This window comes from Amblyomma mixtum, chromosome 4 (assembly GCF_055824585.1).
Source record: "Amblyomma mixtum isolate Tamu chromosome 4, ASM5582458v1, whole genome shotgun sequence".
NCBI lineage: Eukaryota > Metazoa > Arthropoda > Arachnida > Ixodida > Ixodidae > Amblyomma > Amblyomma mixtum.
The window spans coordinates 140323941-140396029 of NC_143015.1; the positions used below are offsets into that span (position 1 = coordinate 140323941).

Here is a 72089-nt window from a genome sequence, read left to right on the forward strand (position 1 = left end):
AATTCTTTAAACATAAAGTAAGTATTGTGTTAATCGAAACCATCATTAAGCTTTCGTGCTGAAAATTTGTTGAAGAAAATTAAGGAAGTCTGAAAATTAAACAGGTTTTAAACATAGACGGCCACACCACCTCGTTTCATTTACTTCCGGTGTATAGAAGCACACCTAGAGCGTGGGAGATTTACCATGGTGTAATTTTTGTAGAACAAGGTTTTTCTCTAAGGCTAATACGTGGAATGGTCTAATTCGTTCAAGAACTGGCTGACTGATTCGCCCTTAATTTTTAAACTTTGCGCATTCAGGTGTAAGGATAGTTGATTATTTCGTCGAACCCTGCAGTATTTGAATGAAGTTATATCGTCATAGGTATTCTTTTTCGGCGGCTTTGTTTTTCGTTTACTTGAGTAGTTTCTGTTTTCATTTAGGTATATTTTGGGTTCTGTCTTTTTCAGTTCGCCTTTTTTGCTGGAGCCACGCATCCCTTGAAAACCGGGACGAAAAGCCTATCTAAAATAGGGGCGCGTTTTGTTAGCGTCACTTTTATCGGATTTATAGTGCGGACGATGAGCAGCTTCAAGGTCCGTTTCAGAAAGGCAAGGAAGTTTATGATCGGTGGCGGAATGGTTTGATTTTTTTAGCAGGATTTTTTCAACGTTTTGGGGCAAGCCATGAACTTCCAGATTCAACCTTCTGCTAGGCTGGTCAAGTTCATTTAACTCTTGTTACAGCTTCGCAATTTCTTGATCTGTGCATTCAGCCTCCACCTTTTCCACACGCTTTCTCAAATCGCATACATCTGCACTATGCCCTTTCATTTGGATAGTGACTTCATTATATCAGGATCATTTCTTGCAATCCTTCCAGAATTGATTCCACCGCTTTCTTTGTTCCATTAAGTGCGTCCATTTTGAATTTCATTAAAAACAGTAGGGTGAATCTCGGCAATTTCGCTCGCAAGCTTTACCTCGTTTAGTTCGGCCGGCTATGCAGCGCCTCGATTGCTTCGTGTCCTAGACGTCTGACATGCCTGTCATTTCCATGATTTTTTGGAGTCTTTATTTTTTGACATGCTTTCACTAGTATCTGAGTGTGCGCCGACATGTTAGTGAGTGACATTGTGTGGAAGATAAAACTACGCTATCGTCAGGAAGAGGGTCATTACATGGAATACGCGTCTCCGATATTTTCGTCAGGTTTAAGGTGACTATGACCACTTAGCAGCAATGATACCCTTATCTAAGTTAAGAATATTAAACGGCGAAAACCATTTTCTGAAAATAGAGGATATTTTATTACACGAGAGCAGCAAGACTAAGATGTGCCGCTGCTGCGCAGCGTACTCGTAAGCTTGCTGGATGGTGGCATCCTTTTGAAGCTGCTTGCGCTGATGTTTGCGCTGACGCAAGGCCTGCTTTGCATTAGAACGGCGCATATTTAAGCGCTGTTATTAACGACTAAAAGTTTGAAAAAATGCATAAAAAAGCTACATTATGAGGTTGAGCGGAGATCTTTACCACAAAAACAACCTGCTAACCTCATACTTCGGGGAGGAACGGAAGAATATAAACACTGCAGGTGACCATGTCGATTTCAAACGAGTGGAGAGCAAAGTATGTAAAGTTCAAGACTTAGCAGCTCTTGCTCTTAGACATGCAGGCAGATGAGAAAATTAAACATTATAACCTACCTAAATTTTATCTTTCAGAGTACAACAAATACTGTCAAACACACATTCGGAAAAATTGCTTGCAGTAGGTTTGCCTGGAATGGTTTCTCCGCACACGCCAAAGACAGGCCTTATCGAGAACGTGGTCTCCAGCCATGTGATATCCAATGAAAGTTACAATTGGCCTCTGTTGTTTTGTGCAAAATTTCCACTGGTGCTACAATAGATACTGAAATTGTCTAATTTTATCTAGCGATCACTCGAATGACCTGAACTATGACCGCGATATGTGTTTCTGCATGGCGAACTGCCTTCATAAAGAGCCTTCGCTTCAACACACAATTCATTTAGGCGCTTAGTCAGGCTTAGTATGCTGTGCGCTAAACTGCCATTCACCTTTGTAGTTGACGATGTTTCTCATCTGTGCATACTATACACGAAGGACCTTCTAGTGTTTCATATACACGTGCACAAAAAGATTAAAATTAAAAAAACCTCTTGTCGCCTCCAGTTTACTACTTTCCTAATGTTTTTACTTGCTGCTAAAATTTCGAAACGTTTATAATTTTCCTTGCAATACATTTTTATCCCTTTGTTGTACCGAGGAGCTTATGCTTTCAATTATTTTGTCTAGTTTTCCCTATTGCTTCCACAGCAAAACAACGTCAAGAAAAAAATCGCTGTCATTTTAAGCGCTTCTCTTTATTGACAATATTAGGTTTCCTCCAATCCAAACACCACGCATACTTCATATTTGCTAGCAACGAACGAGAACAAGCAGATAGGCACTCACAAGACATGTGCCTTGCTGAGGAGTACGACGAATATCTTCTTTGTGTAGTTCCATTTATTGATGTCTAAGTATACTTATCCCCGGAGAAAGTAAACAAGAGTACACCCTCGGTCATGTTTTTCTGTATAGATTTTTATTTTCCGTGTTTTGGATGCAGACATTAATGCTTAATCTCGACTTTTGAGTGACTCACTGCCATCGCTGAAGTCGTCTTGAAATGGGCACCCGATGACAGATTACACTTTTTTGGACTTACTTTTTCTTGGATGGTAGCAGCTTAAGAGAATTAGAATATTTTGAATTTGTCTCCCAGATGTGTGCGCCAGCTGCTGCCCATCATATAGTTTAATGCTCTTGAAGCTCTGCACTGCACTTTTTTAGTGAACAATATTCCCTCCTAAATATATAAATGACAGTCACTTCTTTATTTTAACACTTGGAGGAACCCCGAAAGAGATTTCAGACAGAAGACTCATAATGCGAACACTGGTAGTATTTGTATCATTGGCTATAGCCCACTGCCAATGTAACGATGAAAATTTTTATGCAGAGAGAGTCCCGATTAAAAGAGGTAAGTGAAGATAGCATGCATGAATGCGGATTTACTTCTCGTTTTCGTATCTTTGCCTAAAATTTCCTCTTCGCCTTATGAAAACGCAAATGTCGGTCAGGCAGCTTGCTTGATGCACGCTATGTTGTTATTTCATTCGTCGTAAAAAGCGTAGCGTTTAAGCAACTTACTGGAAGCTTAATTTGGACGTAAAAATTTTACATTTAGGGTGTCCGGGCGTTTCTTCCTGATCTCTATGACATTATAGCATGGGGTCTAGGATCTGGTCAGCAACAGGTAGGGCTATGGTTCAGTTAATATGTTGTCAACTGCTCCACCATGGGTCCGCTTAAATAAAAACTAAACGTAAAAGTTTGGAGCACAGTTCTATGCCCTAGCAGATATCTGGTACATACACAGAAGCGCCTACAAGATTTTCCAACATCCACCGTTGACACGTGAAGGGGGCAAGTTACCTTCCTATAGCTACCCGAATCTCCAACCCAGAGTCTCTTCCATAGAACCGTTTGGCCCGCTACCCAAGCCAATGCCGCTTTAAAAAAAGAGAAATCACTCCTCTATCCGGGTTATTATCTTGCCAGCACATATGAGAGTGGTGTAAATCACGGCATAAACCCGACGATGAAAAACTAAACAATTATCATTACAGCATAAAAGATGAGTACGAGACAAGTACACGCTGCACTTGTACATTGAGATGTAGATATTTCAGTCATAGGCTGGTTTCCTCGTGGACGTCCCCGTAGGAGGGTCCTGTCTGGATTGTGCAGAGAGGTTTGCCTGATCTGAGTTAGACTCCATCTCTTCCACAGCGTCGATACTAGCGGGGAGTTTGGCGCACGGCTGGCTGCTCGGAGACACGGCAGCAGCTGCGGCTGGAGCGGCGTTCTTAGAAGCTGGCTGGGACGTGACTCCGTCCCGCCTAGACGGGGTAGGCTTAGCAGGGCGACGCTACCGTCGGGGAGTTCGGAGGCTGGAGCGGGGTTACATCTGCCAGCCGTGCTGCACAAATGCCTGAAAGGGGTCTGATAATGTTTCGTCATTGGTGCTCTAGATTAGGGAGGGTCCGAACAAGAGAAGTGAGTAAATTAAGGAAAACTTATGGAGTCCATGCGAGGCACATCGGCCTGCATAACCACCTGGAAACTGGAAACTGGGACATAGTGACAAGTCAATTAAGCTCTGCTTGTTTAAAATCCCCATTATATGTGCACCTAATAATTTTATAAAGGAAGACTATTTCCAGGTGCGTGTATCTTCCGGAACACAAAGATATCCGACCGACACTCCATAAACATGAAACACCCTTGCGCCGAAGTGTCATGCATAAAAATTCTTCAGGCAGTCTTCGTTACAACGTGAGTATTTTTCAGTGAGATATAAAAGGCAGAAAGTTATGTGGACAGATGAGATAAAGAAGTTTGCGGGGATAAGGTGGCCGCACGCGATACAGGATAAAGATTCCTTTCTGGATCTTAAATGCCAGAATTCTCAATTCATAACGAGGACGGCAAACCTGTGACAGGAGCAATGCATTAATACGCCACTACGGTATTCACAGCATTCCGATGTGAAATACACTTTTTTGAAAGTTCGGTTTTATTCTTCGTCTGAGTACGTCGACAGTGAAATAAAATCTAACAGATTTCTCTTGTATACAATGATTTCATTAGTGAAGGCTTGTGGGATGTAGATTGTGCAGTGTATTTTTTCCGTTATTGTGGCCGCTCAAATTGCGTTCGATAAGATACCGTCTAGTCGTCTCTCTTTGGTGTAAGAAACTAACTAATCTGTTTAGATTGTTGCAGTATGCAATTTTGACAATCCTATACAAGCTGGCAAGTTGACTTTTTGGCCCTGCGGCATGAAGTGTGTAATAACCTTTTATGTTCGCGCATCCTCTCTGTTACTCATCTCATTCAGATTTATGTGCGCAGTTCATCCTCTAGTCTCCGGCTATGGATCAGCTCAACTTTATACGCTAAGCGGTTACGCGTAACAAAGGCAATAAATAAAACTGAGTTCAATGTTCTAAAAGAGGCCATTTTCTCACATTCTATGTTGTGCCTCTGCACATACCATCTCAAGCAGCACGGATAAGCCAGAACTAGGCATGCGATACCACGCGCTTATGCGACCGCAGCAGAGTTAACAAAGTTCTTGCACCTTTTTGCTCTCGTTACAATATATGGAATGAAAAATGAGAAGAATCTGTGTTAAATGACCACACTTCCCACTTTTTTTTACTCTTTCTTTCTTCAGTCCACAAAGTTGCACGCAGAGCAACAAACGACGCAACAGAAATTCAATCTTCATTCGAGTGCCTTAGCATGTCGGTTTTGCTCCATTACCTATTTGAAAAGGAATTAAATGTACATTGTTTTTCTATGAAAGGAAATGACCTAATAACTGCCTCATATATATCTCTGGACACCCGAACCATGCCCCAAAGTAAGGTATAAAGGAGGGAGTGAAAGAAGAAAGGAAGAGGTACCTTAGTGAAAGTTTGCCATTTACCGTATCTGAACCATTACATTATTAACGTAGGTGAGCTTAGGTTCAGTTGTTATAAAGTAGTTTTAAAGAGCCCTAAGAATCTGAAACACTATGAACAGAGATTTCTGCTTTGTGGTCGTATTGATAGGGCAACATTCCGGTACGTTTAGGTGTCGAATTTTCAAAATAACATACTAGGACTAAAGCTGGGACTCCAAAATGAGCACATTTGTGCTCCCGCCCGAAAAGAGTATCTATGCAGCAGTTTGTATATGTGAAAACTATTCGGTTTTTGGAATGTCTTTCAAATGCCTATCCAGCAATGTACATGAAAAAGTTCCTCACTGATAGTTCCCATGTTACTGCAGGTGCGACAAAGCACCACCTGGCAAGAAACGTTGCAGAAAAGTGCCGCGAAAGGGTGGCGTTTACCCCAGCTGCTGCCCCACCTTTGTATGTGGTGGCAAAACTTGAATAAGGGTTCCTCTAAGTAAAGCATTGAGAAATGTGCACATGGCAGAAAGGCAAACAGGTCCGCAATGTACATTAAAGAATTTGTGCTGTTGAGTTATGAGCAAATAAAAATAAAATTTTCATCACACGTTCTTCATATTTTATTTTCTTCCTTTGTGCAATATGACCTGGAAAATAAGGAAAGTTTCAAGAAGAACTGTAAATATTAGGATTAAATTAGCTGCGCTTTTACAAAAAAAAACGGAAAAACGTAGACAAGAACAACTTTTAAGGACGGGCGCGAACGGTCAGGTGTGCTACTACTGTCAGGTGACACTGTCAGGTGAACTATATGCATTTGTTCTCTGCGGGAAAAATTGCTTCCCTTATTCTTCCTGGCGAGGTTGACATTTGTGGTTCATGGAAAGACACATTTATAGGCGCGAAGTTTGATTTAAAAATCCTCCTGCCAGTTGATCGAAAATCTCGATGTCTATAAAGAAAAGAACCAGTTGCCACGGGTGTCAAGTAAAAGTCGGTGCAGTGTACCCCGTGAAACCATGACACTAAATTTGATGTCGCCTCGCCCATTTACTTACCAAACCGACCAACGATGGTGGCACTTGTTTTATTGTTGTTGGTTGTTTCCACCTTATAATAATTCCATTTTCGGGTACAGGGGCTTTTCCTGACTACATCAAGGTAAGCATAATACAGGGCAAGATAAATTCCCACTAATAGTCTTTTTATGGCAGCGAACACTCATTAGAATCAATCTGAGCACAGCCATACGACTACAAAAGAGAGGTATATAACCTTCGGAATGGAAGAAAAATCTTTCTGGCCCGGGGATGAAACCGGGGCCACCGCCTATCCGGAACAAACGTTCAGTCACCAAAAAAAAACCTGGGCGTGTACTAGATGGCAAGTGAAAACGAAGTTAACCAACAACTCGAAATGAAAATGGTGTTTGACCGATTTTTAGGACAATCCTCCGGGGTGGAGTATATTGCAATAAGCGAGCAATTGCTATTTCGGAGGAAATAACGCCTAAAAACTATCGCAGTCAATTTTTGATCAACTTGGTGTTGCCCTCCCCACTGCTATCTATTTAGGTTAACTTGTTAAAACGACTGCCCCGAACAGGCGCTGCCGCCGTGTTCGTCTACCGGACCTAGGCGAATTTTTCGTCAAGAACGCGGCTTGCTTGAAATCGCCATGGATTTCCTTGCTAGCCTTATAGCTGCGCTTGGGTAGGTGCGAATGATAAATTATTCTCTTATTAGACATCAACTCTAAGTTTGGGGATTCCCGTAAACATTGATACCATCAGGTGGTATTATATGAACGCTGCATATATTTCAAGTGTTCAAGGCCACCATATTGTGGATACGAAACACAGACGCGCTTGTGCATTCCTGTTGTTGTTTTCCTTTTCCACCTACCTTACAATACTTAATTTATGGTTTCCTAGGGTAAGAAATGAGGTGGCTTTTCAAGCTGTCCATTTGTAGGTAATATAGAACACCTCACACGTTTCTCTCAGTCATGTGCATGCCGAAGGCCACACATATCCGAAAGACTTGTCAATCCCACCAGTTTATTCCGTTCCTATTTCTTCAAAAAAGTAACCTTATAATCCGGGCTACGCTTAGACTACCCGACTACAAGAATGCTAGGGGGCTGACCCGATTTATTTGGTTGTAGTAGGTCAGTTTCTGAGTAATTTTTCAGAAGCCAAAATGGTCCTTCCATCTCGAGCGCCGCGTCATATCAGGGCAGTTTGAACAGCGCGAGACTGAGCAACGAAAGCCTGTTTGCATAGAGCGTATCAAGTGTGAACAACCTGCTGGACAGGTCCATAGCACATGCTGAAAGCGCGAAAAAAAATGGCTGAGGCTTAACTTGGTTAAGCCTGGAGAATGCGAAGCATCATCGTGTCGCGTAATTTGGAGGCGCACAACCACAGCGACGGCGCGAGGTGGGCCCCCGTTTCTCTACTGTCGTGACGTCATCGTGTCACGTGGTGTGACGTCATGTATCACGTGATTTGGAGGCGCACAACCACGATGAAGGGCTGAATTGGTAGCTAAAGTAGTATGCTTCGCATAAAACGCGCACAAGAGGAGGAGGCTGGCCATATGGCAATAGTAGGTAAGCAATGGAGGAAACGAGGTCGCTAGCAGTGGCACAAGCATAATAGAGGGTTATATTGTGAGCCATAGACTGACAACCTGCGCCACGTATCGTTCACAGCAGCCCCCGAAGCCAAGCCTAGTGCAGGTCAGTGCCACGCAGCCATAAAGAGTGCGTACGTTTTTTCGTTGAGCGGTGCCAGGTTAGCACCTAGTGGGGCGTCATGGCACTTTAATAAAGTTATTCCTATTTTTTGTGAGCCTTAATCAATGCTGAACGCTTCGCCCAGCTTTCCACTAGCCTTTCGATGTCGGAAACGTCGCCATTCGCCCGCTTGATGAAATAATCTACCATCCTTTCCGTCCAGTTCGCTTCTTTGTGGTGTTCTGTCGATCACCATGTCACCGCTTCGCCACCCTATCAAGAATTTCGCCAGCATCGCCTCAGCCATTGCGCCTACTTCGCTGCTTGCGCTGGCCGCCTGACGGAGTAGCTCGCCGCTCTTCCTCCACTTTTACCCCCCTCACCTTCCGCCTTTACCCTTGATGTGCTACTCCGTCGACCGGCATGCAACTGGTGATCTGAAACGAGGGCACACCGGAGGACTTCGCCGGCTTTGCTGCAGAATACATCCGAGAAAAGATGGAATGCAGAAATCTCAAAGCTGTCGGATTGAAGGAAGACGTAATAAATCGTCTTCTCGCGGGTTTCGTTAAAAACACGCAAAACGCCGGCCTGCGTGTTTTCTCGGACTCCACAGCATCCTCAGAACGCCCCGACTTAACGCTGCCTCCGCCGGGTCTCGATGCAGCCCGAACACCGCTCCTGCAGAGCTTTTCAGTTTAATAACGTAGCGGTCACTGGCTAAAATTGTGGGGCGCAGCTTGCCAGTTTCTCAAATGCACCCTCCAACTCCATCTGGGCTTCCAGGTGCTCCATCGTAGTCGATGACTTCAACATGTTATTCTTGTGCGTAAATCCCGTCTTCTTGGTACTACGATAAGCCTCACAAGTTGTCGGATACTTCGTGTGCTGCACTATCAAATTTTCATAGTGTTACAAAAATGTTTACTCCTATAACAAAAAAAACAATTGGAATAGTGCCCCAGGCTTTAAAACAGTCTCTATTAAACTTATGTTGCTTGTTGGTGTCTTCAGGTGCAAACAAACGTTTCCGGAACGCGGTAACCAAGAGATGCTTTAATTTCCACTCAAGACAAGTTGTCACAAAAGCCGGGGAACACGTTCTAAGCATTTCCTAACTTTGCCTTGTGCAGTGCATACCTCAGTGTCAATGGTGGCGGTGCCACCATGACAACCAGGAAACTGTTTTTCTCGAGACTTTCATGATCCAAAATACTCATGTGTTTGGTCGTGCGTAGTTCTGGAAAAATAGCTCTGGGATCCTGCTTCGCATACACTGCGCTGCGTTATCTTCATCGGCTGGCTACGTCCCACTTTAAGAGCAGTTCAGCAGCGGCAGTTGCGAGTAACGGACGGACGTTTTTGACAAGTGCCTGCGCAATTCTCCCAGGAATAAGTGGCTCTTGGATTCGGCGTCGCAAACACTGAACTGCGTAATCTTCATCGGCTGGATACGCCCTACTTTAACAGCAGTTTGGCAGCGGCAGTGATGGGCTGTGGACGGGCGTCTTTGACAAGTCTCTGTGCACTTTTCCCAGGTTTGTGGTACCTTTTCCGCACTTTTTTCGCTGTGTATGCTCATGACACTGCTGCTGCGAAGCTGGCTAGTTTGTTTTAGTTTCTTGGTGTTTATTTTTCTTGTGAATTTTACTATCGGCCGGAAAAGTAAATGGACCACAGCTCAGGGCAGCGGAGCGGCTGCGGGGCCGCACCGCGGCGCTGTTATCTCGCGCCGCTCGCTTGCAGCCGGAGTGCCCCGAGTGACAACTAACTTCGCCCTCGCTCTCGCGTGGGGCTTGTCGCGCTTTATTTATATGTAGTGTTGTGTTGAGCTGCTCTGCACTCAGTCAAACCGCGGAAGTGTGAAGAAACGAGACGCAGTTTTGTTTTCGGTTGTCCTTTTATATTGCACTCGTGGTAGATATTACTGCCTTTCCCCTGCCTTCACCACTGCCGGATTTTAGGTACTGCTTTAGGTACGTCATGATTGTACTGATTTTAGGTACTGATTTTAGCTACGTCATGGTACTGCTGCATCAGCAGTACCATGACGGGCGCTTTTTCACACCATTGCGATGAGTAACTAACGATGAGCTTTGCGGCGGGAAGCTGTTTCTCTTTCGAAACTGTCTTATCGGCACTGTCTCCGCAATAAGCTTGATATTCTGTACAGGGAGTCATTTGCAAACTATTTTAATTGGGGTCTGTGATATGTAGTCTTTCATGAGAATTTCTTTACGAGAGTTAAGTCCCGAAGAGATTGTTAGGAAGACGAATCACAAAAATTATTGTCAGTCATGATATTTATTTACGAAAGCAGATTAAAAATCGCTTTGCCTTTCTTCAGAGTGTTCTTAGTGGGACGAAAAGATACCGTTGACCACGGTGACTTGGCTCAGTTGTCTTGGCACTGATTCGCATAGCGCAAAAAAACCAGCAGTGGTAGAGGCAGGGCGATGCGCGCTGTCTTTCGTCGAGACCGTCAACAGTAGAGCAGCTGAACGCAACACTAGATATTTATCAGGCAAGACAAGCCTTCGCGCGAGAGCGAGGGCGAGATGAAAACTCCGTCAAGCGAATTGCCGCTTTGTTCTCATCAAATTGTATTTGATCTGATGAAAAATAAAATATTATTATTGAAATGAACCATAAACTTCTCTAAAACTTTAAAGATTGGCAATACAAAGTAGCATGCTTTCTCCAGCTCCAGTTCCCCAGCTACAATCTGTCTTTGCTTTCTCACACCTAAGTTGAAATCAAGTGGAAGAAGTGGGCTTGGGCATGGCATGTAATACGAAGGCAAGATAACCGCTGGTCCTTAAGGGTAACGGAGTGGATTCCAAGAGAAGGCAAGCGTAGCAGGGGGCGGAAGAAAATTAGATGAGCGGATGAGATTAAGAAATTTGCGGAAATATGGTGGCCGCGGCTGGCGAAGCGCAGGGTTAATTGGAGAGACATGGGAGATGCCTTTGCCCTGCAGTGGGCGTAGTCAGGCTGATGATGATGATGATGAAATCCTCGACAGAGGAGGGAGGAATCGTACGAATACGAGGTGGATAGAGCACGTAATTTATAAATGATGGTCAGCAGGGCATTAAGTTTGGATAACAGGAGAGATAAGATAGATAATGGATCAATAAGTTTGGCAAGCTGGTTTTTACTGCGCATAATGCTATCTCAAATAAACGTAACCGTGCGAGCTTTATACGCAGGCTATGTCGTGGTGTAATAATGATATCTCCTGTTCCGAGCTCACGGTTTAGATACGGAGGGCTTTTCATAGCAATGCAGATGCCATTGAACAGTGTTTTCTAAAGGTCATCGGATGCATGTTTTACATTCAGTGCGAGAAGGTGATCCGACCAATACCGGGGTCGCATTATTTTAACTGCTGCAGTGCACTGAGTAAAACAAAAGAGCGAAGACAGGCAGAAGTCTTTTTATCATAGTGTGGAAAATGCCTAAATTTTATCAGTGATGATCTTACCGCAAAGTTATCAACTATGAGAGCATCACGCATGGAGGTTGCAAAACTCGTACCGCTCCCCTTTTAGTTTCTTATTGGTAAATTGCCATACTTCAGGAAAAACTTCCTTCATGTCGAGCATGCCTAGTTTCTTTGAACAAACAGTAGTCAACTGAATTTAATTTAAAGGGACACTAAAGAGGAATTTGAACTCGTCTTTTTACCGTGGGAACTCGATCTACACGTTCCGAGCATTCTTAAAAACGTCGAATTATTGTCATATGCGGAAGTGTTCCATAAATTAAATCGGATTAAACGTCTCCTGCCTTTTCTTGAACTCACCGCAGACGGTAGGAGGAGTCGACAAGCACGTTGAGTGCCTTTCAGGCAGTCGCGTGGCGGCTTTGGTTTCGTTTTTATTTTTATTTTTTTTTAGGTTTACGTGCATAAATAGATTCAGTCAGAGGCTACATAGCCGCAAATCAGGCCCACGGAAATAAAAATACGCGTGGACTCTTTGCTTGCGTTGATCGCTACGTATCACTCCGCCGATGGCAGAACGGCAAGCCGCCACGGGATTGGCTGAAAGGTTGGCCGACTCCCCTCACCCTCTGCGATGAGTTAAAAAAAAAGTTGGGAGCCGGGATGCTTAATTCGATTTAAATTATAGGAATCGGTCACAAAGAACAATATTCGAAGTTTCTAAGAATGTTCGGAATGTGTAGATCGAGTTCCCGCGGTAAACAGACGAATTCAGATTCCTCTTTAGTGCACCTTTAAGAACAACTGCTATCATTCCTGCCTTGTTTTCGCTATTAGCGAAGGCAACAGCCGAAGCATTCCTTGTATTTGTTTATAAATTACGTCCATTATTAGGTCCTTTGATGGCGACATAGGGAATACTTTTTCGCCAAAATATTGACTGGCACCGAACATGGAGCTGTCTCCAGGCGTGTCTCCATGGAACATGGAGACACGCCTGACAAGAAATAATTCATTACTACGCAAAGTGTCATCAAGGATAAAGAGCCGCTCTTTGCCTCATGCGACTCCTGTGAATTTGAGGGTAACTCTTATCATAGGCCTAGAAGTCCAGAATGTAAAGGTGTTTCTCTTTAAAAGCTGCCTGCGATGCCTGGAATGGTTGCCTGCGGTGTAGAACATCGAACGGAAGCAATTAGTGTAAGCCAAGGCCGCTTTCAGTGAACAGCTATGTGGGCAAGGAGAAGGTCGACACATGAAACGGCACGGCAGGCAAGTCTAAAGTAGATTTTTGTGCTCACACGCAAGCCCGCCGTCCATTGTATTTATGCAGATCTCGTTACTACCGCAGCGGTAGTCCGGTGGTTTTAGCATCCGCCTCGCATGCGGGGGGAGCTGGGTTCGACCCTCAGTGCCGCCGGATACTCACTGGTGAAGTGCTTGGGAATTGAGTCTTTGACCCCACCTTGACTAGAAGAGAAACCTTTGTGCCATAGCGCTATTTTGGGAGCAGATTCCGTTGCGCCATAAAAAATAATCATCGTCATAATCAGATCTTGTTACTAGACCCACAAATCAAGGACTTAATGTTCTGCAAGCGCAAGCTTTTTAGGTGCCTCACTTCGCCCCTGGCACAAAAATAAGCTTCACCTCAGCACGCCTGAAAATCCTTGTCCTAATAAAAAAAATTCGCTGTGGCTTAGCTTGGTTAAGCCCGGTAATTGCGAAAGCAATATCCGTACCTACGCCATGGTTCAGCTGGTAGTGTAGCTGGTGGTGGGGCTTGTGGTTAGACTTGTGGCGATGCATCTGTTATATCCAATCCAATGCAATGCAATGCAATCCAATATGATGTAATCTAATGTAATCTAATCTAATCTATTCTAATCCAATCCAATCCATTCCAGTACAATCCAGTCCAGTGAGGCCGCCGTTCATGTGCACCGCCGTCGCACACGGACGGCGCGAGATCGCGAAGCAATGTTAAGCCGCTGGTGGTTGGCACAGCTACTGCTTTCTAGCGACGTGAGTCGAGCCTAATCACTTCAGCGTAACGCCACAATCGCGCTCCTAGCGGAGAGCGCAGCAGTTAGGCGCCGGTGGTGGCATCGCCGCGGCTTGCGACGGCGCGAGTCGGTCGCCCTTCTCTTCGGCGTGATGTCACACATGACGTCACACAGAGGTCTACTAAAGGTCAATGGTGGCATCGCCGCGCCATGGCAAAGGCTGAAAGTGCAAGTAGTAAAGCTTTCGCTTTAAAAATACTCCCATCTACTACACTTCTACTATTGTCGGTAATAGGTTATTCTTCAGCAGCTAGTGAAAGAAAAAATATTTCACTTTTCTTGCGCAGAGCAAAGAACGGAAAAGTGATCAGCAATTTCAAATCACACATGATGCCAGTATGACATTATACGCTGTCATCTTTAATCACATCGGCATAACGTCTTGACTCGTCACTTTGCATCGATGTGTCAGTGCTCACTGCTTCCACGGTGCTCGCAATAATAGGCCGGGCAACAGTCAGGGAACTCAGTTCCTGTCCCATTCACAGTCCCGCATAAAGGGTCATTTAGTTCGATAACCTGGCACCTATTAGAAAAAAAAAGGTTATAAAAGAGAGAATAGAAGGCAATCAGCAGCGGCAGCTATAAGACCTCCCTGTTCTGCTAAGCTCAGCCAATCAAGTTGAAACTCCTTGGGTGCATCTGCACTGTGATTAAGTCAAAAAATAGAAATACATTCATGAAGCTAAAATACGCATATTATTTAGTAGCCTCCGATCCCAGTGCGGAGACCCACGGCGGAGACCTGGGCATGTTTCAGAGAAACATTTTTCCTAATTATTTACGAAATGCCTGCAAATATTATTTTTGAGTTGGTACCCAGAACTTAGCATGACCTATGGAATGGATCCCTAGTTTACATCAGCCTATGCGCCATGGACGATAGTGGAGGAGTATTGGGGAATTATGTGAGCTCTAAATATCTGAATTTTACAACACTTGCAGAAAAAACACGCAAGAATGGGTCAAGAATCTCTATAAACTAAAGTACTGTAAAATGCATTCAATAGAACTTCTGCGCGTAATGGGGTCTTTGTTTCGACTTCACCAGAAATTAGCGATTGAAAGCTTTAACACAATGCATCGTCGTGAGGTGTTGAGTATGAACAGAATGAAAGCAAAATAACGTTTTCAGGATAGAGATCCAAGATTTAGCCACAGTGCGTATAAAAAGAAATACTCTTTTATATGCGTGTGAGATGTAAATAAACAAAACAGTACAAAATCTTCGCTCTGAAAAAAAACCTTTTTTAACGCAGAGAGAGGAAGAGAAACTTTAGTTTTTTCCAAAACTTTTGGTTGCCCATAGGCGGAGCCCTCAGAAAACACAGTAGGAGTATTTATGCGCATGACACTTAAGCCTGCAAGTTTTCCTGCAATACTGCAAGCGTTTTAGACTATAGCGCACGAGAACCGTCTTCTTGTCCACGCTCTTCACATTTTTGTAAGAACATCTACTTGAGTTAAAATGTTTTGAGGGGCAAAATGTTTGACACGCTCCCCGGAAACGTCCCCAAAGCAATATGCGCTCGAGGTCTGATGATTGTGTTCCGCCTTAAATTATTTTTGTTTAAAAAGGGCAATATAGTTATAGAAAAATCTTCTGAGGTCTCCGTCGCGTCCCACACTACAGTCTAATGGCCCGTGCTCCAAGTGAAATTTATGGTACACCTCAAAAGGTCGCACTCCGCTTCCAGCCGAAACTAGTGCAGGTAGAAAACTGAACGTAGGATGCGCAACGGGTTGTTCTATAGTAGATATAAACGCAAGCTTCCGATTTCGCTGTCACACCGTGTTTGAAAACACCTCTTTTTTTTTTTTACCTGCATCACCTCTTCGGATTTATCGCCCTGCCACAACGTTCGTTTTCTTCTCGTTTGACCCAAAAGATAAGACGGTTGCGCGCGCACTAGTCCGCAGCAAATAACCGGACTTGTTGCATACAGCAGCTAAAGAAAGTCCGTTGGGTTTTGTCCTCCCTTAGGGCGTTGGTGTAGTACTAAACCATCAGTTTGGTTACGTGGAAGTCTTGCTAGGCACGATGTCATCAGATAAAGCGTGTTATGTCATAGGCAGCTATTAAAACGACCAAGCAACTATTCTAACCAAGATTTGAGAGTTCGCGACCTTCAGATGACGATACTGGAGCCCACACATAGTTCTCAACAGCACCTGGTCCATATTTGTATGCTCAGCTTGCACTTAGGCTGCAAGACAGCACTGAATATGCTGTCCGGAGGGAATTCGCGCTCAGGTACAAAGGTATTTTGATTTTAACCTTCCCAGGTGTGGTCTCCAGTTTGAGACTAATAATAGAGCTATCGGCTTTCTTTACGGAGCACGTCGTCCACAAACGATTTTCCACGACTGTACACCTCAAAGTGCGACGAAAATAGTGATTTTCACAAGAAGCGCTTGAAGGGAAACGGCTGTATGTGTGTGAGAAAATATGGGCCGTTTGGAGGTTTAATTTTCAACCCGTCGAAATACTTACCGCTCAAGCTCTAATCTGCCCCTCAAGCACGATACTTTGACGCATGTCTCGTTAAGAGTGATCGACGAGCCACTCAACAATTCCTTTCCATTGTATTCGCATTTATCTGAAAAAGTTTAGAAAGAGAAACGTCTTTATTGCAGGGCACAGACCCAGCAAATTGTATCAACGCATAACTAACTTCCTTTTGCGTCACGGAGTGTGGCCTGTGAGACTGCGGCGTTGAAAAGCTGTGCAAAAAAGGAATCCAAAAAGCACAGCAGAGAAAGTAAAAATGGTTCTCTCGAAATAAAAAAAATTACGCCTCTTTGAGCAGTGTTTTGCTTTTTTTAATGTACCGGTTCTCTAAAGCAGATAACTACACGCCATAAAAGTAAAGGAGCTGCAGAGGACACTCGAACAAACCTAACGTGATAGCATTCGAGAGTCCTGGCTAAGTGATTTCGTTTCAAATTGGTAATAGGCTTCGAAGAGCAAACTTTCTTGCAGGATACCGATTGCATGTATATGCTATAAAGTTCTCATTAGGGGGTTTAGGTTGTTCAGAGCAGTTAAGTCGGCATTTTGGCAGAAACAATGTGCATTGCTATGACTGAAATGCTCCAAATTTTTCAAATGCTCTAAAGAGCGCTATTTTTTTGCCATGTTTTAACTGCATTCAGGCCCATAATTAGCTGCGCCGTATATCTTAAGAATGAGTATTTTGTCAAACACAATACAAGAGAGAAGCTAACTCACAAGCACAGAAAAGGAAAGAGCGCCGCAGAAAATAATTTATAATGTTTACCCAAGGCATGAAAAAAAAAATAGTTTGAATTCCCCCTAGGAACGTTGCCTCTACTAGTCCCAAGCGTACCAAACATTCATCCTCAATTTCCCGAGCCCTTCTTCGTGAACACTTACTTGGTTCGTATATAACCTCCGGCCTTCCTTCACTGGTCTTGCAGAAAAGTACGGCAAGAGCCATGACCGCTGAAACGGATGCCGCAAGTACGTGCATTCTGTTCCGAATGGTCCGCTGTGAATAGTCTCTGGACAACTTCTAACGAAACTACGTGGTGCCCCTTTAGATGCCTCTAGGATAAGTGACGCTTTTCTCAGAAAAAAAAAGAAGTTCACTGGCTGTGAAAAACAAGAGCTGATTATTTTTTCCTTGTTTCCCTTTTCATTCAGTGCCAAGCTCTCACTGATAAACTCTGTGCATGCAGCAAAAGAAAACGTTTTTTGGTAACACAGTACGCAACAGAGCTCAAATATACACTCCTCTTGAGATACCCTTATCGATTCTAGGGAGGGTCGTTAGAGTCGTCTTTCTGCGTATATAGAGCGGTTAACTGAGAGAGAGATAGCGTGTAGAAACCACTAGCGTGTCTCAGACCGAGCACTGAATCTGAAAAACACATTTTCGGTGCACGGCTGTACAGCAACCTGATGTTTATTTCCCGCGTGTTAACGATGGAGCCTGGGAATCAGTAGGAGGCAACACGCTTTCTATATTTTGTGCTTTAGTGTGGGTGGTGGCTGCTAGATATATATTAGTGAAAAATAACTTTTTCAGATTTTTACCCTGCAATAGGTCATTTCTTACGTCTGTTTGCAAATAGGCGCCAATGTCGTAGCTGACCTGGTTTACAGAGCATCCAGAGAGTATTTTTACGCAAGTTGCATTGACTGCACATGAAGCAAATCTATTTCTAGCCATGTTTGCCACCACATATCCGTTCCTCTATCTTGCAGCGGGTGGTGCGGGATGGCCACAATCTACACGCCGCGTCGAATAACTTTCTCGGGCTACTCGCGCCTCAAGCAGGGGATCCGAAAGGCTTGGTTTTCAAAGCATAGCTTGCATAGCATAGCATAGCACAGCACAGCATAGCATAGCATAGCATAGCATAGCATAGCATAGCATAGCATAGCATAGCATAGCATAGCATAGCATAGCATAGCATAGCATAGCATAGCATAGCATAGCATAGCATGCGAATAAACACCTCTTTGATCATATCTAAAGATTAAGATCGCCAAAATAACAGTGCGATGTTCGCGAACAGCTAATTAAAACCCACGAAAAATGCCTCACAAGTGTGAAGAACAACCGCACATTTGACGACTAGTACGCGAAACAGCAGAATGAGTGTTCGAGACCACACATGTCCATGTTCCCGGTCATATACAGGGTGTTTCACCTAAATCATTACCCAACTTTCAAAAATAGGTTTTTCGCGTTAGAAGAGCGCTTTTCGGCATATGATTGCCAGCCGTGTGGTACATCCCAACACAGCATAGAGGTGCTAACTAGAAGGCTGGTTAACTGATATTGAATAGTTAGCTCTAACTATTACTCTAAGACTCATTAATTATTGAAAGGCGTGCAGCCTACTGTAAGGAATATTGATATCAGTTTTTAGAATTTCTCAAACGCGGTTACCGTCGGTGCTTTGGCCCAACAGATTTGGCTATTTAGACGAGTTACGCGCACTGGAGAGGTTGCTTTGCCTGCAAGCTTCTGAAAAGCGCATGCATGTTGGCGCGATGTGGGGAAAATCTGTCAGTTCACAGCGCCGAGGGCATCGAAGCTTTCGAAATACTAGAAACTGACATGCATATTATTTACAGTGGGCTAGAGGGTTTCGCGCTTCTCAATAATCAAGTAGCCTAACAGTATTGGTTAAAAACTTAACTATTCAAAATCAGCGAGCCAAAATGCTAGTTAGCCCACCTTAGCTTTATCTTTTTTTTTCATTCATTTATTCATTCATTCATTTATTGGTCTTTGTTGCTTTACAAATGTACGCAAACACTGCTCGGACCCATAGCCAACGGCTAGTAACGGGTCCAATACAAAAAAAAAGTATACAAGCATGCAGGCAACAATATACCAAAATAAAGACAGCAAGTTAGTATAAAGAAGGCTATACATCACTCTCAACACTTGTAAGAGTATGAACAAAAGAAACACATATATTACAGATTATATAAACTAAAAACTTACAGATCAAACAAAACGCGTAGAACTTACACAAAAAATAAGGCATCACAAAAAGCTAGAGGAAAATAGGTGTTAAGTATTTACAAAACATCACAAGGGTACAACACACGAGAAGAGGATAAAATGATTTCAGTGCACACTTTTTAATCACGAAACATTTTTAGAATAGACGCAAATATATAAATCTATAAATAAATCAAGGTATCAGGTTTCGGCTACATGCAAATAATATCAGGCAAATATCTAAGACGACTAGTAAAAAAAATGAAAGTACGAACTCAAAGTGTGTCATTCTTTTTAAGGTAGTAATTTTTCATTCCAATGGAAAAGTTGCAGGCAGTCTTTAGGTCATGTGGTAGATTATTCCAAATTTTAACGCCCGTGAACTCTAGGAGACGCTCTCCATATACATTTCTTTTCACTGGCAAGTTAAAATTGCCGTACGTGCGGCTCCGTGTTGAAAGTGGCGGGATGTTAAAGATTGATATATCAAACGGAAGGTTGTTTGTTACTATTTTATGGACACATTCAGCAGTTCTTTTCTCACCAAGTAAATTGAGTGGTAATACGCGTAGTTTAGTAAAGAGTGCCTTACTGCGTACAGTGTAACTAGAAAATGAAATTTTCTAAGTGCTCGCTTTTGTAACTTTTTAATAGGCTCTAGGTATGCACTATGCGTCCAGCCCCACGACTCGATGCAATATGAAAGGTGAGTATGTATTAATGTGAAGTATAGGACGCGCAGGATATTGGTATCAAAGTATTCGCGCGTCTGGAGAAGAGCATAACAACCGGATGCCATCTTAGTGCAAGTCGCTTCTATATGATGTTGCCAGCGTAAATGTTTATCCAGTGTGACTCCAAGGTAAGTAAAAGTATTTGTTGACTCAAGCTGGGTCTGGTTAATAGTTAATGTAATATCAGTTGAAAGAATTGATTTTTTCTTTGAGTGGAACAGTATGTAATGTACTATGTAATGTATACCTATGTATGTACTGTACTACTGTATGTACTGTACTGTACTATGTATGTACTATGTACTATGTATGTAATGTAATGAAGTATGTAATGTAACAGTATGTAATGTATGTGATGTACTACACCGCTGCTCGCTCCCTTCGTCCACCATGACAGCTTTAATGATATATGTGCTACCTAAATTTAAATGGTTTCGCTTGTTTGAAAGAACTATTTCTGCCTGTTACTGAAAACATAATTTCGTACCGCTGTTACGTACTTTAATACACTGCTAACTTTTTTTATAGTAAAAGCAGCTTGCAATGTCCCCAATTCCATTGAGTCTATAGTGGCACATATAATCACTGAGTGCAGCAGGATGATATAATATGATGAATGCGAAATTAAACTTCAATTACTTTCTCTAAATTTATATTCGGCAATTAAAATCTGTCGCAACATGTTGACTTCTGTTTACTTGAACACAGAAAACAGGAGTCGGCCACTCATAGCCGCCATATTCTACTTAGACTGTGCCCTGAAATCGTAGCACTGCGAAGCGAAGTATTTTGTCCTGCCGTTCTGGATGGGCGGGCCTTATGTTGACGCAGTCCCCTGAAATCAATTTGTAACGGATTATGAGGGAAGCGCTCATGAATAGTATTCGTAACATGCATGCATGGCAGTGAGTTGTGCACTCAATGTTACACGGATTAACACACTGAGATAAATAAATTTGAAGGGTTTGTGCCGCTTAATCCTTATCGGAACTTCCAGTTGTAGTTGCTGCCTACACTCTCAAATTTCACAATCAGGTGCATCAGCACTACTGTTTAAAACACTGGCTTTTATAGAGTTGGTAGTCGAGAGACTGCCTTAGGCAGCACAATATTGGCTTTTCAACACAGCGGTACCCTTTCAGTTGTATATAATAGGATTGTTCAACGTGGCCTGGCTGATGGGTCTAACGCAAGGGTACTGATCGCTCTTCCTGTAACTATCCAAAGTAAAAAATAAACCTCTTCCCAATGCACAGGTTAATACGACCGCTGAAGAGCGTCTCTGGACTATGCACGCGGACATTTTATTTCAGTAAAAATCTGTATCCTCCAAAATTCTCTAATTTGTTTCTTTTTTTTGCACGCCATGCGTGGGGACATCTTGGAATTGTCTCAATGCATTGGGACGAAGCCGTGTTTAGCATCAAAAGCACAATCCTTCTTGCCAAATGGCCACGCCGTGTACGCAAACCTTAAGCGCTACCTCTTACTATGCTTAGTGGCGCTATCAGCCCTTTTATTCCATAATCTTGCACACTATCTGCAGTACCTGGGTAACGATGTCTCATGCAATTAGTACATTGTAAAAGCCAAAGAATATCATTTACGTTTTTTGCCTGCCTATTACAAGGAAGGGGAAGACGATGGATAGAAATCCTTTTTCCCTCCTAATAAAGGGTTATTGCAATGGACGTCTCCAGATTGGCCAACATGCTTAATACTCCCAGGAATTACTAGATTAAGGCACTCCCTTTATGTTCTAGTCGCAAATCAGGGAAACCTTGTTTTTCGTGAGGTGCTTCCCCAATGCATGCGGTACACCCTGTTACGTGTACTCCCACAAAGACCTTTTCTGTTCTCTTTTATGTCTCTCTTTGTTCTCTTTGATCAGAATTTCGATGGAGGCGATATTCTAGAGGCCCGTGTGCTGTGCGATGTCCGTGCACGTTAAAGAACCCCAGGTGGTCGATATTATTATGGAGTCATTCACTACGGCGTCTCTCATAGCCGGAGACGCTTTGGGACGTTAAACCCCATAAACCAAACCAAACCAAACCAAGGAATTTGTTGTTGACTTTCTGCGCCAAAATGGAGGAGCTTCCTTCTCCTCTCACGATCTCGACGTTTCGTTCTGCGAGCGAAACAATGGAGAATTTCCCATTGCCAGTTTATATAGTAGTACTCGTCGTCTTATCGTACCAGAGGGTAGTTAGCACGTCCTGCTCTTTTGATTAAGATGTTAAAAAAAAATAGGGCTACTATTTTCTTTGAACGGTGGATTACTTACTATTCTAGTGCATTCAATGGTATGACGAAAACCATTGTGTTTTTCTGCTTTCGAGAAATGAGACGTGAAACAGTGAAAAATTTCAAATGATTCTTTTTATGCTCTCATTGTTGATCTTAGCGGTTGAGCATCTTCACTTTTCATTTCGCTTCGATCTATCAGTGCTGAGTGCTTTCTCTATCCTCGCAATAATAGGATGGGCAGCACTCCGGGAAGTCAGGTCCCGTTCCGTTCAGAGCCCCGCAGTATGGGTCGTTCTGGAAATCGATACGTGGACACCTAAAAAAAAAGAAAAATAAGACATTTAACGGTTCAAAGCTCTAGTACTCAAAGAATTTCCCGAGGCATAATGAAAGTGAGTACCGGTATCTAAACGAGCACTGTGTTTTGGTAAACAAAGTTAGTAGCGTTCAATCTTGATAGGGGCCGCTCAGCTATCATAATAATCATAATAAAACATAGTACACACTCTAACCTATGCCTATTTTTGCGAAGGCTCAAGCATTGTACATCTTTCCACTCGTTTACCTCATACTTTGGTGGGTCCTTTAGAGATTTTTTTTTGTAAAATACGCACAGAATAAATTTACTCTTTTCTACGTTCGTGCCCACAACTCTAATTGAGTTAATGGATTGGAATGGTATTTTACATCATGACATCATCCTATTCGTAATCAGCGATTGTGGGAAAAAGGAAAAGGAACCAGAGTTTGAAATCTGGCATTTCTTCAAAAAATTTAGCGAAAATGATGGAACGAATAGCGTTCGAAAACAAGACCTAAAAAACCTGCCGACTACATGCAATAAACCACTGCTCATACTACTATCTTGTTTGATTTGAATTTATCTGTTACCAAGTGCCATCGTAATTAGGCGGCCGAGCCACACAAGAAAGAAAGCGAAATCACCGTCTCATGTAATCTGTTCCAAAGTTTAGCAGAGTGCTTGTACAAGAAAAAGCTTCGATTTTTGTTTCAAATGCATGTAAAAAACAATTAAATAATCATTCGTGTTAAAAACCTACTTCGAAATTTCAGTATGGTCCTCTAGGTGCACCTTACGTCTGACTGTGTTTTTTTTTTTTCAGAACATACCATTGGACTAAATTATTGCTCACTGAACAATCTTTTTGACCACTCAGTAGAATAAGTAGGATTCCTATCCCATTTGTTAGCAGGAAACATTAGGTTAGTTAGGAAAGTTTATGAGCTAAATTTTTTGCACTAGCTGAAATATCTGGCAACAATATGTCAATGTATTTTGATGGCTATAGTACGCCTTGAATTTATGGGCCTTAAAATGCATAGTAAATATCGAAACTGTTGTGAGGGCCCGGATTTAGGCTGCACCGCTTGTGCTATTAATGACCCAGGTAAAAGCATCTCATTCCACTGAAAGGTAGTATTGGTAATAGTAAAAATAAAAATAATCAGCTACGTTAGTGCTGCTTCTGGAGTAGAAGTCAACGCCAGTTGGCAGATTCCCCCATGAAATATAGACTTTTAAAACTGTCTGTTTTTTCGACCTTTTCAACTCGCTTGCTGTTATCGTAAAGCGACCACGTCCGCTCACTTTACACTGGAGGGAAAGATAGGCCGACTGTGTGCAGGGTAACACTGAAAAAGAAAATGAAACAAATAAGCTCACTTGCTGCGTACGCAACTAAAAAACATGTTTTGAGCTACGTCCTTTCGTAAGGGGCTGGTGCACTTTTAAAGCCTGACATGTTGCGTGCAAGATCAGGTAGGCACCACGCTGCCCGAACAAGCCTGTTCTGCTGCACGTAATTATACAGAGCAAACAAGATTTTTTTTAGATGAAAAAGAATGCTTTAGAGACCTCTAGAAGCCGTCATTCTTGGCCACGCGTAGGCTTTTTCAATGCTGGTCCAAAATTAAGTGTACTGTTACATTCCCGCTTTATTGCATCGCTAAGACGGACCACCTTGGTTTTACACGTATGTACAGGGTTGGTCAAAAGTTCCCAGGCCACATGTTTCGCTTTTCATCGGTATATCCTGGCACCTAAGATTCCGATAAAGCTATCAAGGTTCTCATATGGTAGAACGATCCTTCTTCTATTGTGTACAGAAATTTCAAGCTTCGAGGGTACCTCAAACGCCCGACTATGCAGACCAAAAGCAAATCCTGTGGCCTTGGAACTTTTGACTGACCCTGTACATCTTACACTAGCATGAGAACAGTCATTTTCACAAGAAGAGGTTGAAGGGGCTCACATGGTTTCATGCACGTTACTAGGAGTAATATCAAGAAACAGGTGTATACAAGAAATCAGCGCTATTTGAAGGGTCGATTCTCACTACAAAATGAGAATACTTACTCTTCCTGCCGCAGTCTGCCCCTCTCGCACGACACTTTGACGCAGGTACGGTTGAGAGTTATCGATGCGCCATTCACCAATTCCCCTCCTTCGTAATTGCAGTTATCTGAAAACGGTGGGCAGAAATAGAATTCTCTTCTTTACCAACGTGGACTTACATTAGAAGAGTATCGCCAGAAAATGGCTGTTGCGCACCGAAAAAGCAAAACTGAAGAATTTTAAATGCCACAGTTAAAATTTGAAACCAGAAATAATGGTGGGTTTCTTTAACCGAAATGAAATATTTTCACAACGGCAGTATTTGCAACATTGCTAAACACAAATGTAAGCCTACTGCTACTGGAAAGGGCATGCCAACGAAACAAACATAATTGTATTCTGTGATGTTGGCCAAGTAATTTATTTTTAAACTAGTAATGAGTTTTAGAGTGCAAGATTTTTATTGGAAGATAAGATCTATATACTTGAATTGTCTTTGATATAGCGGTATTTTTTTTTTTGCGAGTATGAAAGTTATCATCCCGGCAAAAATAGTGGGCCTTCTAATTGTTTAGATGGTAAAACATTTAGAATGCTTTTACAATATGGCTCTAATGCACTTTTCTCTAGGAGCTTGTACAATTAACTAGGTTCGTGATTTCATCGTTTACTGATTTCGTTTATTCAGAAATGGGTTGTCAAAAAAAATTAAGACGCTTAAAATGATGAAACCCGGAAATGTTCATTTTCTTAGAAAGGTTTACTGTGCGATGTCAGTGCACGTTAAAGAACCCCAGGTGGTCGAAATTTCTGGAGCCCTCCACTACGGCGTCCCTCATTGCCTCAGTCGCTTTGGGACGTTAAACCCCCATAAACCAAAGCAAACCAAGCCTAAGAAAGCTTTAACTATGTACATGCTAAAAAAAATATTTAGTTGTAAAGCAAACACTTTACAGACTAATTTCTTGTGTCTTAAAGCAGACAAAAAATGATTTTATTCTTATCACTAAAATTAGAGAAACACTTAAGCGCAGCTCCAAAAGTATGCGGCGACAGCGTTAATGGTTATTTGCTACTTACTTTTCTTAATTAGCAGCAATTTCTCAATACGATATATCAGCAGGCATGCTAGACCACGTGATGCAATACAATGAACTCATGCGGTCCCTTCGACTTAAACGAATGTGCTTCAGAGGTCTTGGCATTGCGTGTTTGCCAAAGAGTCATGTGCTCGTTCGCAATCAATTGCTGTAGTTATGGTTTGAACGCAGTTAATTCAGTTTAAATCTGTTATGTCATAATTACGTAAGCTGCGACCTCAAAGCCTCAATTAAAGGGAAAGTTTAATCATTCTCATTCCGCAGTTCAATGTGCCACGTCACGATCCCATTCGACCAATTGCGAATTTCTCGAGCCGGCAACGCCCACTGCGCCAATTTCACCGCTGAATGAGAGCTTTACACTCAAGCGTGAAAGTGAACAGGTTCTGCATAAGTTTCTTTTAGATGATTTGAAAGAAATATGTCACCTTTATACCATGCAGAACTTTACCCGGCTCCTATCGAGCTCACGCGATCTACCAACAGCTGACGGGTAATTACGCCAGGCCAAGTTTCCTAGTTTTCTTCATTTACAACCATATTTTAGGTCTCCTAATTACGTCGACCTAACAGAAAGCTTCGCAATATAATAGGTATTTTTGCCGAGTAAACGGAGAATAAAGAGTGCCTAAAGTTTTTAATTATTAGATTTGAGCTAGCGTAACCAATCTCATCCTAACTGTCGCTTTCACTTGCAGAACAAGCTCGGTGTTAAAAAATTCATTGGTAGTCTTTGTCGTTCAGGGCACTATTATCATAATCATGGGACATATTTATGGTATTTCTACAAATATTCAGGTCGCTGCCCTTTAATGGTTCACGTGGTGCCAAAAGCGCAAGGGTCGAGTAGGAGGGAGTGGTTATTTATAATATATAATTTTTTTTCGATTTAATTTCTCTAAACAGAGGAAGTCAATGGGTTTGAATCACTATGTAATGCTCAACTCTCATTAAACCTTCATTTTTTTTTGTTCTGCAAAGGCCGGCATCACATTATTTTTTTTTGCTCCGCTTGAAGAGTGCCTTTTTAACTGCTCATTACACTCTAAAGCTATTTTTAGCTTACCCCTTCAGCGTCTGTAACAAGTGAAGGCGGGCTAGTTGGTGGTTGACAATGGAGTGCATATTGCAACCGCGCAAAACGACGCAGGACGAAGAGAGGAAAGCACAGGACAAGACGCGGAACTTCAACTAAGGTTTAGTACAGGAAAACCGCATTTATACAGGAATCGTAATCACACCTGATAAACAGCCGACACCATCAAATAACACAGGCACGTGGGCGCGCGTGGCACAAGTTAGCATCTAGATAGTTAAATTCTTCCTTGGATAAAGATACTGAAGTGGAGCTGATGCAACGGTCATTTTGTTTTTTTATGCAGTAGGCTTTGTAAAGCCTACTGCATAAAAACGTTATTTGATGGTGTCGGCTGTTTTTCAGGTGTGATTACGATTCCTGTATAAATGTGGTTTTCCTGTAGTAAACTTCAGTTGAAGTTCCGCGTCTTGTCCTGTGCTTTCCTCTCTTCGTCCTGCATCGTTTTGCGCGGTTGCAATATGCACTTCACTTCACGGTCGGCCTATTCGGAATAAACTGCTCTAACATGGTCTGTTTTCGCAAGAAGGTTGCCAGGAAGACTTCACCTAAGCTGGCCGAAGAATTCCTCTGTCCTGTTGAGTTATGTGTGTCGCGGGTTAAGTTACAGTCACGCCAAGTGAATGTGTTGGTCTCTCTTAGTCGGAAAAAAACGTGACAGCCGTCAAATGGCGCTGGACTGCGCGTCTCAGGACTGGGTCTTAGCGCGAACCAAAATAGATGCAGGGAATGTCACACACTAAGCACGGCGAGATATGGACGCAAAAAATGATCAAAATGAACGAGAAGAGAAAACGTATTTTTCAGTTTAGCGGAGACACGTCACTCGCAGTAAATCCAAACGCACTGAACATTAAATATTTGTTTGTCGACCACTTCTGCTCGCCGACTTACTTGATTCGAATATGAGCTCCGGTCTCCCTTCACTGGTCTTGCAATGAAGTATTACAAGAGCCACAAAGGCTGAGAGCAACACTCCAAGGGTGCGCATTGTGCTCAGAATGGTCGCTGTGATCCGTCTCTTTGCAGTTGCTGTGAGAATCCACTCGATCCCCCTTTTTATGGTTCTTAGGTAAGTGGCACTTAGCCTCCCCCCCCCCCCCCCCCCCACCCTTAAAAAGAATAAATTCTATACTGGGAGTCCTGCGCACCCCCAAAAAATAAGATATAGGAGATAATTTTTCTGCTGCTGCTTTTGTCATTCCGAACCAAGCTCTCACTGATAAATCTTGTGTCTGAAGCAAAATACAAACTTTTCTTGGTAACAGGAAACGCCACTGAGTTCTTATTACACTCCTCTTGAGATACCGTAATCACTACTCGCCACGTTCGCTACAGCCTTTTTCCAGAGCAGTTCAAGCGATTAAGCTGAGGGCAAGATGGATTGTAGAACGATCTAAAATTTCACATAAAAATAATAATGCTGGAGCGCATCTTTTCCACGCCCATTAACAGAACTTTTACAGAAGTCGTGATCACAGCCGGAGGAAACATTATTTTTTTTTCATGTTCATGTCTACAGTGAGTGGTGGCTACTGCATATATAACCTTTTATAATATATTTTGTGGCGCTATCACACATGTTAACTAGCGGGTATAGAAAGACACGGTCAGAGACAGATGGAACAGGGCCCTATGTCCGTGTCTGTGTGTATGTGCTAGTTAACATGCGTGACAACAGCAACCAACATAACAAAGAAATAGCCAAATTGAGCGCCTCAGCTTTTCTTGAGTCCGTTTGTACTTAGAACCCAACGTCCTTGCTGACTAGGTTTACAGAGTGTTCAGTGGTTCTTTGAGTAAGTTGCAAGGACCTCAGATGCACTAAAAGGTGCGCTATAGATAGAATTTTCAGATGACTGGAACCCTAAATATATTTATTTTCGTAGGTCTGCGCTAATAACGATCATTTTTAGTGCGTGTCCACTAAGCAAACCATAGACCGCATTTCGTGGTGTTTCTGGTCGACTTGCTGCCTTTGGCAAACGTGTGGAAAGTTTTTCCGCACCGAAAAGTGGCAGGCTTTTTGGCAACCAAATAATACCTAGAGCGAATAAAATCACGCATATTATAGGTGGAAGATTCTGCTCTCTGTTACAAAACGCAAGAACATTTGGCAGGTCTGATAACCATCCATATTTATTCAAATCTGTACATGGTCTCTAGGTTGTGTGCAGTAGTTTTCTAGAATTGGGTTTTCAAATTTCACCGCACCCTAGGAAGCTGTCTTTTCTCGGAACGAAAACGGTTCGGGGTCATTTTAGATCCCCCCAGTAGACGCAACGTCAAGTGCTGGCATTGAAACAAGAGGGAATATGCAGTGTGTGTTAAAAGCTGCTCAAATTGATTTTGCTTTGCACAAAACCAAACTAATGTTCGACGCATTTCTGCATGTTTAAGCTTTAAAACGATTTCAGTTTTTATTTGCCGACGCGTGACAACATCGCGGTGTTTCTTGCTTTTTCTTATCCGTTCCAGGATAGAAAACCTTTCAAACCCGCAGTATGTTTTCCAACTCGACCACATATAATGACATTCGTTTAATGCTTTCCGGAGAGTGGCAGCCGTCGGCATGATCCTTCACCACAGCAATGGGCGAAAACTTTGATGGTATTTACACCCTGAACGGGCGCCGCAGCTAATATACAAGCATTAACACGCAAGTAATGCAATTGCTGAGGCGGTGTTGCCAGAAGAAACGGCGTATTTTGTGAAATATGCCTTCGAGCTCTTTGAATGAAAGTTTAAGCCATGAAATTTTGCATACTCGTGCATTGTGCTTCTTGGGAAACCTCACAGGGTTTTAACTGCATCATTGCAATCCAGACGGAGGTGTCCCTAGGTGCCTTCACACGTTTTCCATTTCTCCATTGGTCAACTGACGTGTGATCGTTACGTAATGTTTGAAGTGGGATGTGCGTTTTAGTCACGGGATTCTTATCCCTGTAATGGATTTTCATTCAAGTACTGACGCTTGAAGAACAAGAAAAGGTCAGATTTTATTTTCCGAATGCTGGATGTCCACCAGGCCTGAATCTTTTACAAGCACATGGGCTAAGGCCCAGGAAACATATACATTGCATACTAGCACAAGGCAAAAAATAGCAACAATCGTGAATAATACTGTAGTAGACAATAAAATTTTCAACAAGTCGTACATACGTGCAGCACTATAGCAAGTACAGTGCATAGTATCCCCCAAGAGACAAGAATGGGGCTTACATTACGAGATGCTGCAAACTACGCGGACATCCCGCGGTAAACATCAACAAGCTTACATCGAGTCGTTGACAGGTCAATGTGGCTGGCCCCCCTGGTTCGCATATGCTGTTGTAAAAACATCGAGAGTGGCCCTGTGCATGTTTAACTGCCGGCTTGGCATGTGTACGTGCAAGAAGGCGTAGTTATGCAACTATACTTGACAGTTCAAAATACTTGACAGTTCTCGGCGGCGGGCTTGCAATCATGAACTACATGCTACCACAGCAGGGTACCACAGTGCGAATTCGCTGTCCCGCTTAGGTCTAGTTCAGATGGAAAACCAGAAGAAAATTGGCAGTCGTTCGCTTCCTCTGCTACATAATTAGGGTTCAACTGTGGTCAGAAGGATGAAACATCTTCTGAGTTCGGTGCAACTCGAAATATCAGTGGTGTCTTCTTTCCCGTTACTCGCAGTAATACCTTGGGCAGCAGTCTGGGAAATCCGGTCCTGGGCCGGGCATAGCCAAGCAAAACGGGTCGCTGGCGAAATCATTAGGAGGACACCTACACAAAGCGCAATATAACCAAATTTATGTGGTAAATGTTATGTACATTAAGCATTTCACTATACGAAACGCTAAAGTAGTTTTGATGTGTCAGTGGATACACCGTTTTGTGCTGGCTGCGCATTCACAGATTTTACTTCGCGTGCACAGTGCTCGTTAGGGTGGCGGCAAAACAAACATGTATTGTGGAGTGATGGTAATTTTGTCATACACTTTTTCGGAATGGGTAATGCAGTTTGCCAAACCGAGCCCACAGTAATAACAACGCCGCGCGCGAGGCCACGCAGGATAGAACGAAACAAAGAAAATTTTATACTACACCTGCAAAGGCTGCACTTCCAGGTTACCTATCCATCTATCCAGCCATCCATCTTGGATAGCTGCTGAGGAGAAATCTGCGCTTCAGCCGCGGACATTTTTGTCAAGAAACTCGGGTTAGCTGCTGGTTCTGCTCTGACGTGTATTTATTTGATTGAAACAACACCCCATCTAGTTTTCTGAGCTACTTCAGCCTGCTTGCCGTGATTGCGCATGCCCATGTCCGTTACTTCGCTCATTGAACCAGAAATATTGCTTTTGTGTCGCTAATCAGGCAGGTTGTAAAGAACAGCCATACTGACTGTACACCGTAGAAACATGCCTCCAGTTCTGCCCTCGAAATGCGCACAGATATCTTTCCGAGCCTTGGATCAGTTTTATTGCGATACCTTGTTTCTTAATTCTCAGATGGTTAATTGGAATTTTTCGCTCGAGAAGGGATGTCAACAGCGATATGTTTAACACTAACTGTACTGGTTCAGCGTTCATTTCAAGGAAGCACTTCACGAAACTATGCGAGAACTATTTTTACAGTGTGGGTTCTTCATATCAGCAGCTTCGACCAGGTTAATGCACTCTCATACGCTTCTCTCAAGGAGAATACAAATAAGCCGACACTGAGAGGTAAGTGCTAATTGGAAGTTGGCCTCTTAGTTTAGAATAGAAATACTTACCCCTCCCGAAAAATTTCGCCCATGTCGCAGAAGAACTTCACGCAGGTGTGGTTCGGGGTTATCGAGTGACCATTCGCCAAGTTACCGCCCTCGGTTTGACAGTCAACTGAAAGTTATTCATTTCAGAAAAAGAGGTTTTTGAAAGGAAACATGAACTTTCATCTGTATACAAAAAACAGCTGGTATACTACTATGCTTGCGTTAAATATATAGAAACGGAAACAATCTGCAATTGAAAGGCGTACAAACATATGTGAGAAGGGAAAAGGGCTGTCCTGAAACTGGCAATAAAATATTTTTTATGTGCTTGTAATGTAAGTTTCATTTTGCCAATGAAGGTCGAAAAGTAAACGCTCATATCTAAGCTTTACTTCAAAGGGCAACGACGACAAAAATGAGGCTGGAATGAACGATGCATGTTAGAGCCAATACAGAGTTAGATAAAAATAACCGCTCGATTATTTCATCATGTAGTTGTATAAACAATCCTCATATACAACAAATTCTGATATTACACTATGGCAAGATTTTCAAAGATCGTAGACTTCAAAGAGACGTTTCGTCAGTCTATAAGTGACGCCATAGTATAGGGCTCCGGATAATTTCGGCGACCGTAGGTTCTTTAAAGTGCACTGATTTAGCAAAGTAGACTAGTCCCTAGCATTTTATCTCCATCGAAATGCGAATGCCGCACCGGGTTCGCACCCGCCTCTATTTGGGGCAGCAGCCGAGTGACATAATTAGTGAGCCATCGAGATGGCGTTCATAAATAATTCATGCGAAGTACAATAGGACATGATTTTAGGCAGAAGGCGGTACTGACAGTCGAGCCGGTTGGCGCCACAGGACATGATCAACTGTTTCTTGGTTGATGAATGTGGGGAGTTGTCGTAACACTGCCAGCCTTTGCGAACACGCTGAAGAATGTTACGTCAGTCTTGGCTCTTTAGGAACATTAATATACTACTGGCAAAGTTGGCTTGGCCAACTTTGCCGGGTGAGATTATTTTACGCGGTGAGATTATTTTACATTTCGGGTGTAGTTTAAGAGCACGACGGAATTGTAACATCTCCGAACACCGACAAAACAAACCGCGTAAGGAAACTGAAACGGAGTCTATTGCGTGCTGATTATAGTGTAGTCGTGGTTCAAGCGAGCTCGCGCTGCGCACGAACGGAAGGTTGAAATCCTAAGGAGGTACAGTGTTGGTCAAAAGTTCTCAGGCCACAAGGTTGGCTTTTCTTAGATATATCCTGGCACTTAAGATGCCGATAAAGCTATCAAGGCTGTAGAAGGTTAGTGCGATGTTTCTTATGCCCTCTAGAAATAATATGAGCTTCGCGGGTGTCTTAACTGTCTGACTATACTGCTCAAAAGCAGTCCCTGTGGCCTGGGAACTTTTGAACGACCCTGTACATATCGCTTTCTCGTGCATGGTCAATACTTAAGCCAGCGCTTTTGGCCTCAATAGCGTTCCTCAGAGAACAAGAAAAGAAATTGAAGGAACGTCTAAGTCCTTCAACTAGCGGTTGCGCAATCATTGTTTTTCTATTCACTGCAGGAGCAAATTTAACAGAAACATAATTGCAAGCAAATGTCTTTAGTCAACCCAGTACAAGCCAAAATAAATATGAAGGACCACAATGATCAAACACCAATTTTGATCCTGTACAGTCGTCCATACACTTCTCTGGAGCGCTTGAGCGGCGCACTGATTTCTTTATTTATGACAATGACTACTACCTGCGGCCTATACAGACTTCAAAAGCGCAAGGAGTTTAAACACAATCCACTGGAATGTGCATGCAAGGTAAGGCCCATTTGAAAAGGACACACTTATATTCCTCCTATGCGAGTTCTCTGGACCGGTGTGTGGATGACTGTACAGAGTTCCATAGACAATGAATGGTTCCACGTTGCTCTCCTCTGAGGCATCACTATGCAGAAGGAGAATTTGTCGGACCACCATGCTCGCTAAGTACTCTGGCCTTTGCTTATTGACTGCTGTGGCGTTCTGTTTAGAACAGGGCGTTTCAGACGAGCATCAATTTCGTGATCTCCAGATGAAGTTACCCGCCCTTCAAAAAGAATGTGGATAGCGTTGTCGCATGCCTAAAGCTGCATATACCTCAGGAAAAAGGCTAAAATTGGCATTATGCTGTGTGATATCAGCGCACTTCAGAGAACCCCAGGTGTTTGAAATTTCCGCAGCCATTCACTACGGCGTCCCTCATAGCCTGAGTCACATAGGGACGTTAAACCCGTAGTGAACCAAACCAATAAAACTGGCCGTGAGAAGCAGAGCAGAGGAATATGCCAAACAATGGTCGCCAGAATGAACGCTTTGCCCAAGGTACTACGTCTACTCACGGTGGTCCCAAACCCATCTGATTCTATTTATACGATGACTCTGCTTACCATTTTGAACACTTACGTGATTCAAATATGATTTTCGGTCGCTGAACTATGCTGTAGCATATAGCGGTTGTCAAAGCCAGAGACAAAGAAAGCGTCGTAACATGCACGCGCATCTTGTGGCCGATGGATAACTCCGGGCAGTTTCTTATGAGCTAGAGCTCACTCTTCTTATATACCGCTTTGAGAAGCGACAATAAAATAAAAGCAAAATATAACTATACCCTGTGAGCTGCGAAAACAGGTGATAACTTCGCTCACATTTTCTTTTTATTTTCAACACGTTCCTGCTGATAAGCTTCGTGGCAAAGGGAAAAATGCGAGTGTTTATGTATGGAGGGATACACAAGGAACTTCACATACGCATTTCCCTGGCAGAACTGTTATCTTTGCAAGGAAGTCTTCTGGTTGCCACCTAATCTCTTATTGCTTCGAGCAAAGACAGAGCGAACAACATTGTAGTTGACAGAATGTACCTCAACAAAAATACGAGTGAAGCCAAGAGCCACATAAACCAAAGGACACAGGGGATTTTTTTTTTAATTTACTTATTTTGTGGTGTTGATCAATTTAGAATATTACTGAATATGTTATCGCTTAAAGCTAATTGATTAGAAAAGCAGAAGAAAAACAAGCCACATGCCGCCGGTGGGATCCGAACCCACGACCTCCGAATTACGTGTCCGGTGCTCTACCTCTGAGCTACGGCGACGGCTGTCAGATCTTCTTCGTACGGGGGTTTTTATGTTTACAAACAACCTAACCTTGAAAGTGTTCATCAGCGCCACCCATGTTCGTAAGCGGCGGACGTAAACGTCCTGAGTTACCGCTGGTGTGACGTAGAACGTCATCGAACGGTGAGGGTGGAAGCTGTGTTAGAACCCTCTTATGCTTCCTATGGCGTCAAGGCTGCCAGAACCGAGGCCCTCGCTAAGCAATTAAGCAAACAAGGGAAGGGGAATGAGGGGCTCGTTATAAATATGAGTGAAGCGAACAGCCACAGAAACCAAAGGACACAGGGGATTTTATTTATTGTTATTAATTTATTTATTTTGTGGTGTTGATCAATTTAGAATATTACTGAACAAAAATATGTTATTTCATCTGACAGCGTGCATCCTTGAACAAAAATGAACACTTTATTTTGACTGTACGCTTTCTTTTTATGAATATAGTGTTCGAAATAAACCTATAGATCGCGCAACTCTTGTCTATTCCCAAAAAAAGTATTCGTATTTCTTTTGAACTACTCAACGGTGTCTGTTGTGTCAAAGATGGCTTCAGGTTACCGAGGGCACACACAGCTTCTGTATTATTGCTGCTACATCAATGTATATTGACGGCACCTTTAATAACTGCCCTGAGAGCAGAACTAATATTAGAAGAGAAAGCAGCTATGATCTGTCACTTTTAATGCGATACGCTTAGACTGGCCGGCCCACCAAACCTGCCAATTTCTGGTGTCACAAAACTCACTGATTGGTCGAAAACGTACACTTGACGTTCCACAATCTGCCCCCCTCCACTGGAGGTGATAACGTGGCAACCAGATTGTGATCAACCTTCCCGCCTTGGCAGGTGGCAATAAATTAATCATTCGTCATGTGACCTTGTGACTCATAACAGCCTTCTCAATGGGTTGTGAAAGACCCAGTTTCTTGACTCGAACCTAATAGAAAGTCAAAATCAACGGTAACAAAAAATCGAGACCCACTTAAGCGCCGCTAAGTGTATGATGTGATAGCGATAATGGCTTCCTTTATCTATGTGAGGTCCTCTTTCAACTCCATTTCGCAAACACCAGTAGTGCCGAAGAATGCACAAAATGCTTCCTTTTATCAAAGCAGGACGAATGTTCTTCGGAGGCTCAGGGGTGGCGCGTCTGATGTGGGATCCAAGGGGCATGGGTTCGATTCCCGTCTTTTTTGGCTTAATTATTTAGTTTACATTATTGCATGCCATAATGGCGTTTAAATATGTTGCAACATCATTCTCAGGCTTCTAGCCACCACGATGACTCAGTGGTTATCGTGCTCGGCTGCTGACCCGGAAGACGCGGGTTCGATTCCGGCCCCGGCTGTTGCATTTTGATTGCGGCGTGATATTAGAGGCACGTGGGATGTGCGATGTCAGTGCACGTTAAGAACCCCAGGTGGTCGAAGCTATCCGGAACCCTCCACTACGGTGTCTCTCATGACTTGAGTTGCTTTGGGGCGTTAAACTTCATAAACCTTAAACCAGATACAGATTCACGTTTTATATCGTGTTTTATTCACTTTTCAAATCATCCGCTCCACGCGTGACGTCACTACCTTTTCGACTAATCCGCATTTTCTTGCAAGGACTGCTGCGGCACCAACGGGTTCTGCGCTGCACTGAAGGCTTAATGATTTTGCGTTAAATTATGACGTATAGAAATGTCGGCGCATGCTACTGAAGCCGCCTGTCCGAATATGGCGGTTGATGGACAGGCAATTGCAAAGAAACCGTCACACACACACACATGCAAGAGGAAACAAAAGTTGGAACCAACGTGAAATCTCTTCCTATCGGATTCCATTCTCATGTTGACTTTAGCATCCGCATAGTTACCAAGTTATCTTTGAAGGCACCGCTATCTTTCTGGATTTTAAACCGCTGTTGCAATAACAGGGGATAAAATAATTTAATTATGAATTAATAAGAAGGCGTTGCTACTTTGACTATGAATGCACCAAATTATAGTTCACGCGCTGCTGCCTAGACATATTACGCTCGTCTGCTTTACAAGCAAGGGAGCAACACGCCTACTATCTCTAGTATCTTCGAATGGTCGCCCACAGCGTTACGGGCATGATTCAGAAGCTATGGGAAGTTCCGTTTTCAGAGCTAAGCTTGGTACAACCGTCTTTTATGTTGAGGAAGACTGTAATCAGGTTACGATAATAACAAACAGTTTACCCATAGTGAGGAAATGTCAAGGGGTGACAGAGTCCAAAGAATGGGCTCGCAGATTCCTAAAATGGTGGGCGTAAACAAAGCTGAGTAGTTCCTCTATCCTCTGTATCATGTGTATGTCCAGGCAAGTTGCAACAGCGGCGCAAGTTCGGCGACTCGGTATCGCATGTTTGAGAGAACTAGGTCAAGAAAAGAGGAAAAGAAGGCCAGAGTGAGGAATCTCGGCCGAAGCTTCTCAATTCAATTGAATTCAATTCAAGTTTATTTGCATCTATACATGTACAAATGACGGGAGTGCAGACAAAAAGCCAAACGAATTTGGCTTAACATGGTCTGAACCCCCTACAGAAATGGCACTATGCACAATAAAGAGAACACAAAGATACAATAATGGATAAACGAAAAAAAAAAATTAGTGAACATTCTATAACAGAAATACATACTGGCAAAAAAATAAAGAATAGAATGCTGAAAAGAATTAAATTATAGAAAGCGTATAGTATAAAATGATACAAATAAAACAGCTTCGAAATTCACAAGTATAAATAATAAGTTACTAAAAAGCAAAGAAAATTGGTTAGGTATTCATGGCGTCAGAGTATACTACGGCAAAGCAAAGAAAACAATAAAAAGGAATCCAGAATGAGCCAGTTAAAAGGAGAGATAGGTTGTGACTGAGTTTCTAATGAGTTTAAGAAAAATGGCAGCGTGTGGCATAACATTTGTTGACCGTAGTTAGTGCGCGCTTTGGGAGCGTACCATGTTTCCATGTGACGTGTGCTGTAAATGTTACAACCCATTCTCTGTTTTCGCTTATCTGTTCGCAAGAATAAATGGTTAGACGAGAGATGCGCTAAAAGCGTCCAGGATAAGTAGCCGTAGCAACATAACGTATTTTGCCTAACCGGTGTGGATTCGCGGATGCATACGAAAATCTTGTTTCGGCGCAGCCTCAAACAAGAGGCAACACAACACAGGGTGGGCTCTTAACAATGGCTTGTTAAGAGCCCGTAGTCCTTGTAGTCCTTGTTCCATTTGTCAGGTAGTCATTTTTGTGTGCTGTAGAAAGCCACGACTAGTTGCGTGTCTTGTGATTCTGGAGCGTATAAAACAATGTCTTTTTTCGCAAATGAAACTACAATCACTCAAACGCGAGAAGATGCAGGGAACTGTGCCTCTACTTTAATCTCTCAGCAAGCCATGTGTTCAGGCTAACTCTTGTTAGGGCAATAGTTTTTCTGGTCGGCGTAACCTTGGAGTGTTAAAAAAAATTGAGTGTGCACAAATTTGGCTTTGGGGACTTTATCGCAATTCTTTCAGGAGTGCTTGCTGTTCGACTAGTTTGTACAGCACGAAATTTTTGAATGGTGCAAATGAACAAACACATGGGGTTTAACGTCTCTTTCTATCGGAGACTAGGCGCTCTTTGTCTGCATGTCTTCCTGTGTTTGTTCCTTTGCGCCATTCAATAATTTCATCCCAATTAATTTTCTTATGACAGCTGTCTGCATTGCCCAAGATACAATTTCATGCCTTTAATTAGTCTGCATATATCTACCCCATGACTCATAACTGGCAAGAAACAACTTTTGAAACAAGGGATTTTGTTGAAGGGGCTGCGAAACACGGCTTGAAGGGATGTCAGCTATACTTCAAATGGATTCTTTATGTCGCGCAGATGCTGATTCAAAAAGAATTACAGGAATCGGTGCACACGAACAGGAGTTATTCAATGAAGCAATTTCTAAATACAAGCAAACAAAATGCTGCCCTCAACTCGATTTTGGCGACGATTCTCATTCCCATTTCGCTCTCCCAATGACGACGCTGGGAGAAGACCAATCAGAACAGCCTATCTGAGTACGTCGCGGAAGTTTGTACGTCATTGTTTCCTGTTCGCTGTAACTCATTCTTGCCAAGGCTGGCAGCGTCGTTCCCATGGTTACAATATCCATGTGAGCGCCCAGCTGGCACAGCGATGCTTCACCGTCACGTCGACGGCGCTGAAGGGAACATTGATCAATGGCTTGGTTTGGTTTGGTTTATGGGGTTTAACGTCCCAAAGCGACTCAGGCTATGAGAGACGCCGTAGTGAAGGGCTCCGGAAATTTCGACCACCTGGAGTTCTTTAACGTGCACTGACATCGCACAGTACACGGGCCTCTAGAATTTCTCCTCCAAAGAAATTCCAGCCGCCGCGGCCGGGATCGAACCCGCGTCTTTTGGGTCAGCAGCCGAGAACCATAGCCACTGAGCCACCGCGGCGGCTTGATCAATGGCGTTCACTGAGTTATTGAAACTAGAGCGCGAGGTACATTTTAGCGTAGCGCGGGCCGCTACCGCCCCCGCGTATCGTGCCCTGCCACTGCGCGCAGATGACTGGAACGTGGTGCCATCTGGCGGCCACGCCCGGTGATACTCATTAAGCTGCCGATGCGCACTGGTAAATGTGAAACGTATTTCTTTTTTATTTGTGTCCTTACTTGGGACCGAAACGAACGCTTGTAGAATCGATCAAGTCGATTCAGCCAAGCCGTTCTCAAATACAGTGATGTTTCCTAGATCATAGATTACTGAGAGGTGAAAAGTCCTGCGATGCAGAACAATAGCCAGAGCCTCTGGTAGTGGTTTTTGGTTTTGGTTCCTTCGAAGTGCTTTTACGTAAGGCAAACGTGTTGGTTCTGTTGATCTAATACAAAGCCCCAAAACATTACAAAACGTATATTCATTTATTAACGCACTTTGCAGTATATCTACTGTTTCTCCAATCATCAAGCTCACGCCCGGTGATGTCAGATCCAGTGCTGAAAACCGCCACTGTGTGGTGACACCATCAGCGCCATGAATTTGTTTTTGTGAGGTAATTAAAATATTAAAAACCAGAATATACGCGGTACGACCAATGCTAGTAGCATCACTATAACTCATTCTATGCAACCAACAGGGAAAACATTGCACTGAGAATGTGTTTGGCGGCCCCTTTAAGCCTGTACTGCTATCCTTATAGCCATGGGTGGTTACAAGTTGTGTTGCACTTCCTGACCTTCCTCCTCGAGAGGTTAGTATCTGTACAGCAATTTGAAACAATCCACTACCTTCTAGCGCAATCGCAAAGGCACTACATTTATGTGCTGTAAGCCTACGTAGTGGTCCTGGCGGTAGGCTGATAAAACGAAAGATGCGGGTTCGATTCCGGCCGTGGTGTTCGCATTTCAATGGAGGCGAAATGCTAGAGGCCCCTGTACTGGTACTAATCCTATGGTGGGACTGTGAAAAGAATTAAAAGAAAAGTGACCCCCCGACTGCCACTAAGTAAACGGCTAATCCAATACGTAGTAGGGAAAAAAAGATAAATATTATGTTGCAAAGCAGAAAAGAAACAAGAAAAAAATAAAATATTGGTACTGTCAGAGCAGAATCCATTGAAACAGCCGTTAAGTACTATTATTGTACGAGAAAGGTAAGTCATGATTTTTTTTCTTGGATGGCTCAGCTAATAAAAAATGAGATATAATGAGTATGATAAGTCTGTACGTTTGTATGTTCGCTCCTGTGCAGATGGGGAAGAATTTGCAACATTCAGAGGGGAAATGAAAGTTGAGAGAGTTCAGTGCTCTTTCGTCTCTTGCGGCACTGGAGATATATGCTTGGATGTTGATTTGTAAAAGTAAATTTAAGAAGATAACAAGTGCCCTCCCCCCCCCCCCCCCCCCCCCAACTCCTTGTGTGATGATGAGCGCTATGAATACAAAGATTTGGCAGGGAATTACCTGGACGTGAACTTCGAGTAAGCGTTGCATGACATTGTCGACAACGGTTCTTGCAGTTATCAGGATCATTTGAAGCTGTGGTTTTGATATAGACGAATTACCCCAAGGTAGTCAAATAGTTTGGAGGTAGTTTCTGTTGATAAATGTGGTTATGGTAGAGTACTGTGTGTTTCGGAAAGGAGCGTATTTTGTTTCAATTTGAATTACGGTTTTGGATATTTCTGCTGATTGTCATTTGTTCGCCGGTTTGAGATGTATCTTGTCTACCTAAGAATGAAAGTGGCCTGGATAAAAGTGCAATTCACAACAGACTTCGGATCAACTGGGCAGCTTACGATAGATGCTTAAATCGATGTATTGCGGAATTTTTAATTACTGGTAAAGAGGGCTTTGTAATGAACAGGCCGCTTTCACGCACACGCACACCCGCGCGTGCACGCATACGCACACGCATACACAACCTTGCCAGTTTGAAAGACTGCTCGGGCTGCCCCTCCAGATGGATGGAATCTGCGCCTCCAGGAGTTCCAAGTTCAACATAACCATAGTCCACATGTGAGGCCGTACCCACACCGATTCGGATATCCTATCATGAGCGCCTGCCGACAACCTGCCGTAAGATGATGAGGACCCCTTTTTGAGACCGATAGACACCAGCGACTTCACGAAACACCAGTTCTCAGTCCCAGAGTTTCAGCGCCTGATTGAGTACTTCGACACTGTCTTCTTTGCCCATCCCTCCCCCCCCCCCCCTCCCCCAGACTATTAACACGTAGACTATTACCATTCTGTTTAAAGAAATAATCGTCGCAAATAAAAACTAGTCAGGAGGACAACATTATGCTCACTTAGAATAGACAATTCAAATTTAGCGCAAAGGCAAGTACTCCATTGGGCTGCGAGAAAGCCAATCCGCTGCAGTTGCTTTTGTATCTTGATATGTCAGTAATAAGACACTCTTCGGATGCTCGTGGTGGTCGGTGCAATCAGGAAGAGCCGCAGTGATTTTTTTTGTTTATGGGATGGGAATCTTGATATCAAGAAGAAGCTTCGCGTACTGGTCGCGATATGCTGAGATAGTGTTCACAAGGCTGGCGCCTCAGATTCCCAGTTGCCACTACCGCTACGTTCCAGTGATTCATCCTTCCGCCGCGTGGACTGCCGGCCCCCGTGTCCCATCATCCTGGCAGCCGAGGTCAGCGTTCTCATCCTGTGAAGTGCCCCGCCGCGGTGGCTCAGTGGTTACGGCGCTCTGCTGCTGACCCGAAAGACGCAGGTTCGATCCCGGCCGCGGCGACTGAATTTCTTGAAGGCGAAATTGTAGAGGCCCGTGTGCTGTGCGATGTCAGTGCACGTTAAAGAACCCCAGGTGGTCGAAATTTCCGGAGCCCTTCACTACGGCGTCTCTCATAGCCTCAGTCGCTTTGGGACGTTAAACCCCAATAAACCATAAACCATCATCCTGTGAAGTACTATCTTAGTGTATTATGCTGCCTGAACCGAATGTGATATCTGCAGCCAAGCTTCTCAGCCCCATCTGTCAGCGTACCACGCCGTCGCCTACGGTAGTGGCACTCATCTTCACTTAACCGTGGCCTGGACTTATACGCGTTTTTAGCAATATTCATCTCCTCAAGTCTTTCTCCCGTTTCGCTATGCCTTCCTTTCGCAGTTATTCGAAGAATGAGTTATAACGCTACACAACTTACAAATACTTAGGCTCTTCCGCGCAATGGTGGCTAAGTGGTTACGGCGCTCGGCTGCTGGCCCGAAAGACGCGGGTTCGATCACGGCCGCGGCGGCCGCATTTCGATGAAGGCGAAATTCTAGAAGCCCGTGTACTGTGCGTTGTCAGTGCACGTTAAAGAACCCCAGGTGGTCGAAATTTCCGGAGCCCTTCACTACGACGTCCCTCACAGCCTTAGTTGCTTTGGGACGTTAAACCCCAATAAACCAAACCAAACTTAGGCTCTTCCTTAGGTTCAGAGTGATAGAAGTGTGTTTTCGCAACACGTTCGTAATTTCAATAGGTCGCGGGTGCTGCTTCTTGTCCATCCATGTAAACTGTAGAGAGCAGGCTTGTCTGTTTCCAGCTGTACCCATTCGGTGAGAAGCACCCTTTTCTACAAGAGAAATGTCGTGGTCTGGTCTGTCAGGCGAGTCTAGTGATCGCTTCTTACGCTGCAGCCTTAGCATGCTTCCCCGTGCTTCCAATTTGCATCCCAAAGCAGCACACGTCATCGACTCAATATAGGCAACGTACTGGCAAATGCCAGTCCTACGAAGTAGCAGAGTGAAACCATCCATTTACAGTATTGTGCTGATTACCTGAGGAGCTTGAGTCCTTGGTTACAACAACGCTTTCACAAATGCGCATTCTTGATTTCCTGACATCACTTACTGTAGGGGGAAACATTTCCACATATGCTTTGTAACTGTCTTCTCTCCGGCGATCAGTCTGTACTTCGATGTAGCACCACAGCGGATGCACTCCACATGTCCCGCCTCGGTAACAAACAAGGAAGATCTGCCCCAAAATTCTTGTTCAGGCTTTCATATTTTGACATGGCAGCGGCTACTTCGAAATGTGGCGTTTGATTTATTGATTTTTCTACAATGTTCAAGATGTAGACAGAACAGGTTTTGTTTGGGTTTCATTCGTGCAAATTATTTTAATCTTACGCCACAGCTGTAGTTCTGTTTCTGATTCTAACCTATCCCACACGCAAAATTACTTATGAATTCATTGTTGTAGCTTGTTAGCAAATACCCATTCGCTCTAACTCTCTAATAACCAATTTTCTTTTTCAAGATAAAAGACAAACGGTGATGTGGCAAGCTCTTGAGAACATTGATCATGCAAGAAGAAAGCATAATTCTGTACACGAGCGTATACAGGTGTTTACAGGTTTACAGGTGTATACAAATGAGCTAGCCGCGCACTATAGCCCATAGAGTGTATTTTATTGAGGAAACCAGTTCACCAAGCCCATTGGCCAACCGGCTGTAATTTAGCGCCAGCATTCAAGACATTTACTGGAAACTGACTCGCCTTTTCAGTTTATTTGAGAGCCTAAAAAATAAACTGGGCAATACAGGATCCAAGGTAGGCGACAATCAAAGTTTTCAGAATGAGTGGGGGAGTCATGAATATTTTTCATACACAGCACTGAGTAAAGATGATAAGCATATCTGAAATCAAGGCAGAAAGCTGGGCTATTTGGTGGTTCATGACTGATTTGCGCAATAGACTGAGACGTTGGGGTAGAACATATGGAGCGCGCATTGTCTTTCGATAAGCGTGACTCGACTGATGAAGGAGTATTTCACACAACCGGCAAAGAATATTGGCGAGGTAAGGCTGCGAATGCTGACAGCAATTTCGTTCCATACAAGGATGAATGGTAGTCGTATATCTATCCTACATCAGGACCACATATCTCCTCACGTCTACTGCCTGATTCGTATCTGCAATGTCCCCACTTCTGTATGAAAAAAACAAAAGTATAGTAGCAATAGCAGCCAGGTGGGCATCTCCCCCCTTGATCGTGGCAATTCAATATAGGTCCAGGAGGCGGGGGAAGAGGCATAAGCAAGGAAGAGGTCGGGAGAGGCATAGGCACGAGACTGAGCAAAATGAGCCAGGATGAGGGTAGCATCCCTTTCGTGTTCAGTCAGCACTAGTTTTTTTTGTTTACAGGAGCACCCGATTTCGTTTAAGGAATGACTGCAGTGAGGACTCCGGAGCAAACACCAGTAGGACCACGTCTCTTTCACAGGGAATCTGAAACATTCGAGAAAGCAGTGTCGTTAAAATGTGCTTCCTTTGATTGGCGTGAGAAAGTTTTGTTCCTGACCGCTAGTTTAGAGCCACTTAGCACATAATGCTTCCGTTTGTAGTTAATAGAAAGTGTTGCCGGAAAAACAGGTTTCCGTAGCTACAAAGGTCCCGAAAAAAGCGGGTTCGATCCCGGCCGCCGCGGCCGAATTTCGATGAAGGCGAAATTCTAGAGGCCCGTGTACTGTGCGATGTCAGTACCCGTTAATGGACCCCAGGTAGTAGAAATTTCCGGAGCCCTTCAATACGGCATCCCTCATAGCCTGACTTGCTTTGGGACGTTAAGCCTCAGTAAATCAATAAACCATAGCTACAAAGGTGGCTAGTTCGTTTCTGCCCCTTCACCTCTCATCGTGTACAACAAGTATTGCACACCGTTGCATTGAAGCATTCATGAGAGAGAATTAATGGATGTGTAAAAATTATCGGTAAGTTTACGTACCTTCATAAAAATCGCGCTGGCTGGCTACTTGCATACTTGTGGGCACCGTTGCTCACATATCACGGACAGCTTGCTTTCACCAACTACGGGGGCAACACAAGAATACGGGGGCAATGCTCTCATCGAGGCGCTTTACTCTCTTTTACAGCGAAAACTGTGGTAGCTTTATATAAGCCATTTAGTACAAGCCATTTAGGGGACAAAACTGCAGCCGCAGCGGTATTACGAGTAAGACGTTACTCTATCCGATACTCTCTATTGCTTTCTAAGCCGGTCATGTGTCCTCCTACAAAGTGAGCCAGTTATAAACCTTTCTTGAACGCCTTGGGGGGGTGGTGATGCAAAGCATTTATTCTATATACGTATTCTATATGTGTAGCATTTATTCTATATTCTGTATATGTACAGTCTTCGTCAAAAGTAACCAGGCTGCACGTTTTTCTTCTCAGTTGTATATTAAAGCTATTATGACAGCCCTCGAGCTTTCAATCTCTGTATGGAAAGAACCCCTGTTCTTATCTTCAAGTAACTTTTTGATCTTTAAAGAAGCCGTGAGGGCTCTGTTATACGAATGAGAAGCAAACCATGGAGTCTGGTTACTTTTGACAAAGACTGCACGTACGATAAATGTACACTTGAGGAAGAATAAGTGAAGCATATTTCCCTCTTTTATCAAAAGCCGCTTAATAGAAAAAATTTTGAAGAAGACATAAGTCTGAAATGAAGCTGTTTTCACGAATTTTTTTCTCCCATAATATAAATCACATCTTTTTGATATTTGCATGAGATAAAACAATCGAAGCGCTAAAAAAGTTAATCGAATATTATAATGCCCTAAACATGTATTCTTGAATATAGTAGTTTATTAAAATCGAACGAAGAAAAAATTCGTCCACAATTTTTCTTAAAACTTTTGACACAAGTTTCTGGAAGGAGTGGAAAAGAATACTAAAGAACATATTGCACTATTTTCTTTCCAACAATGTTATCCAAGCTCAAACTAGTAGCTCATAATCGGCAAGAGTGCGTCAGTGCGTGACCGTAATACTACACCTAAGCTCACCTTCGTCTAAAGTCCAAGGTTCCTGCGCAGAGTGTATGAATGTTCGATTTTGCTGAGAATTTTGTAAGCTATACTCTCCGCAAGCTTTGAAAATACTGAAGTAACGCTTACTTTTATTAATGCTCAACTGAGCCACATCATCATAGGAGCTTCATTCTAAGGGGTCGATTATAGACAAAAAATATTCACAGCTGTGTTTCATATGGCAGCGACGTGAATATTTTTGTATGGAGAACGTTTAGGTGATCTAAACAATAGTGCGAAAACACAAAGCATAATAGCACGCATCAGGGCCTGGAAGAAGCTTTAGGGCAGATGTTGAAGGTTTGTGAGACGTGCCCCGTAAATGCAAACGATGGTCCGCCTGACTCATTTCCATATGTAGGTCTGTCTTTTTATTCCATCCAGGCTTCTTGGTCAATCACGTGTTACCTCCAAATGACAATTATTGCGGTTCCATGGGATCTCATGGTATCTCTCAGTTTAAAAAGATGCGCTTAAAATGCATTTCCAATCTCACATATCTCGGTGGACACCTGAACCGCGGCGCAAGAGAAGGGATGAAGCAGGCAGTGAGAGAACAAAGGAAGAAAGAGGTGCCGTCGCGGAGGTCTCCGGAATAATTTCGACCACCTGGGGATCTTTAATGTACACTGACATCGCACAGCACATGAGACCTTTGGAATTCCGCCTCCATCGAAACGCGGCCGCCGCGGTCGGGTTCGAACCCGGGTACTCCGGCTCGGTAGTGCTCGGCTACTGAACAAACAAGCGCGCACACGTAGCCAAAGAGGATTTAGCAGGAGAACAAGAAATAACCAAGCGGTGTAAACAAACGCTGATAAAAGGAGGCGAGCAGGCGCACGCAACGAAGTCAGTAGATGGGGGATACGCCGGCCAAGGCCGGCAAGCAAGCCGCACAATAGTCAAGGTAGATGGCATGAGAACTGCTGGCCGGAACTGTGGGTGAATGTGGACGTACAGCCCCGTAAAAAGTATACAACCTAAGTGGTTTGCCTGCGATGCATGCGGCGTGCCTTGTGATGCATCCTCAGCGACCGTAATCTCTCGAAAGAGAAACGGCTTCGCGTCCTCAATCCTCCCAAGCTTTGGACCGCTAAATGTGCTAGGGAGACCCGCTAAACAGCTCAGAAGCAAACCCCTCGGCCTGTATGCTTTTGACGGGGGCTATACATATTATATTAAAAGCGTTGTACTTTGCAACCGAATCCACACTGTTCAAACATTTATATACGTGTACCTAAATTAGTGTTTTACATAGTTATTTTTTAGTTATATGTAACCAATTTCTTTTTTTCCGATATGTGTTTGCGAACTGTATTTTGGCGCTTCAGTTCCGCAGCCTTACTGATGTCGCTGGCGCTTGGTTCCATTCGTGCTCCGCCTTCGAGACACAGGTAATTGGCCTTGGCGAGCGCGAGCGGGAGAGTGCAGCGCCGCCGAGCGTCCCTGCTGTCGCTTTTATCGATCTCGCCTTCGTACGATCCTGCAATCTTAAGAAAAAGCAAGAGGCTCCTTCCAGCGCAAGCCGAACTGCGTACGGACGCTACCTGTTGAAGCACACCTCGTGTCTAGAATGGCGTCAAGGGCGGATTCAAAGGAATCCAACAACGAGTTGGGCAACGAGCTCGCTGACTGGGCTGCCTCACTGGCGTCGGAGCGCGGCCTCCTGCGGCCGTCGTGGCTGTCACCCTTTTCAGTGCGCACCCGCACATGCGTACCACCGTACTCAGGCTTTGGTCAGACGCCTGGACCGCTGAACATTCGGACACCCTCCTCGCTATTTGTGTCCCCTCCATTAACCGTCTCCCGCTCTCTTTCACTCCACCCCGATCTCTTATCCCTCTCCTACCTGCCACGGTCGTTTTCCCTCGTACTTCCCTCGTTTTGCCCTCCTTCCTTCGCCTTCTTGTCCATGCGGGGCAGCTGTGGCGATGTTGTCCATTACTTGCGTGCCTGCCCTCTCACCGCAGACATAGCAGCACGGCTTCCCGGCTATCCGCACTTTCTTTCCCCTCATGACTTTCCCTCTTTGTTAGGTTCCCCTCGGTCTCGTGCGTTGCTTATTCGCGTTGCTGTTCCAGTTTCTTCCTTTTTTTCACCTGTCTCTCGTCTTTATTCCCGCCCGGATGGCCATTTCTCCGCCTCCTCATGTCTCATTGGTGGGGGCACCATATGGCCAATTTTGGTGGGACGTGGCTCTGCCCCTGCCTCACGGGCACGTGGATGATATGTGGACCTTAATATTTGCTGACTTTGCGTGCACACGCAGTCTTTGTTTTGTTTGTTTTTCGTTTTTTTCATGTTTAGTTCATTCTCTTTTTTTGTTTGCCATTCCTTTTTTTTCTTTTTTCTGTTCTTTCCTCTAGCTGTTATATTTATCATATTTTAATTGTTTGGTTATTCTTAATTTCGCTCTTTCTATTTTTTTTACCTGCCTTTTTGTCATTTACTTGATCCTCTTTTCTATTTCCCCTTTTTTTATATACCCCTTCTGCTTTCTTAAGCCCATTATCTCCTGTTCGTTTTTTTTTTCTCCTTGCTTTCTTGTCTCTTCTTCCTACAGATGACCCCGCACCTTCCCTCCTCCTGGCCGCCTGCGAGCCTGTCTGAAGAATCTGGGCGCGCTGGAACCAACCCTCTTTATTTCGTCTTTCTTAATCCTTCAGGGGCGTCTTGCCTTAAAAATCGCTTTTCCCCGCCCATCATTTGTGCCTCTTTTTTTTCTCTGTCTTGTAATTTGTTTTTAAATTTTCTCTTGGGCGTTGGCCCCTTTTCTTTTATTTTTAATTGGATCGCCTGCAATAACCTCTGGTTGGGTGCGGGCTTCCTCTTCAATTTTTGTTTATTTTATTTCATTTCTTGAGAGTTTACAATAAAAGGGTAGCTGAGGAGCGCAGTCACATCTTTTTTTTCTACGTTTTAAAATTCCAGAAAAAGAACCACAAAAGAGGTGAATTGGTCCGCAACCTTAGCTGACCCTTTCTAAATCCCTTCTACGAATTGAGTAAGATGACACGTTCTTGGACTCAAGTGGATATTCCTAATTTCAGTAAATAATTTTACCAATATAAAAATTGGGCAGAATGAAAAAGTATCGTTCAAGCTGCGCCAAAAAAAAAGCCAAACTATGTTTTGGTTGCGCCCACCAGCGATACGCTATTCTGCTCAGCCTTGGCTACACCGATTGGGCTTACAGGATCGCACAAATATCTGGGAATCACCGTCGCTCCTGATTTCTCCTGATCTCTGGGAATCACCATCTCTCCTTTCATTTCGTCGCTGCATCGACTGCCTCGCTCTTTTTCAGAAGTTTTTTATTCTTCTCTGAATTAAGCACTGTATATCACAGCCACAGCACGCATATCTCACCGAACCAGTCACCCACTGCAAGTTGCACGCCCACCATCGCAAACTACTACTTTTTCTGCTTCGCTCTTTTCTCGCACAGCTTCAGACTGGAACGGCCTTCCCTATGGCATCGTCGTCATCGCTTCGCCATCTATTTTTCAAGCGCGTGTCACAGATCATCTTCAATGTTAAATAATCATTGCTGTTTTTTCACATTTTCAAGTGTATTCCCACCCCTTATGTAGTACCCACTGAAAAGGGGGCGTTTAAGGAATAAAACTGAACTGAGCTGAAGTGAACGTACATGCAACGCGCTCCCTAGAATACTTTTATTCAGTGCCTATTATTAACCCACTGTATGTGCTTAATTAAGTAGAATCGTGCAAGCTAGCACTTTCTTTCGTGATAAGCTGCATAAATGCCGCAAGAAAGTAACGCTCTGATGACTAAAGAGGGTGAAATAAGCATAGAAACTATTCAAATCCCCAGTGTTTAAGCATCTGCGGCAAATGTGAGTACTTCCAACGTATGAGAGTTCGCGGTTTTGTTTCCTATTGAAGAGCTAGACTACTGCCCTCCCTTTCGCAGAATATGTCCATCTGGCGCTATGTGATGACGTGGACACTCTCTAGAAGGCCTCTGCCCAACACCCAGCAATTTTTGCCCATGACCAAATTCTCCCCTGCATAATCAACCAACCTCCTCCAAAAAACCCACCTGCACCCTTTAAGAGATCTCCACCGACTATACCAACCCACCTACGCATTCTATCCACCGTGACCGTTCGGAAGACGTCGCCAACGACCAACCAAATCACCTTCACCCTACTGCAGATGCACCCAGAAGCGAGAACCCACCTTCATTCTCCAGAAGATGCTAACCATCACCCATCTAAACGCTTCCGCGCTACAGACGCCTGCACTCACTAGAGCAGGGAAAAAAAAGCGATGGCGAAATTCCACTCAGATTTGCAAGGGGAAAACCAGTCATTGTCGAAGTGCAATATGCAACCAGTTTTTCCAGCCGAGATTTTTTACATCATATCTGATGATTGGGTGTGCATTCTTTCTATTGATCTATTATTTTTATTTTTATGCTTTTCTTTGTCTTCACTCATCCTTGGAGTCACGCAGATCCGATGTAATATGAAATGAATTAATAAATAGGAACCTACGGCCAGATGGCCTAACAATCACTGAGTTGATGGTTGCACTTTGCCCCTACTGCTATTTGTCTATCTAATAAAGACTATCGCTCCAGGCCAGGTAAAACTGAGGGCATGCTTTAATCTTCAACTGAATTTTTGCTTCTACGAAAGCATATGTATGCAGTCCGGTGGGACATGCGAATATTCTACTGAAACAAAAGAACAAAAAATACAAAAGTAGAAAAACAAGAAAGAAACATGAACTACCGTATCTCCACTCGTGACAGATTACAAACAGTTTTTGTGTGAATGAGCCTGTGCGTGAGCGCGAGTGTGACTTAGAATAAAAATTCCGTTAATGTTTGCTATGTAATCTTCTACGCTTTATGGGTCCTTGTCTGAAGCGCTAGTAGTTTAATACGGTAAACTGCTATCTATCAATCTTTTAGCCCTGACTTTAAGGCTATAGGTTCAAAAGTGAGGTTCAAAAGTAAGCAGGAAGTAAGTGAAAGTTTATCAGAGTTTTATTTTCCCTTCAAACGTAGTTCAAGCGGATTACTTCCGCAAGAGGCACCTATTTCACAGTCTATTGGCTCAGTGGCACTAGCAACGACTTGCTTGGACGATCTCAGCCAGCAGTTCCCGCACAGGCGTACTGAGGACAGCAAGATGGGAACGTTCCATTCCCGCCAGGAATTGATATATAACACAGTGGGTCTTTCTTCATGGATCGCGACTCACAGCTGTAAGAAGACGACGACATAAAAGTGTTACAACCGCTTTGCTGTTATAATTGAGTTTTGTGCCGAAGCTATCTTAACGTTTAACGTTTGAAAATGCATATATACACAGGAAAGAATATAGAAGAGTGTTAAAAACACTTACTGCATGATATTTTTCAGTTTCTTTTGTTTACATGAGAAAACGTCTACATTTCAATGTTGTGAAAAGCAGACAAGCTCAAGGTATCCGTACAAATGCTTCTAGTCTGGTCGACTGCCACCACGAGTCCTATCCAACCTTTCTCGGGAAAGAAATTTGAAAATCAAAAAGTTTCGAGATACTCTTATGAAAATATTTAAGGTAATGGTCCATTTTTCTTTTATGTAGCACGATATTTGTTTTCAAGTGTCTCCATCCCTGCATCAAACAGTTAAGACTGCCATAGAAAACCAATAGGGAATGCTTTTCAGGATAGAATAAACGTTAATATAAAAAAGATGCAACACTGGCGCTGGACATCTACGGACAGATTGATTTATATGCTGAAATTATGCGCTATATGAAAGCATTTCGTTCATAAATTCTTTCCCGTTCAAAAGTGCTTTTGTGAAGAATTGTCGGGTTAGTTTTTATTTTCGTCGCAGCCAATTAATTCCTTGTGGCCTTAAGGATTAGTTGATGCTAGCACAGGAAACATTTTGTAAGTCCGTTTCCGCAACGCGTAGGAAGATTAGGCCATAGGATCCCTGAACATTAACTTAACAATTCATCGCACTTTTTCGTCGTCTGAATTACGAATTCGCTGTGGGGACCCATCGATGACACTAATCGGTGTTGGCTACGGAAGCTGGTTCTATGAAATCTTTAAATTGCGCTTCTACAAGCCGCACAACTCCTAAGACACCCGTGTTTTTGCAGTACCTACACCTGCATAGAACGTGACAGTTTTTACCTCAGCCTATAGGACAACAAACATGAATAAAAAATAACTGAAGCGTTCATATCGACCTTTCACACGTGCACGGAGTGAGCAGTCGAAATAAAAAAGCCAGACCAAAAGCCTTTCAGTATCAGATCGCATCTAATGTTTTGCAGGTATTACATATTGTAAGGATGAAGGTAAGGCTTAGAGAAGTGGCCAATTTATTTTATTCTGAAGAAGGAAACAAAATATGTGCACTTGTGGCTATATGAAAGATATTCGTCGCTCAGTAATGACGCGTGTTCTTCAACCTGTAGTGCGCCTGCCGTATGACTTGATCACAAGGCCCCTGTCGATATTTGGATTTAACGTTCTGATTTGTATGTATCTTGTAGTGGACCTCATGTGAGAAAACCATAGCGTTCGCAAAACATCCAGGAGTTATTTTCTTTTCAAAATAAGGCGTCGCTGCTCGCTCAATAAGCGTCTGATCGTTTGTTTTTCACCAAAAGTCTTGCTATCTTCCCCAGCGCTGCGCCTTCAAAAGCGCTGAAGGATCTGAGGCGAACAAAGTAATACAGCTGTAAGCACTTTCTAATCCACGCCACGTTCGATAGCGAGACCTGTTTCAAGGCGCTGGCTCCCGTAGATTGTAATTGATCAACTTTTTTGTGTATGCTTAAAAGGTTCAGCTCCTGACTTTGCCTCAAACTTCATATTGCTTCAATCGATATGTTGTTAAACTTCCTAAGCTGTAATACTAGAAATGCAGTCTTTTTTTTTAAATGCCAGACTATGTACCGTGTCTAGGCCGTGTGCGAATAAGGTGCGCCAACACTGCGCTTTCAGTTCGAGACCCGCTTTCCAAGGACAAGCAGCCGTCAGGCAGAGATCGGCAAGGACAGAATTAAGCTTCACCTTAAAGGGACAATGGGGAGAAATTGAAGTTGGCTTGTATCGACAGAATACCAGCTCCTGATTACAAAAACGCCACTCATACTGACAACAAAGCTCTTGTAACGTAGAAAAGAGCAAGAACCAAAATACAGGTATCGCCACCACAGGCCAAACTCGCAAGTACAAGCGTGATGACGTCATAGGACAAAGCAGTGTTGCTAGAACCAATGGTTCTAGCAACTCTAGGACCCGAGAAACCACAAATCTCTGAGGCGCAGACAATGCATGCGCAAATGTCCTTGACGTCGCCAGATGGCGCCACGTGCCCGGCAGCTACGCGCGCTCCTGAAGCATCGGGACCAATCAGCGCCTGTTTTCCGGCGGTAGGTGGGCTCCCGGTATTCCGCTAGCGGTAACAAGGTACACGGGGTGCTAAAGGTGTCTATTTGCGAGAACTTCGTTGACGACTTCGAGAACGAGATCCATCGTAACGCTGGCAAAACGCCAGTGCAAACGTAATCGAAGCGACTGTAGCGACGGCCGCAATAGCCGATAGATGCCTTCAACGTGCGGCCGGCGGTAGCTTTCTTTTCGGCTGCTGCTAGGCCGCACTGCTGGCAGCTAGAAATCACGGAGTCTGCGGTACGTCACGCGCACGTCAAGTTTCACGTCACTTAGTCCTCTGTCGTCATAGGAGAATCCCAAGTTTGAATCAGAGCGGCGCGAAAAACTTTTTCAACTTCGAATACAAATTTCTTAGAAATAAATGCATCTTTCGCTGCCGGCCAAGTGGCAACAAAGCCATGACATGCCGAACTATCGGATTTTAAGGCGAAAGCCTTTAATGTCTCATCGTTGTAAGCAGCAGTTGTCGACAGAAATGTCAAGCTTTTCAGTTAGTCGAAACGGTCGTGCTCTAGCGGCGGCCGAAGGTTACCGTAGGAACAAGTCTTTGATAATCCTAACAGACTCCAAAGCAGCATGCAGGAACTACATACAGGGCAAAATAAGCAAGGAAGCGCTGAGCATCCTCCTCGAAGCAAAGCTTCCAAATAAGACCTTAAGACACAGGATTTTCTGGATACCGGCACACACCGGGATAGAGGGTAACTCGAGGGTAGACAGCCTAGTTCGCGAGATCACGAGCCGAGCAGGGCAGTCAGAAACCCTGGAGGACCCCATGACGGTGGAACCAACGTATGCAGAAATATTAAACTACTACAGAGGGCGGAGATTCAAATACCCACCACCCCACACATCATTAACACAGCACGAGGCGGTCTGCTGGCGGAGACTGCAAGCAGGGACTTTCCACAATTTATACATACTACATAAAATGTTCCCTACACAATACAGGGACACATGTCCGTGGTGCGGAGCAACCCCCACGCTATATCACATCACATGGGAATGCGAACGTAACAGAGCATTTCACAAGCTAAATGACCCGAATGCGGAACAATGGGAGGGCCTGCTGACCAGCAGCGAGCTCACGGCCCAAAGGGCACTGGTGCAGCACGCCTGCGAAGCAGCAAGACTCAGCGGTGCCCTGGAATAGGGGCGCCGACCTTGTGAAGAGGCCGAAGACATGACGACATCGGCCCACCGCTAAAACCTGATTTTTGGAGCAATAAATGTTTTTCACTCGCTCACTCAAACGGGGCCAATTGTACTTTGGCTAGTAACCATGCAACCAATTGAAGGGATCGTATAGTGATGCTCCAAGTGGGACTGAGCTTAGTTAATTGCTTAATTACCCAATTAGCCTAATTACCTTTTCTAGTCAGGCCATATAAATAAATAAAAACGAGTAGGAAATTGGTCGAGCTCGGGAATCGAACCCCGGTCTTCGGCGTGCGAGACAAGCATGCTATCCACTCCGCCATGCAAGCATGACGGTTTGGAATGAACAAAGGCGCGTCTAGTGAATACGGTGTCTTTTCCCCGGTCACCTGGAACTACCAGGAGGAAACGAAGCCGCCCACAGGCATGCCCGAGCTTTTCTATACCGGGCGTCTCCCCCTGATGACCATGAAGGGTGCCGCGACCTAATAGGTTTAGCAGTGTATGCTGACAATCTTGCGCCGTACAGAACAGCCAGAAAGGAGTACCCAACACCACACAAATCCCTCAACAAGTTAGAAGAGAACACCCTTAGGAGACTACAAACCAACACATACCCAACACCAGCTAAATTACACCAGTGGTATTCTATACTATACTCTCCGTAGTGTCCACATTGTGGAGCGGTAGCTAACCTCTACCACATGGTGTGGGCATGCCAATATAATCGCTTAGTTGACCCCATTCCCAACCCCTCGGAGGAGCAGTGGGAGGCTATTCTGCTCAGCGATGATCCTGACCGTCAGCACTGGCTGGTGGGGAGGGCCAGCGCAGCAGCAGCAGCCAGTGGACTACCGGACTAGGCGGCCCACCCACGTGTTCTGGGAACATTGAAGAAATAAAGATGTTTGTAATCAATCAATCAATCGTTCACTCCCATCTTCCTCCCTTTGCTCCTGGCGAGGTTTAGGTGTCCACCGAGGTATGAGAGACAGATACATTTCCTCTCCTCAAAAACCAATTTACCGACGAGCGAGGCGTAGAACCGAATGGGCGATGGCGTTCTATGGACTCCCTGCCAGCGTTGCAAGACGCTGTCGCGTTCCACTCTTAGAGGCGAAGCTTAACGTCTTAACCACACATCAGTGACCACACTTTAGGTCAAAAAAGTGCCCCCCTGAATTTTGACGGCTCTCCATCGAGATATGCGAGACAGTTACTGCGTAATTTCCTTTCCTCAAATACAATTTTCATTTTCTTCATTACGGGCTCTCTTTGTGTTCTTTCACTTCCTCCCTTCCTCTATGGTGCGATTCAGGTGTCCACCGAGATGACAGAGATTTACTGCGCCATTTCCTTTTCTCAAAAAGCTTTGCGTTCAAAGGGCAAGGCATCCCGCCGAACGGGTGGTGGCGTTCCACGGAACTCCCTGGCAGCGCTACAACACGCTGTCGCGTGCCACTCGTAAAGGCGAAACATAAGCGTCATTAATTATCAGTGAATTAGTATTCAGGCATTAATCAGTAATTAAGCGTTAATTAGTGATTTGTCATCACTTAGTAATTAGTACTCGATTATATGTGACGCCACGAGTGCCACAGAAGCAGCGAAAGTGGTGCGGAAAACGCTTTCGCCTCTACGCACTTTAGACAGTCAAAGTGCCCCCTGAATTTTTACTATAAAAAAAATATTAATAGTGCTCTCCTCAGTGTCCGTTTAAGTTTAAGAAGCGATAAAGTAAGTGGGTTAATGTGCTCATATGTAGAACAGGTCATTCTCTACATTACATTCATAGATCGCAGGGAGTCCTCATACAACTCCTGAAGCAGTGGTATTACGTTTCACATGCGCCTCGGTCCTGCGTAGGCAGATGCGGCCACCGATGGGGCTTGTGAGATCCAGGTTGCTCTTCCTGACGAACCCCTCGCGGCCAATCGTGAATAAAAATGCCATGTGCCACGGTGGCCAGTTTGCTCACAATTCGGAGCGAAGGATGTGATGACGTCTCAAATTCACGTCACCTAGGTGGCCCACCTTTCACCCAGGGGACCACCTACACAGGGTGTCTGTCTATTCAGGGTGTCCATTTAGGATAGCTATTCCGGTTGTCTGTCTGTATTGCTGTCTGTGTAGGTAGTCCCCTGGGTTGACGGTGGGCAAACGTTGCAGCTAATCAAGGCACACTCAATGCTTTGAATCAAAGCTTAAAAAAGCGCGATACCACTGCTGGGTGAAACAAACCGCTATTGTTCTCCATAAAATGGCGCTCCTCAGAGTATTTTTGGATATAATGAGAATGTTAACTAAGGTTAATTATGACAGAAGCCAACAGCCACAGAAACCAAGGAGCACAGGGGACTTTTTTTTTAATTTAATTTATTTATTTTGTGGTGTTGATCAATTTAGAATATTACTTAATATGTCATCGCTTAAAGCTAATTGATTAGAAAAGCAAAAGAAAAAACAACCACATGCCGCCGGTGGGATCCGAACCCACGACCTCCGAATAACGCGTCCGGTGCTCTACCTCTGAGCTACGGCGGCGGCTGTCAAACCTTCTGCTTTCGGGGGTATTTATGTTTACAAGTAACCTAACCTTGAGAGTGTTCATCAGCGCCACCCACGTTCATAAGCGGCGGTTAATTATGTAACATATTATTATTCAACACCAGGCGAGGCGTGTTTCGTTTAGTTTTAGGCGAGGTCAAGGAACAACCTGTCCCATTTTTTTTCTACGGTCATAACTGCAGTGTGGCATTTTTTTGCGACATTTAAATGTAGCCCACGAGATATGAAAAACACTATCTGAATGCATACATGCGCTATGAAAATGCACCGTTTTGAAGGAACGAAACGTACTCGCTGACCGTGGTCAAGTGAGATTTCCCTGCTCACTTTGACGGGCCGCACGATAAGACAAGTAAGACAAATAGAGACTACCTTCATTCCACTTCACTGCTTTCTTTTCTCTTTTTATTTTGTCTACGTGTTGACGAATCCGTATGGCTCTCTTGTACAAACGGCTGCTTGCTAATTAGCAATTACTCTCTTAATAAAGTTATCTATTTCTTTCGACCATTCGTCCTTAATATCTTCAAATGCGGTCGAAGAAATCCCCCGCAAATATTCTCCTCCATAATTACGTACATCTCCGCGTGTACAAATATGTAATTTGTTTTCCCTCGCATTCAAATAGTAACAATCCCACAAGGACAATGGTCAGAGCAGGGCACTGTTGCGGTCTGGCCGCAAAGTTATCGGGGGCACGTACTGGTAGGAAGGCTTGAAAGGGTGAGGTGGCATGTCCTTTGCGCTCTCGTGCTCTTGCTGGTGTCGAGGTCTAGAGAAAGGTATCCGTCACTTTTTCAGCCAACTGTGCGTTTGCTTCCAACAGAGGCGTGTAGCCCAACGTCGTGCCATTCAGGTTCGAGTAGACCCGCAGTTTTAACGGGCCACCGTAAAACGCATTCTTTTGACACTCACTAAAATCACACCATTCAAGCGACTGCACGAACACAAACTCTCGCGCAAGAAATTCCGTCCACTACCCCAATGGAGTTTTCGAATCGCTAATCGCGCAGCCAAGAACTAGCGAAAAGGTACGATGGTCTGAAAAATGGGAAGAACCATCCAGCTGCCGCCATCTTGCACAGCAGCGCTGCTTCCGAGAGTTCAACGGATTGATGATCAATGACTATGGCGGCGTGTGGCGCGTGCGAGAAATGTCTGTGGTTTGCGAGAAATCTGGGAGAAGTACCTGATTATATGATGAGTCGCCGGGAAGAGAGTTTCTGATCGAGAAAGTTTTGACGGCTTCACACTGTGTTTCGCTAGCCGATAGTCATTGGCAGGAGAAAAATTTACCGACGATTACGTTACTTCCTAATGCGAAATTTGAGCGCAGCAAATAAGCTGTTTCACCTTTTCGATAGATTAAGGCAAAGAAATCGAGCAACACATGTATGCGCTATCACAGAATTTTTTTTTTTCACACGTATTCCTTTAACAAAGACTCCACTAACAGTTCTTGACAGTCATGAAGGAAGCTTTGTGGTCGGAGAAATAGACTGATATATGTTCGACTTGGTACACCAATGCTTGATTCTCAAAGACGAGATCTATACAAGTGCCTCGCGAGGTTGTCACAGCCGTGGGACGCGTTACGAGCGAGAGGAACGGGATGTTCTCCCGCATAAGTGTTAGGAAATTGCTGTTTGTCTTTATGTCAACATTAAAGTCCCCCACTACTAGCATCGGTGTGGATCGATGGACGGTTAATGCGAGTTGCAGGAAGTGCACGACGTCTTTCGTGAGTGCGGTAGGGGCGAAGTAGGCAGCTACTACCAGCAAGCCGTTGGGCAACTTAGCGGCGCACAGTTCGCCAACTTCATGTGACGTGCCAAACATTTCGACTGGTATTGCAGAGAGACCTGTGCGCAAGTAGATAGCGACTCCCGCCGCTCTGTTGTGGTCTCTGCGAGCACCACAGCAGTATAGGAAATCTATGATTTCGAGAGTCTCTTCGGGATCCATCCAGGTTTCAGCAAAGCAAAGTACAGAGGAATGGCGCAGAATGTGATCGTGGTGTACGTCCTTGGCATGTGCGGCAAGGGAGCGTACATTAAGAATGTGGTTGTGAATGATGAATCAAGTGCTGCCAGCGAATGACGCGTCCATTGGCTGTCTGCGTGTGTTACTGATGTGTGGTTAACATGTTAAGCTTCGCCTGTAAGAGTGGAACGCGACAGCGTCTTGCAACGCTGCCATGGAGTCCACAGAACGCCATCGCCAATTCGGCTGTACGCCTTGCTGGACGGTAAATTTATTTTTTGAGGAAAGGAAATGTATCTCTCTCGCATATCTGGGTGGACACCTGCACCTCGCCGTAAGGGAAAGGGGGAAGATGGGAGTGAACGAAGACGCCGTATTAGCTAGACGCGCCTTTGTTCATTCCAAACAATTCAGCTGGCATTACGGAGTGGCTAGCGTGCTCGTATCGCACTCCGGAGACCCTAGTTCGATTCCCCAACTCGACCAATTTCGTTCTCGGTTTTATTGATTTATGCGGTCTAACTAGAAAGGTTAATTAGGCTATTTCATATTTATATTATTGTATTTCTATCCATCGTGTTCTGTCATTAACATGTCAATTGTTGGAACTGTCTAGGATGTTCGACACAACGTATATGAAACGAGCAACGTCCTACTGAGTGGGTAAGTGCGTGGTGGTGGAGGGAATGCGGCTTCGTACTTTCAATGTCTCCTTTTCAATGTTTCAATGACTAATTATCGACTTTTCACTCTTCTGTCAATCGGTATATGTGCATTCTTATTTTACATTGCCCATTCCTGTTAGTTACTTAAGAAATGTTTACGGTACCTGCTTAATTGGCTCACCTTACATGCTTAATGTCATGTGTTTTTGTTAATGTGAATGTATCTTGTAACCTTGGCATGTGTACATATGTAAATAAATTTTTTCTAAACATCGTACTTATCTGTTTTTTTTTTCAGCAGCGTCTCCTTCCGCGGACGCTGTTGTCGCTGCGGCGCGCGTCTTTCTTTTCTTTTCTTCTGACCTCTTCATTCTCCTCTATATTAATTAGGCTAATTGATTAATTAAGCAATTAACTAAACTCAGTCCAACTTAGTTGCAGCATCACTATACGATCCCTTTGATTGGTTGCATGGTTACTAGCCAAAGTACAATTGGCCCCATTTGAAATTCGCGCATTGTGACGTCACGAGCATTTCGACCAATTGAAAAGCGTGACATTGGGGGCGGAGCTGGTTACGAGGCCGACGCCGACGCCGACGACGACGCGAAACCCAGGAACGGACGCCAAAGAGCTGCGCTCTAAAATAGCCTAGCTGTTCAGTCAATTCAGTCTTCACCGGCAAGTTTCCATCGGCTCATGTCGACTTGCGTAAACAGAGATCAGATATCTGAACTACGCCTATGCAACTTCATATATTCGGAGATGTGGCAGACAGACCACCTCGCCCCGCATTCGTATTATGTGCTGTTGCCAATTCCTTCCCAATATCTATTGTTCATAATACGTTTCACAAAGAAAGTTTTATAAATGCCCTTCGACACAAAATCTACGATTAAAAATAAATGAAATTCCTTTGTTTGTTTTTGGCATTGCTTGTTTTTGGCAAAAAAGTTTTTATTTTCTTTTGGGGCGTGCAGCTTTAGGTTCGCAAATCACAGCAAACCTTAGTCGATGAAATCAAATATGTAGAGGTAAAATACATTACACAAGAACACAAGATTCCCTTCATCCAAAGAAAGCGAATTGAACTTTTATACACGATGGCTTGGTATGAATAGCTTGTATTTTCACTGAGATAGGAAACTCCAATGAGCCGCCGCGGTGGCTCAGCGGTTATGGTGCTCGGCTGCTGACCCAAAAGACGCGGGTTCGATCCCGGCCGCGGCGGCTAGAATTTCTTTGCAGGAGAAATTCTAGAGGCCCGTGTACTGTGCGATGTCAGTGCACGTTAAAGAACCCCAGGTGGTCGAAATTTCCAGAGCCCTCCACTACGGCGTCTCTCATAGCCTTAGTCGCTTTGGGACGTTAAACCCCAATAAACCAAACCAAACCAAACTCCAATAAACGGCGTTTTCATTTTATTGATTTCTATATCTCTGCAACACTCAATGCAGCTATTTTCCCACATTCCGCAGACGATTCGATAAAAATATTTTGGAGGGCACCAAAGATCTGTCATCTTAAAAAAAAAAATTCTAACCTCAGAAAAAATTCATTTTTTTTTTTGCCATACTCATCTCTGGCTTGTTTTTTGAGGTGCTCCTATTGAAACTTTCGAAGATTGTACTTGGTACAGTAGCTTTCCGTGGCATTTATTTCAGGTAGTTTATTCGGAAGACTATATTTTCTTTTGTTTGTGGCACCGCATTATATCCGACAGCTTCTGCGTGCTCGCTGTTCACTGCAGTGAACACTGCTAGTGACTCCAAAGGCACACATAACTAGCTCACCACTGCCCGAATACAAGGGTGAACGGCGATGTTCGGAATTGAAGGAGTTTACTCAACGGTACGATTGCGAGAAAAAACAATTAAGTGGCTGCGTACGAGGACTTTTGTAGCACGCCCCATGGTAACTGGTGGTGCAGTAGTGCAGAACAAAGACCGCTGAGTGTCACCCCTCGTCGCTCAGCTACAGGAAGCGCCTTCAATTTCAGTTCCCGCTTTCAGCCCAACCACAACCACCACAGAGGCTAGTATTGTTCTATGAGAAGTATATAGCGCTGGCAATCTCCACATCCGAACCTCCCGTCTGACAAGTATAGAGCACCTGGCGGTCAGGTACCAAGCAAAGCAAAACCTTTCCAAAGGAGTGTGCTATATACCTTGAACAAAATGGTGTTTCCCGTTTTGCGAGTTCGGCAGGACTCATAACTTTAAGCGCATAAAAGTAAGCTATCCTCTCGTTGTTCGTTTCCGACTCCATACAAAAGTCAATGCCGATTTCGCCCACCAGCTCTTAACTCCACCAGGTAAGTGAGGCGTTGTAAATATTAGGTTTGAATTTTTTTCCAAGACAGTTATTAAGAAACAATTAAGCAGCGGTGGTTATTGGCAAACACCTTGACCTGCAGTTCGAAGGTAAGCTCTCCGCTTTGATAGTGCAGTGCTCGCCGGCAGACCAAAGTGGTCTTAGGCGCTTTCTAGGGATCGCGAATTTGTATATCCAGTTCATCCGAGACAGCACAGTGTTGCAGGCGCCTTTGACCGAACATAAACAGGCGAGCGCTGGCATTGTTGTCAGGAGAAAGAGGAGGCACAGCGCAGCTTCAATAAGGTGCTCGCTGACACAGCTGAGTTGCAGCTGCATGATTTGAACAAGAAGTCCGTGATTTAAACACATGCAAGCGACGTGCGCTTCGGGGCAATATTGCAGCAGAAGTGTGAAGGCGCGCTGTGTGCTCTGGCGTTTGCGAGCGCTTCGCTGACGCCGGCATAGGGGATCCACCTGATTATTGATAATGAATGTGTCCTGATAGTTCTTGCTGTACCGAAATGTGACTACTATGTAGAAGTAGTGACATTTGTGATCGAGACGGGCCAGATGGCGCTCACTTGCGTAAGACACGTCAGCGAGCTGAGCAGCAGCCTAGCACAAGTGACGCAGCTTCTCAGTCTTTACGAATTCACCGTACACTACCGTCAAAAAAAAAGGAACGCTGCGACTGATCACTCTCGTGAGCCCTAGTCCAGAGCGAGGAAGGTCTTGAAAGGAAGGCTTGAAAGGTCTTGGAAGGCTTGAAAGAACTTTTTTTTGCAAGGTTTCATTTCTTTCTAACTAGACTACATTTCTCTTCTTTTGTAGCCTCGCACAGAATCCTTTTACTTGGCTGAATTTTTCTTTCATCCAAACGAGATCACAACCAAGAAGATGGTTCGCAAGTGAAGAGACCTTCCATCTGTCTTCACCGCAAGTATTTAGTTCGACAACTCAGAAGACAACCCTTAGCCAAAGGCATTTGTACTGAAACTTGCAGAGATTTTTGCTATTCAGTTGCAGGCAGCAAATCAGCGAAAGATAAATGCATGCTTTGAGCAAGTTTCCAGCACGCCAAATAAATACAAAGCATTCGCCCTTTTCCTAACACCTGCGAAATTTAGAAAAGGCGCTTACGTCTCCACATCTACTCTTTGAACCTTGCACGTAACATTCACGCAAGGCGTTTCCAGCTGTCTCGATGTGTAACGAGGTATTTCAGTGCCGTTGTAAATACAGTTCTCTGGAATGAGAAAAGCGAGAAGGAGCAGCTCGATTGGTATCCGCCTCAGAATCAACATTGAAAACGATCACGGAAAAGTAAATTCAGTGATTCACAGAAAAAAGTCCTCTCAGAGTAAGGGCTTATGGTGTCAAGAATAATAATAAATAATAAATAAATAAATTCTTTACTTAACTCACGAAGTGAGGGAGTGCGAGGAAAAAAACCTGGAAATTCAGCTTGACTAGTTCCTAGCTGCCCACTGTGCAGAAATTCAAGAAACAAAAGAAAAAAAATAAAAGTTAAAAAAAAATTATGGCAGAGCGATATAAAAACAGCACATATCACAATACAGAAATACCTTAAGTAAGTTTCAAATTAAGTTTCAAGTCGTTTACCAAAACAGTCACCGGGCTCAGCACCCGCACCTGCCGTGCAATTAAGGATCTATCTGCCGGCACGAATACTGAACGGATTTTTGTGTTTGTACTTGACATATAGACGCCCCTGGGAGTTTAGAGCACATTTAACCTCGAATAACGAGACCGTTAGGAGACTTCGAGACCGTGTTCAGATCCTACATGCCAATCACTGAATGTGAAATCAAGACAGAAGGCACACCAAAGTACTGCTTGGTAAAGTTTTGCAACCTTTTCTGGTGTATCCACTCTTTTCCGGCGAGCCATTCTGTCCCCGCCTTTTCTGTTAAGCCCTGCAATCCACAGAGGTTGCGGATGTGCTTTTGGAATTATAGCCTTTCGGCAATTATGCCGGAAGATGCTTCGCAGTAGTGACGTAAAAGTGATAAATAAATAAATAAAAACTTGTTTGCAGAGTTACGTGATTTTGCCGAGAAAAGCATCCACAAGAGCCAACGGTTGCTGTCACCGTTTCAAGTGTCGTTGCGTATCTTGAAGAAATTGTAAAATGCGGGAGACCTCCATTCTAACTGTGCAGGTTCCACGGCGGTTAAGCAATGTCGTGCTCAAAACAATGTAGTATCCTAGCCCTATTGACGAGAAGCGAGCAGGATTCGCTTCTCCGGGTCGTGACAAGGCAACACATAGTGAAGCAAATCTTATGAGACACTTGATCTAAAGCACAGAGCAAGCAATACCCATCCTATTTAATACATCCATGCTAAAGGGCGAGCAGAATCGGTGCAAATTCTGGGTAGCAGTGTATGTTCTAACCCCCAGGCTTGCTTTCGTGCCTAGATACACCATTGTAATGGCCGAGCAGAGAGCGCTTCATGGGCGAGGTTGCCAGCCGCGTCGTTTCTCATTACGGCTATATGTCTAAGAACCCTTTAGAAGCGTATAGAAATACCTGCTCTGCAGCTCCTCCCCACGGGGAGCAAGCAAAGACGCAGCTTTTCAGGTGAAAAACCCATTGCTGACTTGTGAGGTGAGCAATTCCAGTCATTCCGAATCGGAACGTTTGAGCGAAGAAAGACATCCTTCTTGAGAAGTATGAACACACACTAGCGAAAACACATCTAATACAATGAAGGTAAAACGCGCGCCACGAGAGGGAGGGCCGTACAGGCGGCGAGGACTACGCCGGAAAGGGCCAGCGCGCAAAACTCTCTTCATGTCAGAGCGGTCAGGGGCCCTGCCCGGGCAGCTCCACCGCTGCCACTGAAATGTAACTTTGGTAGGAGTCATGAAATGGCGGCATTGAATGCGGAGGAGATGGTAAGGCAGGCAGGTCAGGCGGCATACAGCCCCCATATGCGAAATGCCACAGCGCTACCTTGTTATATCTATCCAGTGTAGCAGAAGTTACGCTTTCCAAGTATGGTCATTTTCCTTTTAACGGCCGAGTACTGAAGATACTCTTTACGCCAAGGGATTACTCCGCTTAGCAAACACAGCTTCAGCCTTCACTGTTCAGTCGAAGCATTCGCATGCCCAAGGCGCATTTAACTGCATTATTTGTCTCCAGAATTACATACCTTGTGCACTGAGAGGGTTTTGCGCTATTTAATTGCAGAATCCAAACTTCTTTCGAAAATTCAAAAGAAAAGCTGGTCCGGCTACCGAATTCCCTAGGCGACAAAATTGAAATAATTGTCTTTGAAATGCGACAAGGCCCAGCGGTGGCTGCCTCATCTCAGGCAGAATTTCAGCATCCGCTGCGGCTTCCCAGACACTTAGGCTCTCTCTCCTAGGCCTGAAATTCAGTACCTCGAAGTGTTACTCCCACCTTCGGAAAAACTCACCGTTACTCTTTAAAATAAATGTAGGGCGAACTATAAAGTTCCTACAGCTCCACTATAATACTGGGTTGAACATCTGGATAAAAACAGGGTTCCCAGGAAAAAAAATGCTTTCTAGCCATGTTTAGTAATAGACCTTGTTAAACATACACCTTCTGCTTAAAAATATAGCATACCGGTGGCACTGCTAAAGCCTTAGTAAGATTCATTTTCTTGGGATGGCGTTGCGCACACGAACGTGCAAGAAAGCTATGCACCAACTCGCCCAGCAAGAAGTTCTTGTAGATTCATTTTCATTGCAGACATTGTAAGATTTCTACGCCGTGGCAGTGGTTTAAGGAGCCGACAATTTTCGGGTCGCAAAAGCTATGTTCGCTCCAGTATGGTTGGACTGGGCGCCGAATATTCATTGTTCAACCCGTCGCTAGGCTGGTGTGCGGTCTCTAATGCGAAACTTCGAACGCAACAAATGAGGACGAAATAGAATGCGCAGCAGGAAAAATGAGCTGATAGGATTATGAGTGTCGGCTTATAAATGTTGCCTGAGAAACAATGCGAATTATTTCGGAGCCGCATCTGTATGTAAACTAAGGCTAAATTCTTTCTTAATTAGCTTTACCCAAAGCAATAAGTTTTCCCTACTGCGCTGGATCATTTGTACTGTGTTGTGCTTCTGGGCATAATATGAAGAGCTAATAATATGAAGACCCGTCAGCACCACTGTCATTGATACGAAAAGGTAAAGCGTATTTCTTTTAAAATTAGTGCAAAAGAAACAAGCCAGATAATCGCACATAGCCTGCAGCTGTGTACTGGGCGTCGCTATTAGATTTCCTTTGATTTGGCTTTGAAAAACGCGTCGGTTGTATTGAACGCTTAATGTCTGTCTTTTGCTGTCAATGCAGCCCTTCGACGTTATTAAATTTCATGCTGTATGCGCCCTTCTTGTTTTACTTGCTTAGAGCGCCTGTAATGTAAACGAAACGAATGAGCAGTGGCTTAAGAAATAAAGGGCTCTGATCGGACCACATTTTTTTTTATTTATTTGAAATACTGCGGACCATGCATGGTCCTAGCAGGAGGGACACATTCAAACACTTTTCAATACAAAAAATGACAAGCATATGCATAGAGAAAAAATAATACGTCAGACAATCAATCAGAATTGAACATATAGACAGGCATCGCAACACAAAACAAACAAAACTCATGAAATAAAGAGATCACGTTCCAACTCTGCTACAAAATTGCTGGACAGAAAAATATGAGAAGGCAATGCATTCCATTCGGATACAGTTCTAGGGAGGTAACTATTTTTAAATGTGTTTGTTCTCGGTTTGCGAGCAGTCATGTACTAAGGATGGGGAACAACATTCAATTGAGGACCGAGAAATATGTCAATGCGGTACACTTACGTGGGCTATTCATGTGAAGACGTGAATTGAATGTAAAGAGCTACCAATAAAACTAAAAAAGAAGTTATCAGTGTACTTCATTTGCTACGACAAAACAAATTAGTATGTAATATATGCCACATGCGAGAGCAATTCTGGGCCATGCACCACACCATGTATCACCTTTCTTACCTACCGCTTGTTATTCTGATGCCTAGGATGTCCAGGGAGGAGGGATGGAACGCCACAAAAGCCAGAAATGTGAACAGTAACGTAGTTAAGGTCTCCATTTGTACGCAGACTTTCAAGACTTAACTTAGTGTGCGAACGGCTCGGCACGGCGTTGGGCTTTTGTTGTATTCCGGACAGCGCAGTTTCTTAAAAGAAATGCTGCAGCACATTTTTCTTTTAACAATGCGATGGGTATTTTTTTTATCAATTGGAATTCATTGCTTTCGCACTTTCGCTTTGTCGCAATGAACAGCACGTGTGCAAGTTGAAAAATCTACTTAAAAGTAAACGATGACGCATTGTCATTTTTTGGTGCTGTTTTGATTGTTAGGAACAACTCCGTCAATCTATTCTCGAACGTTTGGAGTTTTTCGGAGTTCTTTTTTTCGGAGGTTTGAGGAACGTGCGGAGTTCGGAGCTGAATCGTTTCTTCTCTGTAACTGCTCGATGCACGTAACATCAGAGCATGCAAGTGACATGCCGAGCTTAACCACATGTAAAATAACAGTTGTTGGTTAATATAAAGGCGTATCTCTTCTGGCGTTATTACCCCTTTTGAAAGCAGCAGAGGGTGGTTTCATGTTGTTATGAAGCTCTCGAGAAGGCTTTCTTGCCTACTAGTTCGAGGCCTGCAGAACTCGAAGAAAACAAGGGGAGAATTCTCAAGAATTATTAACAAGGGTAGCAAAGAGGTCCCTACAGAAAAAACTTCAGAACATGCAAATGTCGAAAGTATTTTGCATTTGCTTTAAGATTGTGCTTGCCGTAAGTTTAATATTACTTCCTGTATCACATCCCCTTATTACTATTTGGAGCCTTTACCCGTCGTTGGCACTAATCGGCCAATGAGCGATTTGCTCACTTCTTAAAAATTTATTCCGCCATGGGGGATTCCCCTAAACATTTCACGAATAACAAGCCGTTTACAATTCAGGCTTAGCAGTAAGTGAGTTGCAACTTTTGTCAGCATCAATATCTGACGTCAAGGATGCCGGAGGGGAAAGGAAATAGCCAGTTCGTGGCTTTGTGTGGACTGTGTTGCCTATATACGGTTGCTTAGGCAACACAGGTTAACACATACTTGTTTATTTGTGAATTAAAGGGTTAGGAAACATACATGTCGTGCCTCTGAAACACAGGACTCTACATAGTGTCGACACTCACACCTCCACGGGACGTCACATACTCGACAAGCTTGGAATACGCTTCAAAACAACCGCACCCGACAGGGTCCAGCTTCCACACCATATCCACAGTAACCTTATCGTTACCCCTCTTCCTAAAAATATGCACCCAGAGTATTATGTCGCTCGCCGCAAGCACAGGGCTAAGTCTCTGCACAAAAAATATTTAACAGATCGGACAGCAGTCTAAGTCGACGCCGCTGAATACCCCGACCGCGAAGCTTATTCGCTCGCGGTTGTAAACTACTGTGGACGGCCGCTAGTTGCGTGCTCCATTCCCGTCAGATCGACTGAAGAGGCCGAGGAGGCGGCCATAGCCTGGGCCATGGTCTCCACCTCTGCAGAAACAATCTTCAGCGACTCTAAATCGGCGATTCGTAGTTTCGCCAAAGGCCGGGTCTCCCCTGTCACCCTCTCTCTCCTCCGCTCCACCAAACTTCAACTCTGCCCGATCCAATTGATATGGGTCCCTGCGCACTCGTCGCATCCAGGGAACGAGGCGGCCCACAATTATGCCCGAGGATTCGTCGACCGGGTTGTGGTGTCGCCCGTCCTGCGGACGGCGAGAGATCGTATGATCACATTTCATGACATAACCATGCACTACCGCTTAGGTAGACTTCTATATCCCCCCGCACATAGTTCTCTCCCCAAACCCCAAGAAGTTGCGTGGAGGCAACTCCAAACGAACACCTTCACCAACCCCGCGATATATGCCCGCATATACCCTGGGGTCTACTCCCCTTCCTGCCAACTGTGTGGCCAACATGCCACCCTATCCCACATACTCTGGGCTTGCCCTCGGGACTACCCCCCTCGAGGCTTGCAGCTCTCGAATCCAGACCAGTGGGAGACCGCATTGCTCAGTTCCGACTCGGACACACTGATCCGGGTTGTGACAAGAGCCCTAGAAGTCGCCGAACGCCACGGGCTCATGGCCACCTGATGGGGCTATAACCCCACACTGTCAGATATATTTGTCGACGAAAATAAAGTTTATCCTCCTCCTCTTCTGCAAGAGTATTTATCGCCGAATTGGAGAATTCGAACACGCCGTGTTTTCGTGCAGTTCACTTAACACACGCGCATGTCTATCGACGAATGTATTTGCCACACTAAAAGGAATTACTAGGAAAGCTTGAAAAGCTCTGAGAAATAACTGAGAGTAAAGAAATGAGTAATTGTGCGCGATAAATACGCAGTGGTGGTGGTGGTGGTGGTGGTGACGCACGGCAAACACTCGTGTGGCGGTAGAATCATTTCGAACGCCTATTTTAAAGACGATAAATATTACCTATAAATTTCGCCTCAACTGGAGGGGCAGTGAGAACCGGGCTGTACTATGACGTTTGGAGACTTCAGAAGAATAAAATATCCAACACCTGGTTGATTGCGATTCTCGAAAGAGGAAGTAGTACGGGACGCGGCCTTGGGCGCGTTTGGTATGACAGCCTATTGGAGGGCACAAAAGTTATCTATCTATATGGCACGTTGAACAAATACAGGGATATTGGTCTTCCTCGAGCGCTTTTCAAGTAAACTATGGAGTGCAAGATGGGCAATAAAAAAAATTGGTCCCATATTTATTTATAGCCCGTTTTCTTATTCGGTTAACTGATTCGAATACAAAAACTGACGTTACACGCTGGAATAGAGCGGAAGACGGTGCAGTGTTAATGAATGCCACTTAAAATGCAGCGGAATGACCCAAAATTTAATTTAAAGAATTACAGTGCACCTAAAAGAGGGCTTTTCGCGGAACCAGCTTCAGGGACCAGGCTGTGGGCGCCTTACTTATTTCGTGAAAGAAAAAAAAGCTTGCAGGACGGCATACCGTAACCAAGGTACAAGGTACTCTTAGGGACTAAATAAAGTTGGTGCTCCCTCTCGATGTTGGAGGATCAGCTCGCCAAATAATCGCCTAGTGCTTACGCTTTCCTGCTTTAGCGCGTAACTGAGCAAAGGAGCTGCCGTCACCGGCTAGGCACAGCAGACACCTTCTGCAGAGCTTACCTTTGCTTCTTTCGACGTTCACGCGTAGCGACGGCTTTGATGAGATGGTGATGGCTTCTCGCGTATGCGAGTGCGTAGACTAATCAATTTCACCCAGACAAGAGATCGACACACTCAGAAATGTACCGTGGTGTTTCCCAACGCCCTCAATCCTTCCACGTACATTTACTTATTACTTTCACAGGATTTGTGGCAACCTGAGACACTACAGCTACCGGCAATGGCTCCTGCCCACTGTGGCCTATCTTTCTCGAGGTGTTGATAATTTGTTGATAACGAGGTATTGATAATTTGGGGCAGCAGTCTAGTTTACTTGCTTCGCAGTGTTTTTAAGCATGAAATGTTTTCAGCTTCCGTTGTCGGCAGTGTGGTGACGTAACACTGAAACCGAGAGCCAACATCCGGGCACTGAATTCCACTCATCTGAGCACTGAATTCCACACATCCGGGAGCTGAAACGAGAGCATCCGGACAGCGTACGAGATTTAACGGCTCCCTAAGCCCTCCTACAGGACCGGCATACAAGCGCTGGTAGCATCGTGCCGAACGGTGGCGTTCCTCCCATCCTGCACGGTGCGGTTCGGGTGTCCACCGAGATGACAGAGAATTACTGCGCCATTTCCATTCCTCAAAAAGCGTTGTGTTCAAAGGTCAAGGCATCGCGCCTAACGGGTGGTGGCGTTCCTCCCATGCTGTACGGAGCGGTTCGGTTGTCCACCGAGATGACAGAGAATTACTGCGTAATTTCCGTTCCTCAAAAAGCGTCGCGTTCAAAGGGCAAGGCATCGCGCCGAACGGATGGCGGCGTTCCGTGGACTGCCTGGCAGCGCTACATCACGCTGTCGCGTTCCACTCCTAAAGGCGAAGCTGAAGCATAATTAATTAGTAGTTAATTAGTATGTAGTCATTAATCAGTAATTAGTCACTAATTAGTAATTTGTCATTCCTTCGTCATCAATTATGTCTTCTTGAATAAACAGCGCGAACGAAGACGAGCACAAAAGACAAGAAAATGGACGACACAGCGCTGTCTTTTTTCTTGTCTTTTGTGCTCGTCTTCGTTCGCGCTGTTTATTCAAGATGCTTAACCAACTAGCCCGCCAAAACGTGTTAAATCAATTATGTGTGACATAATCCAGTAGTGACGTCACCAGTGTCCCAGGCAAAGTGGTGCGGAAAACGCTTTCGCCTCTACGCACTGCATATACATTGTTGTCAGACGTGCGTCTCGTCGTGTCCGCGTACGCTTCTGCATCGTCCTGCATTTCAGTGCCGCCACCGTCACAGCTGCTTAAGCCGAGCAATGGAGCCTGATGAAAGGAGAGGTAGGAAGCGTCTTGCGGAGAGCGATCGCTTTGCGAGTGATACGCCCCAGCAGAAGACTGCTCGCCCCTGCCGACAACGCCATGATTATGCGGCTGCTCCCGAAAGCGACAAGGCCGCCACGGTTCGCGGCTGCCTACCTAAGCCCGCACTATTGCAGGCGATCGCTTCGACGCAACAAGAAGGAAAACCTGCGAAAGACGCTGAGCGCGCTGCCCTGTTGGAAGAAGAAAAGCGGTTCAAGGCGGTGGCACGACAGGCAGCAAAAGACGCCAGAGAGACACGGCGCCTGCCCAGCTAGAAGAACAGCGCCTGAAGGGAA

The 72089-nt window shown here is 44.2% G+C and overlaps 2 protein-coding genes and 1 long non-coding RNA gene across 3 annotated transcripts; all 3 read right to left on the reverse strand.

Annotated features, from left to right (window-relative positions):
- Positions 1–14104: 14104 nt before the first annotated feature.
- On the reverse strand, positions 14105–17296 carry LOC149348471 (uncharacterized). The gene is made up of 3 exons (XM_089585837.1): positions 17171–17296; positions 16268–16373; positions 14105–14299 (listed from the first exon to the last, which is right to left on the reverse strand). The coding sequence occupies exons 1-3, from the start codon at positions 17265–17267 to the stop codon at positions 14182–14184; spliced, it is 321 nt and encodes a 106-aa protein (XP_089441963.1). The 5' UTR covers positions 17268–17296; the 3' UTR covers positions 14105–14181.
- A 5060-nt stretch (positions 17297–22356) lies between these two features.
- LOC149348472 (uncharacterized) lies at positions 22357–26890 on the reverse strand. Its single transcript, XR_016292257.1, has 2 exons — positions 24621–26890; positions 22357–22559 (listed from the first exon to the last, which is right to left on the reverse strand). It is a non-coding gene; the product is annotated as an uncharacterized LOC149348472 (long non-coding RNA).
- A 2885-nt stretch (positions 26891–29775) lies between these two features.
- On the reverse strand, positions 29776–34130 carry LOC149348473 (uncharacterized). Its single transcript, XM_089588114.1, has 3 exons — positions 33990–34130; positions 31555–31660; positions 29776–30560 (listed from the first exon to the last, which is right to left on the reverse strand). Exons 1-3 carry the CDS (start codon positions 34084–34086, stop codon positions 30461–30463), a joined length of 303 nt encoding a protein of 100 aa, XP_089444240.1. The 5' UTR covers positions 34087–34130; the 3' UTR covers positions 29776–30460.
- Positions 34131–72089: the final 37959 nt, after the last annotated feature.

Bases quoted from the DNA above. Each gene is read 5' to 3' on its own strand.
- LOC149348471 (XM_089585837.1), bottom strand. From the start codon at position 17,267: ATGCACGTACTTGCGGCATCCGTTTCAGCGGTCATGGCTCTTGCCGTA. The intron at 16,374-17,170 runs GTAAGTGTTCAC...AAACTTTTTCAG, and splicing joins GGAGGTTATATACGAACCAA to ATAAATGCGAATACAATGGA. The intron at 14,300-16,267 runs GTAAGTATTTCG...TTTTTCTAATAG, and splicing joins GGCAGATTAGAGCTTGAGCG to GTGCCAGGTTATCGAACTAA.
- LOC149348473 (XM_089588114.1), bottom strand. From the start codon at position 34,086: ATGCGCGTGCATGTTACGACGCTTTCTTTGTCTCTGGCTTTGACAACC. The intron at 31,661-33,989 runs GTAAGTGTTCAA...AATAACTTTCAG, and splicing joins GAAAATCATATTTGAATCAC to TTGACTGTCAAACCGAGGGC. The intron at 30,561-31,554 runs GTAAGTATTTCT...CGCTTTGTGTAG, and splicing joins GGCGAAATTTTTCGGGAGGG to GTGTCCTCCTAATGATTTCG.